The sequence below is a fragment of the Eleutherodactylus coqui genome, chromosome 4, assembly GCF_035609145.1.
Source record: "Eleutherodactylus coqui strain aEleCoq1 chromosome 4, aEleCoq1.hap1, whole genome shotgun sequence".
Lineage (NCBI taxonomy): Eukaryota > Metazoa > Chordata > Amphibia > Anura > Eleutherodactylidae > Eleutherodactylus > Eleutherodactylus coqui.
The window spans coordinates 105,701,124-105,762,071 of NC_089840.1; the positions used below are offsets into that span (position 1 = coordinate 105,701,124).

The 60,948-nt window shown below is 44.2% G+C and overlaps 1 long non-coding RNA gene across 1 annotated transcript; it reads left to right on the forward strand.

The window, feature by feature from the left end:
* Positions 1-32,346: 32,346 nt before the first annotated feature.
* On the forward strand, positions 32,347-41,339 carry LOC136624690 (uncharacterized). The gene is made up of 4 exons (XR_010792381.1): positions 32,347-32,391; positions 32,477-32,516; positions 33,954-34,120; positions 41,131-41,339. It is a non-coding gene; the product is annotated as an uncharacterized lncRNA (long non-coding RNA).
* Positions 41,340-60,948: the final 19,609 nt, after the last annotated feature.

A 60,948-nucleotide genomic window follows, 5' to 3' on the forward strand; every position in this document is an offset into this window, starting at 1 on the left:
ATTTGCACAGTGAACGAGGTTGATTTCCGCACATCTGCCACATAAAGCTGTACTGTTTTGCACACGCAGGGCCTGTTCATATGAGCCAGAAAGCTGCTGCACACTGATGAGGGCAAACACCTCAAAACAGCTGTGTGCGTATGGATTCTGGCTTGGCTTTCAATTCCCAGTCATTGTTACAAGGCTTGTATAAAGAGTCGAATGCTACCTTCCAATAGGTGGCGCTGCAGAGGTAATTGTTCCATTTCCCATTATTTGCAATTCTGCTACAGATTTTGTGCAGAAGTTTTCTGCATCATTTAGACAAGATTTTTTTTATATCTCATCCAGGGGCGTAGTTAAAGACTCCGGGTACAAAATTTAGGCTGGGGCCCCCTCACTGCTGACCCAGTCCCCTCCATGAAAGGGAGAACCAAGTGATGGGCAGCACATGAGAGTTTGCAGCATAGCAGTTGGAGGAGTTGAGTGATGAGCAGCGTGTAAGTGTGTGCTGTGTGTGAAACAGATGTTATTGTGTTCGGATGGACAGAGGGCGTGGGGGAGTCTCACAGTGATATGAGTAGATAGGGGGGCCTTTGCCCCCCCCCCCTTCCCCAGCTTAGGGGTCAGATCGCAATTGCGACCCCCTATTACAATGGTTCAGCTTAGGCCCATCCTGCATAATTACGAGCATGGTCTACCCCCAGAAAACACGTACACACATACATTATATATATCAGAGAGTGTATCTTAGGAAATAATATATAGGATTAGTGAATGATGGTAGTTGGCTCCCGTCTAATCACTGGAAAGGGCTTCTGTAAATTACAAGCTATAACCCTTTCACTGCTGGAATGGTGATATGTCCTCCTCACACTGCCTGGAATCAGTGAGGACAATTAGTTAGGAGTTTAAGACTTATTTGTCATAAACATTCCACTGAGCCCTGTAGCAGGTATAGCACATATAGCAGAGCTGTGAGAGGGCACATTACACACTGAGGGATTTCCGACAGATGACAACTCAGAGGCCTTTTGCAGTGACAGGAAGAAGGCAGCACGTTTTCTGTTATTTGTAAGTTCATGTGAGCCTTTCACAAAGGGAAGTGCAGTCTATAAAAAGTTTAGATGTCATTGCTTATTTAGTCACTCTAAGTTGCAAAAAAGTTTTTAAAAACCTGCAATACTTCTAGAGCAAAGCCCAGCAATGTTAGTGGTGAGAGGGCCCTTTGGCCCCCACTAGTTTATGGGCAATTGCAATCTCTGTGATCCCCATTTCTACACCACTGGGTTCAGCTTTCTTTGTTTGTCCAAGCCCTGAGGGTCACTTTAAAGAACTCATGGTCCGAATTTCCAGGCCTTGTCCTCTCTCTGTTGTAATACAAGGAGTTCCTGGGTCCTAGTGGGGAATACTTCATTAAAAAATGAGATTCCCAATGGTCACAGTTCCTCTTTAACTGAAAATGTAAATGTGGATAAAAGAAGAGGGAAGGTTGTATGCGGCTCATGAAGTCTGACCTGGCTAATCTAAGCTGTAAAAAGGTGTCTTGTAAATGATTTTTATCCCTCCTTGAAATTTGACTGAAATTCTTGTCCACGACATATTTACTAAAAACTTTGAATATGAAAACCATTCCTTATACATTATTAGGAATAGGAGAGTTGTCATATAATAAATGTCCAGATATGGACCGCTGCTCAATCCAGGATTGGTGATGGTTAAACTGAGGTGCAGAGTCTGAAGATGCCCAAACACATTAGACAAATGTTGACAACCTAATGTGTTTGGAGGGCATCCTGACCTTTCCCCAGCTACCAGCAAAAAATGGGGCAAGCTCTTCGGGTGTGCTCCAGGCTTCCACTCTCCCTCACCCCAGGTAGTCTATGCTAAGTCATATTAATGTTGCTTTGAGATAGAATGATGTGCAGAGCACCATGAAGACCTGTCTGTCATTAGGTGAATGCTATATATTCACTTACAATTAGAATGTCATAGTAAAAATATGTAATTAGAAAAGTAACCACTACCAATCACAGACCTTTATGGTTAAAGGGATTTTCTGAGAATTAAGCATTCAGATATCAAAGTATCAGATCAGTAGGGGTCTGACTCCTGGATACCCTGACGATCAGCAATTTGAAGAGAAACCTCTTCCTGGATTGAGCTGCAATAACAGGCACTGCCACTACAAAATGTACGGCACTGTGTCTGGTATGCAATACAGTGGTCACTGTGCTTGCTGCAGGGCTGTAAACTCTTCAAAAAGCTGATTTTGGTGGGGGTGCCAGAAGTTCACCCTCCACCAACCTGATATTGATGGCCTGTTCTAAGGATGGGTAATCAATATTTATAATAAATGACTACTTTACTAGAGACACCTGTTCATTTGTCTTATCAGATGAATCCCGATTTCTGTTACACCATCATGGTAGGGACAAAATTTGGTGCAAGCAGCAGGAATCAATGAAATCTTACTATAAACTGTTCAGAGCATGTCAATGTCTCTGTGGCAGCTGAGGCCTGACCTTTGTGGGGAAACAGCGGGGAATAAGATGGTTGTCAATGGTGGCTCTACCATCCCTCCCTGGAATATCACAACGCGGCCTGGCACCGCTGCGCACGGTGGTAAAAATAATAATGATGGTGAAGAAAGGTTGTAGGTTAAATGTTCACGTGACGCCAGTACCTTTTCTAGTGAAGCGTTCTGGTAGCGATAAAATGAAGAGTCCAAACCAGATTTGGGAAAGTAGATCAAAGGTACACAGTTTACTTCAAACTTGCAAGATTAACAACAGATTGCACTTTGCAGACTTTTCAAGTAGCATTCAGTTCAACAGTTTGCTGTGAGCAGGGAATACGGATACTTATTCGTTAGCTTTTCCTCTGTTCAGGAAGATGAGATCACCAGTCTAAGTTATCTGGTGGATTCTACCAGACACGTATTTGTGGAGGAATGGAGCTTATGCCGCATTTACTGTATCTCCTGATTACACAGGGCCAATTTACACTTACTGTTGAGAAGTGCCCTTTCTGAGTCCTGACTCCTCACTGTGACTTATTTCTGCAAATTCGTCCAACCCTGACCTCCGGTGGCTCCTTTGCTGCTGCAGCTCCCCACATTCCTTCCTCTGTCCTCTACCTCTAGCAACCAACTCCTGCTCCTGTCACTTTCCCACCCTCGCTCTCTGAATTCCGCCTCCACTCTGATCTCTTTTGTGGGCTTGACTCAACTCCTCCCACTCAACCAATCAGAGAATTTACTAGCAAGTAGCCAATCAGAAAAAAGCATTTGCTGGGCAGACTAGGCTTAGCCCGATATCAGGAGGATAACAGGGTCTTTCTCCTGTAGGATGCCTCCTATGTCTCCCTAGGAGCTCATAGCGAGATATCCAGGACCTAGTTCCAGTTTGACTATCCTGTAGGACCCTCCAGGTCCCTACATCTCCATCTAGTTTGTGGCAGCTACAAGAAATTATCCTGTTTGCATGGGCCACTGTTCTTGGAGAATAATTTAAATGCCTAGTGGAATCTGCTGCAGTTCTGAAGCTTAAAGAAGGTCCAACCAGCCACTAGATAAGTGTCTCTTTTGGATATTCAGTGTAAGAACCTAAAAATGTCTTTTAAGAAGGTCACAATGCAGATGCATTTTGCTGTCCTTGTTATGGCTTTAGTATCTCGAGCTCACAATGTTCAAATGAACCAAAAATGATTCTGCATACATGACCATAAGTAATATATGGTGATCTAAGTCTGGTTCTGTAGATCCACAGGAGGTCCAGTCATTGCAGGTTTAATATGGACACTAGAAGGAACATGTATTACAGACATCTGAAAGTGATGTACCGTATATACTCGAGTATAAGCTGACCCGAGTATAAGCCGAGTCAGTAAGTTTTACCACAAAAAACTGGTAAAACTTATTGACTCGAGTACTTGAGTATATACAGTATGTGTGTGAGTGTATGTGTGTATATATATATATATATATATATATATATATATATACACACACACAGACACTGTCTATACTGGAATATGGGGTATGACACATATACTCTCAAAATTATATACATATATATATATATATATATATATATATATATATATATATATATACACACATATACACACATATTATACATATACAGATACATACCATATACACACAGACTGTACATTGTAGTATACAGACATATATGCACACATACATAGTATACAGACATATATACAGCCATATACCCTTAATATGGACAGAATACATACAGCAGGATGAATCTTTCCTCCTTCGGGCGCAGTAGGAGCTTCGGGGCTGCAGAGACACTCATCATTATCTTCTCGGGCCTGGCAGACTGTGGAAGGAAAGGAGGACCGGCAGCAGCGCTAACCAGGGGATGCGGACTCCCAGCAGCAGAAGGAGAAGACCTCCCGCTACTCCGCGGCTGTGAGGCAGGAGAAGTGACATCACTGAATGGCTGTGATTGGTTTATCGAGCGCCGGCTGTGATTCGCTGGCGCTCGATCCAATCACAGTGCTGACGGCGGAGGAATTGAACGAACCAGGGAGATGACAGCGGGAAGAAGAATAAAGTAGCTTGCCGCACCGCTGGGTAGTGCATCGCGCCGGGGAGAGCGACGCCGGCTGAGAGGTTAGTATTGCGGTTTTTGGAGGTGTTTAAGCCGAGGGGGGCTTTTTCAGCACATTTTTTGTGCTGAAAAATTTGGCTTATACTCAAGTATATACGGTAAATCAAAAGAAGTCCAGCCAGGTACAGGAAGAACTGCAAGCAGGGGTGTAACTATATGGGGATGCAGAGGATGCGGTTGCACCCGGACCCAGGAGCCTTAGGGGGCTGATAAAGCCTCTACTCTCCATATAGGGAGCCCAGTACTATGAAGACAGCATTAGAGTTGGGGTCCCTGTTTCAGATTTTGCATCGTGGCCCAGGAGCTTCAAGTTACACCTCTGATTGGAAATGTAGGGTGAAACTATTCCTGCAGTTAGTTGTCAGACACAATGCTGCACAGTTGTGACACCACAATGTTTAGACCATTTTTCTTTACAAAACCGTTGAGGTAGCATGAAGACTGCGGGTGAAGAGCTTTTTTCAGATCCAGCCACAAATACTCAATTGGATTGAGTTCTGAACTCTGGCTTACCACCACATTAATATTTTGGTTTTAAGCCATTCCTGTGCAGCGCTTTATGTTTTGGGTTGTTGTCTGGCAATCTCCGCTCTAAGACATTTTACCCTTTGCCTTCACAAATGGCCCAGAGCCTACAGCAAAGACATATTTTGATAGTACCATGTTGATCATCAGCCACCATCAGTTGATTTACAATGGAGTTGATGGGAAGATTTATCAGAACTAGTGCAAAGAGATAGTAGTATAGTTCCAGATTTGTTGCGTTTTTCGAATACTGAAGGCCTTTGGAAAAAGAAAATCCTTAAAAGGGATTTTCCAGTTGTAAACTATTGATAGTCTATTCTCTGGACCCTCACCAATAAGCTGTTTTCTGGACAGGCGTGTTTGTACACTGAGCGGATTTCTACAGGAAGCAGACTGCTCTGTTCCTACTACAGTGGCCAGGCTTGGTATTGCAGGCATTGAAGTGAATGGGAACTTTGCCTGCAATACCAATCCTGGCCACTGCAGTGGATACAGGGCTATCAGCTTCCTGCATAAGTCAGCTTAGTACATGAGTGCACTGGCACAGAGAACAGCAGTCAGAGGGCAGATACCCACAGATCTACTATTGATGACCTATTCTGAGTATAGACCAGCAATAGTTTACAACTGGACAACCCGTTTAATCCACTTTCACTCTAGATTTTTATAAACCCCCAATGTGTTTAGGGTGGTACATGATTATTAGCTGATGACATACATAATACTTTTATGCGCAAATGTTTTGGCTTTCTCAAACCATAGAACTTTTCCACACTTGATTTTGAAATCTACTACTTTAGCAAACTATTGCCAAAGCGCCATATGTTATATTCAACAATGGTTTTACCACTCTCTGAAGTTGTGAACGGTGAAACACCCGGCCAACAGCTGTTGTACGCCGGCTCCCTCATGTCAGCCATAGAAGCTTGTCCCTCTTTCAGAGCCGTCCTAAAATTCTTGGTGGCCTAATGCCCTCCTTGCACGGTCACGGTCACAGCTTTTAAAGGCCGCCTGCTCGAGTCAGATTTACAGCTGTGCTTTATTCTTTCTCATTTGATACAGTCTCATCCTGAGGAAATGGCTATTTAAATGAGGTTGTCAGGCAATGTGCCCTTTCGAGGGCAGCCATGGGACAAAGAGGCATGACATGGTGACGGCACTGTCCTACATTTCTAATTGTCATGATAATCAGATCTTTTTCAAAAATATGTCTTGGTTTGTAACATATTTAGGCAACTCCTGAAATCAAATACTATTTAATTACAAATTAAGCCTTAATTACTCTATTGGTTACTTCTAATTTCTCAATAGTTGCTCCAAAATGACTATCTACTCCAAACTATGGAGTTTTTTGGTAAAAGGCTTGTCGAAAGAATGTGTCCCTATATAGAGCAGCATTGATTAGACTCAGTCGGAACACCCCCTATTGTCAAGGGGATCATTTATAGCCATACCCCTGACCGAAAGGGGTCATAAAAATAATTAACCATGCATAATAAACAAGGCGCAAGTTTTTTTGGGCGCAGTTAAGTTGAACAGCAACCTGAGTCTGTAGTTATAAATATGTCTAAAATATCATTATACCATAGAAACGTCTGAAAGAGATGAAAAATTGCTGAAAAGGTTTACATTGAACCATACTGAAAACCCCTATGTTCAATTGAGTGTTACTAGTGTTGAATCTTCCCTGGAGCGGTCAGCATGTCAAAATGGCTTCATGGGGAAAGCCACAACTTATCCAGAAAGTCATAAAGCATCCCCGCAGATTTTAGAAATCACTAGGGACCTCTTTACACTCAGCTAAAGTCGGTGCTCTAGACTCCACAGAAGTTAAAAATGGGATTCATTGGAGAGTAATAGAGATGAGTATTGCCTTTTGCGAGTACCTGCCCACTCATCTCAAAAGATTCGGGTGTCGGCGGGGGGAGGGGGAGAGCGGGGAGGGACAGGGAGGGGGATCTCTCCCCCCCCCCCCCCCGCTCCCCCCTGCTCACTCCCGCAACTCACCGCTCACACCCGCCGGCACCAGAATCTTTTGAGATGAGCGGGCAGGTACTCGCAAAAGGCAATACTCCCTCAAGTATTTGCCCTTAGCGAGTACGCTCGCTCATCTCTAGAGGGTAACAATCTACTGTTATCAAAGGGTCTGTTCAAACTTGGTAGATTTGTTGCAAAAAATCTTGTAGCAGGTGCACTAATTTTGGTAAGCCAAGGCAGCTTTCACATGGCCGTAGGCGGCTTTCCGTACACCCGCCGGCGCCGTAGAAACGCATGAATGGTTGTACAAATCTAACGTTTGTGCACCCATTCAGATGGCACGGGCCCCAGCGCATATACGCCAAGGACGCAATGCCATTGCCTTCCCTTCCCTCCCCCTCGTCGGCTCCTCTCTCCTTCCCTGCAGCTGTCTACAATGGGAGTAGGCGGGGCGGGGCGGAGCAAACAGCCGGAGGGGAGGAGAGAGGAGGAGAGAAGGAGTTTAGCAGTCAAGCTGCTAAGCTCCCTCCGACCTCTCTTCTCCGGCTGCTGTCATTGGCTCCCATAGGAACCCATGCAGCGGCCGACGTATTCCGGCTTGAAAGATAGTTCCAGGACTATCTTTTCAGCCTGGTGTGAAAGCGCTCTGCCCTATATTGGCCCAGCCGAGCACTTTTACACCGTGGGAATATGCCCATGTGATCTGATGCATTGGAATCCAATGCATCAGATGATAGCGTATATCAGTCAGCTGTTGAAACAGCGGCCGATATACGCTCGTGTGAAAGAGGCCTAAGGCGAATGCATGGCATTTTTATGTTAAAACCACCTCATATTTCTTCAAGGAAGAAGTGGAGGATCGTAGAGTTTGTCCCATTTTTTTCAATGAGAGACCTCGCATCGCGTGCATCTAGCACGTGGTGCAATGCTGCTGCCTACCCCATTGAAAACAATGGGCCTGCGAAGTGAGAGAATGCAAAAAGATAGAACACGCTGTGATTTGTTTCCCACATTGCATCGCGGTGCCATGCGGGAAAACATCGCTCATGTGTATGACCCCATTCAAAAGAATGCGGTTCATATTCGTGCAAGATTTCACAATCTCAATGCACAAATCTTGGGCGATTTTCACGGCCGCATGAAAGTGTCCTCATTCAGATGCATGGGAAAGTCAGACAAAGTTCTGCAACAAATCTGCTGCATGTGAATGCATGCTAAGGCCGGATTCACATGAGTGTTTGCGAGTGCATGAGCACAGTGCTATTGCAGATCGAACATTCTTTTTGGCAGAAGCAAAAAGTACAGTAAAATGCGCAGTGATTAGGACCCAGTGATTTCTATGGGTTCACAGAAGCGTATTTTGCACGTGCATTTTATTTGCGCAAAAAAACATGCAGCGTGCTCAATTTTCCTGCGCCTTCATACAGAGGACGAGCTCATGTTGAACTAATTACACTAATTGCCCATTTCAATGAATGGAGCAGAGTTGTGTAAAACATATTGCCGAAGTTTTCACATGATGAGTCTAATATTACAGTCACGTACTTTAAACAGTCACATTAAGGCCCTTTTCACACGACCGTATGCGTTTTTACGTTTGCCTGTACGTGCTGTAAAATCGCATGAATGAAGAATAGCTGCGATCAAGTCCCAATCTTAATTAGCGTATTTTCTGTGTTCACATGGGCGGCTGCTGCGTATTGGCAATAAAATATGCAGCAGTCTATGGGAGCGTCCTGCATATTTCGGCAAAAGATAGGGCAAGACCTATCATTTCAAGTGGCGTATAAAATCAACGACCGAAAGCAATCGTCGATGTGCTATTTTTCCCAGCGCGATTTCTGTACGTGCCCAGAAAACGCTCATCTGAATGAATGCATTGAAATTAGAGATGAGCGAGCGTACTCGGAAAAGCACTACTCGCTCGAGTAATTTGCTTTATCCGAGTATCGCTGTGCTCGTCCCTGAAGATTCGGGTGCCGGCACGGAGCGGGGAGCTGCAGGGGAGAGCGGGGAGGAACGGAGGGGAGATCTTTCTCTCCCTCTCATCCGGCCGCTCTCCCCTGCTCCCCGCTGCGACTCACCTGTCATCCGCAGCGGCACCCGAATCTTCAGGGACGAGCACAGCGATACTCGGATAAAGCAAATTACTCGAGCGAGTAGTGCTTTTCCCAGTACGCTCGCTCATCTCTAATTGAAATCCAATGCTTCAGATGGTCACGATTTTTGTACGTTAGCTGCCAATATACGGTCATGTAAATAAGGCCTAAGGCTTTCCCTGCAAGTGCGGTATGGATCTGAGAAAATCGGACCTCTGTTGCACTCTTCTAACCTGCGATTTTAATGCCTCTGATCCACATTAAAAAAGCGCAATTCACATAGTAGAACATGCATTTTTCAGTATGCGATGCAATTATTTTCAAGCGCCCATAGGAAATAATTCTTGCAGCCGAATTGCTCCAAAACAGGACATGCTGCTCAACGCAAGTCAAAAATCGCTCATGTAAAGTAAGCTGTTGCAGAGGATGGATTATTTCAATGCGCAATTTCTGTGCCTCTCACAAACACACAGAACTTGCCCGCTAATATCGCCTGTGTAACTACAACCTTATAAGAGGCTACTAAAGGGTTAAAGCCACCCAGCCAGAGGCTGCAGACAGGCGGCAGAGATTCCCACATATTGTGCCGCCTACCCAGCCAATTCAGTTGCTAAAGACCGAGGAGAGCGAGAGCTCCCAGCCAGGGTTAACCCTTCATTGCCACTTCTCGGGCTCCTGTGTAAAGCGTGCGTCTCATGACCGGCGCACCTTTAGCCTTCATCTTGAATTTGTCATTATAAGTCTGCTGGCAAGGAGACTGTCGCCTGTAGTGAGTGTATATGGCGGCACTTTGGCTCGATGTAGGTGACCCGGCAGGTGGAGGAAGCTTATCATTATCTGACAGATCAAAGAAGAAAAAAAGGGTTTTTATGGTAGCAATTTTGTCAGAAACAATAATGCGTAGGGGTGGCATCAGACGGGCGTATTTGCATGCTCAAAATTTGCGCGTGTAATACACAGAGGATAGAAATTATTGATTTCAATGGGTTTGCCTACATTTCCTTTCTTTTGTGTGCACATTTTGCACGCGCAAACCAACTCAGCATGCTCTACTTTTGTGCAACAGAGGTCCCTATAGAAGGGGTGCACAATTCTGCGAGAAAAACAAAACTTCTAGAACTCATTAGGGTAAATAGCCATTTAAACTTGGGTGTGTTTGTGTCCGGTCCGTTAAAAACCATGGCCTGCAAGCACAAAAGTACAGTAAAATAGGTGATACGCTCATTCATTCCCTGAGGTGCGCCCAAAAGTGCAGACGCCCGTGAGAAGTCGCCTAACACTGTTTCTAAGGCTTCTCTCGCACAAACGTCTGTAAAACACCGCATTTTTAAAACTGCACTTTACAGCATTTTCGAACGACATTTTCAGCACTATTTAACGCGCCCCATCATTACAACAGGTGATGAGGTACGTTAAAAAATCCCTAAAATGCACTAAACTAGAGCAGACAGCATTCAAAAATTGCGTATTATGCGAGGACTATTTGTAAGCATAATACACAGTACTATCTCCCATAGGCTCTCAATCGTGTCGCTCACAAGATGTGCGTAAAATGCGCACACGAGAAAAATTGTGGAATGCACAATCTTGGCACATATTACGAGCGTATACACTCCAAGATAGTGCATGGGGGATTGCCGACTTTACCTTTACGCATCCGATCCTGTGGAGGTCTAAATATTTTATTAAAGGAGATGTCTCGAGGAAGCAGTGAATTTTTTTTTTTGCCCAGTCCCCCTAATTAAGCATACATTACTAAGCCCCCCTGTAAATGACTTTTCTAGCTGGTTTGTACTTACCGTTCCAGCGTTTCAGCAACTTAAAATTTTCCCAAGATGGCCGCTGGCTCTTTTCCCTTCGCTTGCTGTAGCCCGACGTGCGCGCTCCCGAGACGCTACCAGCTGTGTCTCCCTGACAACCGGACGCCCCGCAGCCGCCGACCGGACCCCTGGAGTGAACACGGCCGACCAGTCACCCACCGCCAGGCAGCAGGTAACCGGCGCAGCCCCCCCCCCCCAGCACAGCGGCAGCCCCCCCCCCCCCCCGGCACAGCGACAGCCCCCCCCATCGCAGCGACAGCCCCCCCCGGCACAGCGACAGCCCCCCCCATCGCAGCGACAGCCCCCCCCCGGCACAGCGACAGCCCCCCCATCGCAGCGACAGCCCCCCCATCGCAGCGGCAGCCCTCCCATCGCAGCGGCAGCCCCCCCATCGCAGCGGCAGCCCCCCCGGCACAGCACAGCCCCCCCGGCACAGCGACAGCCCCCCCGGCCCATCACTTACCTGGGCGGCAGGACGGCGGGACAGCTGGGCGGCTTCTTGGGACAGCTGGGCGGCTCTGCACCTTCCTCTCACAGAGGATGGTACAGAATGGCCGCTCCAGCTCGCTCCCGAGCAGTGACAGCTCATCTGCGCATGCGCAGAAGAGCTGTAGCGGGGAGCACACTGAAGCGGCTCGTGCTGAAAGGAGAAGAACGGACTGCGCAAGCGCGTCTAAAAAAGCAAGCTGCCAGCGAATTTAGACGGAACCATGGAGACGAGGACGCTAGCAACGGAGCAGGTAAGTGGAATAACTTCTGTATGGCTCATATTTAATGCACGATGTATATTACAAAGTGCATTAATATGGCCATACAGAAGTGTATAGACCCACTTGATTTCGCGAGACAACCCCTTTAAGCTATTTAGCCATTAAATTAATTTTTTTTAAATACAAAACTTTTTATATTACACTTTTTTTTCTCTTGTAGAACTTTTTGATTTTCCACGCCACTGGGCACAGTTTAAAAAAAAACATCTATTTTGCAGTTTTCACTCTGACCACTAAGCCTAAGAATAGACTGACAGTTCCTGTACTGTAGAGATCACTTCTCAGCAGTCATCTCATGATTATCACAGGCAGAAATACAATCAAAGCTAGCACCAATACATAGATTACACAGAATTCACCACTGACAATAGGTGAGGTCACAGCTCACCTCCTCCACCTCCCTGCACAATAACATCTGCACACGTCACAGAGCACGTTTGTGAAACTCTCCTACATGTCTCCTACAAGTCATTGAACGTCTCCAGTCTACAGGTTCCTATAGTCCCTATGGTACTGTAGCACATATCTGTAAATGAAGCTGAGGCAAGATGGCCACCGCCATAATTCAAGCCTTTGTCAGCTGCGATGGAGGATGACTATTTCTCTCCGTCAAGAATAGGACAAGTCCTATCTTTTGATGGCATAACGCCGGCAGTTCCACAGTCCCTTATGGCAGCCGGCCGGTAAAGGGAGGGGGAGCGGCGAATACTAGCCGCGATGTGCTCGCAGTTACTATTCATTCACATGATTTAACACTCGGATAGCCGCGATGCTTTAGCGTGTGAAAGAGCTCTTAGCCTGCTTTCAGACAAGAGTATTTTAACTCTGTCCATGCTTTGCGGACCATATTATACAGCTAATGTAAATCTATGTTTCTATTTACCCGGCTGCATTTTTCACTTCCGTTTTTGAAAAACGCCCAACATGAGCTATTTTTTTCTGGTTTTGCCTCCATATTGTATTCTATTGGGCCAATACATATCAGTAGAAAATAAAAGCAATGACACTAAATCCAGAGGCAAATCCTGATACCTACTCTTTTATAACGTCATCTATAACACTTCCGTATTCCGGATCCGTCTTACGGACGTGTACAATACACCCTTAATATATATATATATATATGACAACGGCAGCTTTCCCCTATATCTCAGGCTCTTTATCCGTCGATGTGCTGATAATTTGCACACGTCTAGTAAATTACGCTCTTGCTGATAAGCCATAATGAAAAATATCAGCCCGCTCGCTAGAGGTATAACTAGTGATGCTGATTTGTAGTAATGACCGCGCGAAGGCTACGCCGTAAGTGCTTCGAAAGTGGCGGCTAAATATTCATTCCCAGTGAGAATTTTTTACGTTGCTAATTTAGCGGAGGGTTGACGATGCTTCGGCCTTCGCCGACTCGTTATTCACATGGGTGTAGGCCGAGCATTGTGCCCTTTTATCTACGTGTTTCGGTCACAGCCAGGCCCAAGCGCTCTTTCCTAGAGTAGGCTCCTCCCGACCGCACGAAGCGAGGCGCACAGCGGTCTGACCTCTAGGTCAGCGCCCAAGGGCTATGAGGGGGGAGCGCAGCCTGACAGACTCGGCAGGCAATCCTATTATGTCCGTGTTCACGCAGCTCCTCAGCCTGATCATCCGTCAGCACACTGATGGAAGGGGAGCACATGTGGCAGGCAGGGCTCAGCCTCTCAGGGAAGCAATCATTCAGCGCGGCTGCATGCTATAATAATGCTGAGTAGATGCCCTCCCGGAGTTTATGTATTTGGATAGGAGAACCCCCAGACTGGGCAGAATGCCTTCCTTCTCTTATCACAGATGAGCAAGCAGATCAGTGTGTAATCACAATATATACATTTCCACTCGCCTGTGGTTTTATTGAGAAAAAATACAATTTAATCATCCTGCTGCGTCTTTTAAATTGTGCCTTTGGGGAAGGAGGTGGAAGATGTTTAGAATTTTTTCCATCAAGGAGCTGCGCACCGCCGTTAACAACCAACTGCATTCGGCCTTTAAAATAAAAAAAAAAGCAAAATGGGCCGTTAATGAGAGGTCATTTGGACAGTCGCAACAATATTTTTGCATTCATCATGTGACGGCATTATGTGAAGTTTATTTATACGGAAGGAAGATGTTGGCGACTTTACTTACCGGAATCTGCAGTTGTTTAGAGATTACGGGTTTGTGACGGAAAATGCTCATATCGTAGCGAGGTAGCATCACGCAAAAGCACAAGCCTTGCGCTCGGAAAAAGTACAGCAAAATATGCAGATGAGTGCGTTAAAAAGTATTGTTCATTCCGCAAAACTCTTATGCTCATGCGCACATGAATATGCGTACGCTCATGTGAATCTGGCCTATGGGCGCCTACAGCGTAGGCGCAAAAACACTCACTTCTGCACAATGTATTCATGCAGTGGAGTTTTTTTGCACATGTGCATGTGCAAATACTGTGCACATTTGCGCAGGCATCGTTTGTTGACATAGGCGAGGAAATCACCCCAGACCCTAATTTAAATGACTATTAAGCCAAATTAGGCGTCTGTGTTCACAGGGATGCACAGAGTTTTGCACATACCCACAGGTACATTTGCGCACCCACAAAGACTCATATGGGAACCTTTGGTGCGTAAATGCTCATAAAAATAAAGCATGTCGCATTTTTTCGCACAAGCGTAAACACTGGTGTGAATAAGCCCTGAAAATGCTGATCATTGCTACATCTGTGGTAACCAGATGATCAGTCATGATCTACTTGAAATCTAACCATGTTCTGAGGCCTCTTTCCCATGGGCGACAGCGATCTCGCTGCTATGGACACGCGATTTTGTAGCATTCGTGAAGCTTTTTTTTTTTTAATGCAGCATTGCGTCGCTGCTATCCACGATTTTCTTGTGCGATTTTAAAACGAGAAAGTTAATAGGACTTTCTAATGTTTAAAGCGCACCGCATCGCAGGAAAATCACAAGTTTGTGCAATACGATAAACTAGAAGGCTCCATGGGCTACAAAACATTGCGTGCATATCACGAAACCCGCAAGGTTTTTGTCTTGCAATGTCGCAGGCTACAAGACATTACAAACACTAGGAAAGCATAGGCCTCATATACATGCGATTTGTCGCATTGTCGCAAGGCGAAAAAAACCTGCGATTTTGTCGCCCGTGTAAAAGGGGCCTAAAACTATCATTCACCATCTATTGTCCACACACTGCGGCCAATTTGTTGTGGCCAAGCCTCGCTGAAATTGACATTCAAAATTGCAGCATGTCAATTCTTTCCCCGTTTCAATGGCGGCCTCTCTACTCTCTATGGGGAGAGATGGATGCAGCGGAATGCAGGCAGCGAAGCTGCTACAAAATCCGCAGGTTTTGAACCTGCATTTCTCCTGCGGAAATCTCGCTGTGTTTCCATCCAAACATTCCGCGAGATTTCAGTCAAGTGTGAACAGAGGCTAAGGATGCAGGATTTCACACTCTTGAGGGAATTAAAGGGGTTGTCCCGCGCCGAAACGGGTTTTTTTTTTTTCAACCCCCCCCCCCCCCCGTTCGGCGCGAGACAACCCCGATGCATTGGTTAAAAAAGAACACCGGAGAGTGCTTACCTGAATCCCCGCGCTCCGGAGACTTCTTACTTACCTGCTGAAGATGGCCGCCGGGATCCTCTCCCTCGGTGGACCGCAGGGCTTCTGTGCGGTCCATTGCCGATTCCAGCCTCCTGATTGGCTGGAATCGGCACGTGATGGGGCGGAGCTACACGGAGCCCCATTGAGAAAAGAAGAAGACCCGGACTGCGCAAGCGCATCTAATTTGGCCATTAGACGCCGAAAATTAGACGGCCTCCATGGAAACGAGGACGCTAGCAACGGAGCAGGTAAGTGAAAAACTTCTTATAACTTCTGTATGGCTCATAATTAATGCACAATGTACATTACAAAGTGCATTAATATGGCCATACAGAAGTGTATGGACCCACTTGCTGCCGCGGGACAACCCCTTTAAGTTTTGAACCTATATTGAGGGCCAGGGGTGTAGCTAAAGGCTCATGGAATCAGGTGCGAAAGTTCAGCTTGCCACCCACCCTTCCTGACAACTTCCCTTCATGGCTGCCAATAGAACTCTGCAAAGAACTTTACACTGCAGCACTGGGTCCCATTAATGCTGCACTAGCAGCCAGGAATGATGCTAGCGGCATGTCTTAACCCACTTTTCCTCCCCCCAAAACTATATATACATACACACACAAGACAGATAAGATGGCTTTTATAACACTGTGGGTTCAGACACAGCAGCTCTGCTCTAGTATAGCTCTAAGTAAGGCAGTCACCATATAATAGTCAGGTACCAGTTCTACGCAGTGATAGTAATTACAGTGCAGTTACCTCCAGTCATCACAGATGATGTTTCCTCTGATTGGTGTCAGTAACTTTCTCTTCTTGTAAAAACGCTCATTCTCCGCATCTTGCTGCCACCCTGAGTGCCCCTCTCAGTGCCTTCCCATAGTAATAATGCTTGAATTTGTATCCCAAACTGTACTAGTGCCCCCTATTGTGCCCTGTGAAATAATAGTGCCTCAATACAGTAAGGATATATTCACATGTACCAGAAAATCACCACCAAAATCTGTGTCAATTTCTGTGCCAAAATCTGCTACATGAGCGTACCCTTATGTTTATCCTCTAGTACCCACCACAGGAACTAATTTCCCTCAAGGTCATAGTTTTCTTCTGTGTCCGCCCTCCTGCTGAGTGTGGACCAGCTTCTGCAACCCCCATGCTCAGCGTGGCCTCTCTTCTGTGCCCCCTCTCATGCTGATTACGGGGTCCCCCTTCTCTTTCTGGAATCACACAGACAGCATGAGTAATGCAACAACTGGTAATCCACATGCTGATTTTATTTATAAAAAACGTGCGTGGCCCCCGCACGGGAGATCCATGCGTCTTGCTGTCCATAGGGATGCATTAGCATCCGTAGGGTAGCTAAAAGCATGTGGATGGGATTTCCTCCCGACGCAGCATGCTCTATTTTCCTGCAGGTCTCCCGTACAGACGGCTCCCGCGGCTTCTATTGAAGCCAATGGAAGCAGTCAATACCCGCAGAACAGCCACAGCTGTTTTTGTGCTGTGCCGCGGATACGCGGGAGAGGAGATTTAAAATAAAAAAAGATATCACTGCGCATGCACTGGAAGCGTCGGCCGGCGCTCCAGGAAGCATCCGCCATGCTGAAGAAAGAAGATCCGGACGGTCTTAGGGGCCAAGTCAAAAAATGCTGGAAGACAAAGTTCTGCCTGAAGGACTTTTTTGCGTAGTAAAATGCCGGACAGCCAGGATTGGACATCATTAGAGTCAATAGGGTCCGTTTGGTGCCATTCAGTTCTGTCATAAGTCGGATCTGTTTGGCCAGAGAATTACCGTTTCCTGCTCCCAAATGGAGTAGGAGAATGGAATGACCGATCAAAGGTATGAACATAGTCTCAATGATACGAAAGCTTGTATTTGGCCATATAGGCCAAACTATCTGTAGGTATAACGCTGGGTTTATACGCTGAGTCTACTGATTAATTCCAACCACATCTAACAATAATCGCTGTGTGTAAATGGCTTAAAGACATCGCTTCCAATTTACAATAATTGCTGCCGTCGTAATTGATATCGATCTGGCCTGTAAAAACAATTGTGCCCAAGTAATCCGCATTGTGGCATGTGCTGTGTGTAAAAAGTCCTATTCAGTCGTCTATACCAGAATGACCGTCCTTGCAATTTCAGGGTTCACATCCCGTCTTAGTCACCCGTTAAATGTATTGGTTTTAATTCAAAAATTGGGAAGAAATACTGAAACTTATTGCTTCATGAACCCAAATGCTATAATTCATCAAACATGGTTCAACAATGCATACTTTTGACTACGTTTGACCTGCCTTACATTTTTTGGGGGAATAGAAAAATGTAGCATACCACACTTTTCTGTCCCATAGAAAAAGTACGTTCGAGGTATACGTTTTTATTTTACATTACAATCAATAAGAAATTAATGGAAACATAAGGCCGGGCTTACATCAGCATATCGCATAACATACGATCTGCAAGATATACGTGTGGGTCCAGCAGCCAGTACGTAATGATATTGGCTGCAGGCTGCCCATCGTCATGTACTATCTTGGCGGGCATGAGCGCGTAATACGTTCCAAAATAGAACATGCTGCAATTTTTCTTACGTGCGTAATATATGCAATACGTGTGAGTGGCAACTTGTCTGGCTATGCGATATTGGTACCTGTGTGTGTAATACGCAATTGACAAACGCTTGTGTGAGACAGTTATGAAGCTGTTGCTTTAGTATACATATAATGTATATGTTTTTTGTTCTCAAATACCTAAAAAAAGAGTCTATACAGTGAAAAAAGTATACTTTATTTAAAAATGGACACATATCTATCGAACATATGACTGTTTAATGTGTACATTAGGAAAACATACATATGGTTACAATGTTTATACATTTCTTTTTCATGTACGTACAATGTATACTCTAAGCATGCATTAAAAAAGTGATGTAGACAGACTCTTATACAGAAATCATTCACCATCTAGCAAGAAATTGTTGTATAAAATCACAATTTTTACAAGAAAGTCACATTAATTATAGGGTATATCTAATATTAGGGCTTATATACGGTATTAAAGGGTTTTTCTGGTCAGAAACTATTGATGACCTATCCTCTGGATAGATCAACAATAGAGATGAGCGAGCATACTCGTCCGAGCTTGATACTCGTTCGAGTATTAGGGTGTTCGAGATGCTCGTTACTCGAGACGAGTACCACGCGATGTTCGGGTTACTTTCATTTTCTTCCCTGAGAAATGTGCGCGCTTTTCTGGCCAATAGAAAGACAGGGAAGGCATTACAACTTCCCCCTGCAACGTTCAAGCCCTATACCACCCCCCTGCAGTGAGTGGCTGGGGAGATAAGGTGTCACCCGAGTATATAAATCTGCCCCTCCCGCGGCTCGCCACAGATGCATTCTGACATTAGTTCAGGGAAAGTGGTATCTTGGTGGAGCTGCTATAGGGAGAGTGTTAGGAGTATTTTAGGTTTCAAGAACCCCAACGGTCCTTCTTAAGGCCATAGAAATCGCAGATCGCACCTATGTGCGATCTGCGATTTCTGTTCTCTTCTCTATATGCGCTCAATGGGGCCGGCGCCAGCAGCGCTGACCCCATTGAGAACATATAGAAGACAAATCATTCTTCTCTGCCACAGCTGTAACAGCTGTGGCAGAGAAGAACGATGTTTGCCCATTGAATTCAATGGAGCCAGCAATACAGCAGGTTCCACTGAAAGCAATGGGCTGCCAGCGTGCGCGGGATGAATTGTCGGGAAGGGCTTAAATATATAAGCCCTTCCCTGCAATTCATCCAGAAATGTGTTACAATAAAAATATATACCGGCGTATAAGGCGACGGGGCGTATAAGACGACCCCCCAACTGTCACCTTATACGCCGGCAATACAGTGGAGCAAAGAATAAAAATCATTACTCACTTCTTCTGACGTTCTGCGCCGCTGCTGCAGGCTGTCGCTCCCTCCTGGTTCCCGGCAGAGCATTGCTTTCTCTACGAAGGGCTTTAAATCCCCGCCTCCAGAAACACACGTGCCTTCAGCCAATCACAGCCAATGACAATGATGTCATTGAATGGCTGTGATTGGCTGTGTTTCTGGAGGCGGGGATTTCAAGCCCTGCGTCCAGAAAGCAATGCTCTGCCGGGGACCAGAAGGGAGCGACAGCCTGCAGCAGCACCGCAGAACGTCAGAAGAAGTGAGTAATGATTTTTATTCTTTGCTCCACTGTATTGCCGGCGTATAAGGTGACAGTTGGGGGGTCGTCTTATACGCCCCGTCGCCTTATACGCCGGTATATATTTTTATTGTAACACATTTCTGGATGAATTGCAGGGAAGGGCTTATATATTTAAGCCCTTCCCGACAATTCATCCTGCGATCGCCGGCAGCCCATTGCTTTCAGTGGAACCTGCTGTATTGCTGGCTCCATTGAATTCAATGGGCAAACATCGTTCTTCTCTGCCACAGCTGTTACAGCTATGGAAGAGGAGAACGATCTTTACGCTTACAGTGCGGGGGGGGGGGGGGGCCCACTCTTGCCGCTATTGTGGCTTAATAGTGGGACCTGTGAACTTAAGATGCAGCCCAACATGTAGCCCCTCGCCTGCCCTATCCGTTGCTGTGTCGTTCCCATCACTTTCTTGAATTGCCCAGATTTTCACAAATGGAAACCTTAGCGAGCATCGGCGATATACAAAAATGCTTGGGTCGCCCATTGACTTCAATGGGGTTCGTTACTCGAAACGAACCCTCGAGCATTGCGAAAATTTCGTCCCGAGTAACGAGCACCCGAGCATTTTGGTGCTCGCTCATCTCTAGTCATCAATAGTTGATCATGAAGGACCCCGCCACAGAGGATCCGCGGTGATCACTTGCTCGCCTGACCCACTGTCACTGACAGCGAGCAAGTGGCCTAGCTGGCTTCACTCCCTCTGAAATCAATGGGAGCAGAAAAGGCTTTTACATTTACGCACCCGTCCCCGGTGTACGAGGTGGAAGTGCCGGAAGTGTATTAAATTAGATTGATTTACATGGGAGTGAAGTCAGCTAGATCACTTCTGTTCCCATCTCATATAATGCACGTCCAACCACTGCAATGGCAGTGGGCCAGGTGATCAAGTGATCACTGGGGATCCCGAGTGGTGAATCCCTGGTGATTAACTATTGATGGCCTATCCTGAGAATAGGTCATCAATAGCTTTTGCCTGGAAAATCCGTTTAAGGAATTGTATTAAAGGGAGTTGTACCACAATAGACTTTTATCTCTTAAGGCCCATTTACACAGAGAGATGATCACTCAAAAATCGTTCAAACGACATTTTGAGTGACAGTTTTGAGCAATCATCTTTGCATAACTCTAAGTCAGTGTTCCCCAACTCCAGTCCTCAGGGACCGCCAACAGATCACGTTTTCAGGATTTCCTCAGTGTTGCACAGGTGATGTGATTATTGTCGGTGTTCTTACCATAGGATATCCTGAAAATATGACCTGTTGGTGGTCCCTGAGGACTGGAGTTGGGGACCCCTGCTCTAAGGAGCTAATTAGCTAATAAAGAGTTAATGCAAGCGGCGCAGGATACCGCTGCGATATGCAAACAGCTGCATTGTTTTTGGGGCTTTCAGCTGGTATCCCGCTGAGAACTGCCAGCAGGATACCAGCTGAAAGAATGCTATCAGCATCGCCCACTAAGATATCAGCGGGCGGCGCTAATAATGCTCATCACTCATTTCTAGCTGGCTAGAAATGAGCGATTAACGAACAGTGCACAATGGCAGCGCCCTTTAGATGCAATGATTATCGCTCAAAAGGCGGCTTTTGAGCGATAATCGTTGTGTCTAAATGGACCTTTTTAATTAGGATAAGTGATAAAAGTCTGATCATTGGATGTCTTCTCACTGATAGCCCTGCCAATCCCGACGACGAGGGGTCCCATGTCCCCCTCCTTCCCACTCCTCCTCACTCCACCCCCTGCAGTGAGGAGATTGAATGGAAATATCCCTATTGAAATGAGTGCAGCAACACTGCACATGTGCAACCACTGCAGGTGGGTGCATCGAGCCCATAGTGATGAGAAGAGTGGGACACGCTTCCCCCCACTATTCTCATGATCAGCGGTGAGACCCCACAATCAGACTTTGTGATAAAAGTCTCACAACCCCTTTAAGTGCAGATTTCCAAAAAATAACTTTATCGGCTCGCAGCAGGCATGATAAGCTTGAAATGCAGCAATTCAAATCCCCCATGGCTATTCCTAAAGCCCCCCAGTAAAGTGTAGACCGCTGTTTAGTATGATGTATAGTTGGCTTATAAAATCCAGGGTGCAAAGCGCTGTTTTAAAGAAAGGCTGCAGGGAAACCATGAGAATTTGATTTCCCCACAGCTCCGTACTCTAATTGCAGATTGGTCCGATTCCCAGCCGGAGCTTCTCGGCTAATGAAATCATCTTGGAGGATTGGTGAAAAGGCAATTCCCTAATATTCAGTATTACCGCCGTACCTCCAACCCAGTATCACTGTAAATATCCAATTGTCACAATGAAGGGTTATGTTAGTCAAAGTTCAGGTTGCCGAGTTCGGTTTGGTTGGATCACATACTGTACATATTACTGGAGATGTGCGGGCATGCTGGCATTTACCTAATAAATTGCCGTATTGCTTTTCATTATCAAATAAAATTAAAAAATGCTCTGTGCAACCGGAGAAGCCTCGTAGCGCCTGTTGGCTCATTTATCTACGTCTGCCTGCCGAATCAGCATTTACGTTGGCTCGCTGCATTATCCTTTAACAAATCAGCATCACATTGGTCACATTCAGAAGGCGTGGGGTTTTTGTTAGTAAATTCAGTGCAAGGTTTTGCCCCATTCTTTGAACTTTTTGATAAATAACCTGAGTTCTTAGACCATGACAGACATTTTAAAAGACACAATGCCCGTGCAGCTGCTCGGAGGCCAAATCATTTGCATAGTCTGGTAATGCCCAAAACCACCTCTAATTTCCTGCACATTCACAGCTGAGTGTTATGGACTATAAAGAAACATTTTAGTGGCATAATTGTGACTTCAAAGTGGGAGCCTCTATTTAATGAGAAACCGGAGTGGAGATGTGAGCTGCATATGAAAGTGCCGAAAAAACACCTACCATGCACCCATCAGCGTTCTCACAGGCTCTGCTTTGGCCAAAGACTTTCTTTAAAATTAAGTGATCCTTCTCAAAGCCAAGGCACGCTATAAAACACTTCTAACAGGAACAGTTTGCAAACTGCTATAGCGATCAGAAATTCTGCTTTATAATATGCCAGAGTTGTTCCTATGATGTCATCAAAGTATGGGATGTTTATAACTGCGGTCCGCCTTTTATTACAACTAACAAGTTTTCCCAGACAGCTAGTACATTCATTTCTCAATAATTTGCTGTTGCTTATATAGCACCTAGTGCCAGTTTCCTAGGAAGCCAAGTAATTTATCACTATGTCTTTAGAATGTGTGAGGAAACATGTGAGGGGAAGGGGGGGATACAAACTCCATGTTGTTGCTGTCCTTGAATGTCCATGTATGCCATGCAAAGTTGTGACACCACCCTTATTTTCTTGGCTGTTTATAACATATGAATTCTGTGGCTTCACATCTACGGTGGAACCTCTCGCAGATCCGGCACAAAATACTGGCAGAAAAAGCAGTTTTCTCTTTCGGTAAAATGCCGTGCAACTGAGCAGAAACCTAATGGACTTCATAATAGTCAAAAGGGTCCGTTCATAAGACAGAGCCATTTGGCCAGGGGTTTGCCATTTTCTGTTCCCCCCTGAATGGAGCAGGAAACCGGAACCCCCGAGCGCAGATGGAAAAGCACCCATAAACCCATTGGAAAGTTTGTAAACTCTCACGGCACCTTACTCCTATTATGCCCTTATCAAGCTTTGAAGAGTTGAGAAGTAAATTTCACACTCCTAATGAGAATGCAATAATGAAGAATGAATTTAATGACACTCCTGTTATCACCTTCACTTTAGGCTTCATATGCACAGCACATTGTTAGTTACTCCACCATTATGGGGCTGCCAGAAAGCTAAGAAGGGCCTCTGTATGTCTCCAATTTCACATGTAGGCTTTGTGTTACATTCGTGTGGGCAACTAAGCACAGGGTTCACAGAAACATGACCCCCAAAACCGGAGTGGGGACCCAGAATAGGGAAACTGACCCTGTGCTTCAGGGAAGATAACTTGGCCCTACTTACAAGCAGAGTGATCGCCTCGATAAAGGCAGCCCACGATGGAACCTCGGCCCTGGCTCTCCCAGAATAGGTGGTACCCGGAACCAGGACAAGTACAGACAAGCCCAATGCACAAACTAGTAACGGACAGGTGATAAACACACTTAGCACTCAACCTTGAACACTAATGCAGATGGAATTCCTGTTATATAAATACAAGGAATTAGTTCATATATTGGCTAATGAACTTAAGCCGCAAGGCCGCGATCAAGGCTCTTCATGTCTTGCGGTCCCTACTCTAGCAAGACACAAAACAGGCAGCACAGGACACAAAACACCCAGAAAGCTGCAAGCTGACCAGACACTACACACACAGGAAGCTGCAAGCTGACATGATACAAACACAGGCAGATAAGACTAAGGAAATACAGCTTCCTCATGCAGTGGGGCTGGGGTATATATCTACCCCCAAACCCAGGGGATTCGCTGACTAGAACAACCACACCCAGCCAGCTCAATTAACCCCTACCTGTCTAGGTGTACTCCTGAAAGCCTGAAATACAACACAGAGTCCATCAGCACAACCTGACACTTTTCTTCTCTGATTCCATATCTGACAATAAAAAGTTGTGCCATGCTCCATCTTAACGAAGAAGTATTGCTTCAAAGCCCTGCTGATCCCTTAGAGTGGGTCTACTGGCCATAGTGTTGCAGCTCACGCCTTTTTTTAAAGTGGTTGTATCAGAATTAACTTTTATCACCCATCCATAGGATAGGTGGAGGTGAAAAAAGGCCTTTCGGTGGGAGTCTTCCCGTTGAGATTCCCACCAATCCTGAAACGGGGGTCCCATCTTCCAACTCTTCCTCACTGAGTGCATATTGCACCCCCAGCAGCGAGGAGGAGATTGAATGGAGCAATGGCTGCACAGGGTCTTTTTACTGAGATTAGCGCTGCGTTTAACGCTGCGGTATAATGCTCCCATTGTTCTTAATGGGAGCTGCTGAGACAGCCGCTTGATTTTCGAGCGGAGTCTGTTCTATTTTTCAGCGTTTAGCGCTCCTCATCAATGATGAGCAGAGCTAAAGGCCTCCTGCAGCCGAAAACTAGAGTAAAATGCGGCAAAGCGCTTACCGCAACGCATGTCTGAGAGAGGCCTTAGAATGCGACGATCCATATTGAATTGTTTTTCTTTACAAATGTGTTTGTACTGTGCAAAAGTAGTAAACCAAAATCACTATAAACTTGGTATCACAGTAATTGTGCTGATCCAGATAAGAAAAGGATCATGCTATTTTTAATGAATGGTGAACGCCGTGCAAACAAAACCCCAAAACAATGAAGGAATTTCTGGGGCGTTTTGCCATCTCCCCTGCAAAAAATGTAATAAAAGGGGCCAAACCCCTCCCCCTGCTGTGATTTAAAAGGTACAGATGTGTTTGATTTGCACAGCATTGTACAGCATATTTGCTCAACTGCCATAAATGTCTATGGGCCCTTGGCTATGCAAATACGCAGTAAAACAGAGCAGGTCCTATTGCGCTGCAAAAAATAAGAACGAACCTATCAATATCAATGAGATCTTTTCTATACGTATTGTGCACGCAATTTTATGCATGCGCAAAAACGTGCGCAAATACGTCCGTCTGAATCCGCCCTTATCCTATGTTCTATATTCCCTGCAAGCGTCTCATTTTTGCCTTTTACATCATATCCATATTAGCAGTGCTGAAGGTTATTTGGTCAGTGACAGACATTATATAGCTTAAGGCAGTTTATGTCCGGAGTCGTCGGGTATAAAAGCATAAGGTTTTTTGACTTGAGCTATCACGTATCTGGGTTTTCTTAACGACTATATTTGCAAGGAAGAGAATGTTGTTCTGTCTTCTACTTTGCCGCACGCTCTACTACACATGATCCACGGTATAAGAAGATACCTCTTGATTTAGGCAGCATAATAACTGCCAATAACAAAATCTGCTGAGCTTAGCGGAAAACTGCAGCACGGCAGTGTGAAGGGCAGACAAATGCCAAAAGACAATGCTATGACCCCCTCCTCATGACCCTGTGTAGAAGTAGTTACCGCCAGTAAGAAGGTAACAGAGTGCCGACAGCGAGCGTCTTTTAATTGTAATCTCAGAAATAAGCTGTCATGTAATATCATATAAGAATAATGATTTACCCGACCGTCTTAAAAGCGGTTTCTGGTTTAGAAAATCCATTTTCAAAATAATCTATTTGGAAATTCTGTATTAATGAAGAGGGAGTCCTTTATTCAGGGCATCTATGTATTAGCTGGAATGAAGTGCAGCTATAAAGTGCGCCAATCTCTGGGGTACCCGTGCACCGTATTACACAGACAGCCTAATAATTTCGGTGGGCACCGTGTAATGTTTGATTTCCTCTGTGTTTGCATTGCAGGAAATTGAACACGAAGGCCTTGGCGTAATTTCACCATGGCGAGATCCACATCATTGTAGCATTCTACTGAATCCGTGCTGTAGCTCATTCCACGTTGCAGGAAATAAAGAATTGACGTATCGGTTCTTGGCATGAAATGCTGCAAAATGCGTCATTCTGCCATAAGCGGATCTGCCTCATTGACGAGCTAAATCCATGTGCATATTGGCATCTGTGGCAGAACTCCGAGTTCTGTTGCGGATTAAATCAGATCCAAGTCCAACGTGGATCTGACAGGTGCAAAAGCCTTAGGTTATATAGTCACATGGGAGGGAAATATTGTGGATTTTCTGCAACAAAATTAGGGCTTCTTCACATGGGCGTGACTTCATCCCCTTACAAGGCTGTGATCATCATGGCCGCATACTGGGACAAAATGAAACCATTGATTTCAATAGTTTAATTTTCACTAGTGGTATTCTCGCCTGTTATTAGTACGTGCGAGAAAAGATAGGACTTGCCCTATGTGATTTGCACACTGCAGAGAAGATGCACATCATAAATTGACTTGAGTTACTTAATTTATGCAACAGACTTTCACAGCGGATTTTATTCCTTCAAGTGAAGTGCTGAAATCCGCCGCAAATTCACAGCAGGATCTGCTAGGTGTCCCAGTAGCATGAACCCCTTAGGCCAGTTTATTTTTAAAGGACCTTTAAACAAATAGGACAACCACTTTAAGTGTACATTCACATGTAGTAGAAAATCCCCACCAAAATTCGCAGCATGGATGGGAATTTGACACAGAGTTTGGTGTGAATCCACAGTAGACTTCATACCTTCTATTGAAAAGGTTAAATCAGCTACGGATCCGCATAGGGTTGCCACCTTTGTCACGAAAAAATACCGGCCATGGTAAAAAAAAATGGGCGTGTAAGGGGAGTGACTTGGGGGTGTGACTTATCACAGCATTTTTTCCTCCTTTATCTCCTGGATCCCATCTAGCGTTTGTACGCATGTGTGGGATCCAGGCCACCGTGTTCTCGCAAGTAGATGACGTTTAGTGTGATTCACACGTCATCTACTCACGAGTTCATACTGCAGATGCTCGCATCGCATGCAATCTACACATATATAATTATATACATGAGATACCCAGGTTACCTCAGCATGGTCCATATCACTATATACAGGAGATATACCTCCCCCTGTATATAGTGATGCTGATGTAAGGTAGATGTGTCCTGTATGTAATTATATGTACAGCTGGTATAACGTATACCACCTTAACATACAGGATTAGTGCAGTACATAATACATACCTCGTACCGCATGTACTACTCCTCCGCTCTCCTTCTCAGGTTCCGACACTGTCACTGTAGCGCCGGCTGGACATCCATCCTGATCCCCACACATCGCACACACACAACTCCACTACATCCATCCTGATCCCCACACATCACACACACAGCTGCTCCATCCATCCTGATCATCACACATCACACACACAGCTCCGCTACATCCATCCTAATCCTCACATATCACACACACAGCTCCGCTTCATCCATCCTGTTCCCCAGACATCACACACACAGCTCCACTACATCCATCCTGATCCCCAGACATCACACACACAACTCCACTACATCCATCTTGATCCCCAGACATCACGCACACAGCTCCGCTACATCCATCCCAATTCCCAGACATCACACACAGCTCTGCTACATCCACCCTGATCCCTAGACATCCCACACACAGCTCCGTTACATCCATCCTGATCCCCAGACATCACACACACAGCTCCACTACATCCATCCTGTTCCCCGGACATCACACACACAGCTCCACTACATCCATCCTGATCCCCAGACATCACACACACAGCTCCAATACATCTATTTTGACCCCCACACACATCACACACACACAGCTCTATCCTGACCCCACACACATCACACACACAGCTCCACTTGCATTTCTCCTTGTTAAATATCATGCTGTTAGGTGCTGCCCACTGTTCAAGCTTTCCAGATCTTTTTGAATCCTCTCTCTCTTATCCAGTGTTAGCTATCTCTCCTAGCTTTGTGCCCAGAACTGGACATAGTAGTCCAAATGAGGTTTGACCAAGGAAGAGTAGAGGGACATAATTACCTCACATTATCTATATACTTTCCTTTACCTAGCTTGAGCAGCATTTATTGTTTTTTTTCTCCATTCGCACCAAAAATTCTGCTTGCTTCTTCTCAGGCTCTGTATACAGTTTTCTGTACTCTGGATACATTCAGGTGATTTCAGGGTAATGTTCACATGATTGAAATCTATGTAGAAAAAAAAATCAGATGCAGATTACAATTAAAATCATGGCAGAATTCCACACGTTTAACGCAAATTTCTGCTGCAGATTTACATTTGTAGCAGCTGCAGATCTACACACGGATGTAACCCAATTTGATCGTACTCAAAGAGTGGTCATAAATGGCTGCACATCCAATTGGAAGAATGTGGCAAGTGGGGTACCACAAGGCTCTGTCCTAGGCCCAGTGTTGCTCAACATTTTTTTAAATGATCTAAAGGAGAGAAATGAGGAGAAACTGATCAAGTTTGCCAATGACACAAAGCTAGGAGGGATAGCTAACATTGGAAAAAAGGGAGAGAGGATTCAAAAAGATCTGGACAAACTTAAATAGTGGGCGGCAACTAACAAAATGGTATTTAACAAGAAGAAATGTAAAATCCTACATCTGGGCAAAATTAAAAAAATAAACACACATACAGAATGGGAGGAATTGGGCTAAGCAGCAGCACATGTGAAAAAGACTTGGGTTTACTAATAGATCACAGAATGAACATGAGTCAACAATGTGATGCAGCAGCAAAAAAAAGGCAAACACAATTCTGGGATGTATTAAGAGAAGCATAGAGTCTATATACAAAGACACTCAACGTTTTGAAAATACTCTTAGGACTAGTTTCACATTGACGATCGTGATTTTGCCGTGAGAAAAATCGCAGCAAACTTGCGCCTTTGTTCCCACGATTTTTGTGTGGCAGCTATTCTTTTTTATTAGAATAATCCTGCATAGCATCGCTGCCACCTGCAATAAAATCGCACTCTTTTTTATTGTGAAAGTCAATGGGACTTTCTAATGTTAAAATCGTATTGCATGTTTGTTGCGTTGCGATGCGATAAAAAGAAGCTTCCATAGGGAAACATGGAAGATAAAACAAAATCGCACATCGCAGAAAGATAGAGCATGCCACGATTTTTCGTTCTCTCAACATCATATCACTGAGAAGATCAGATGGGAAGGAGACCATTGTAAATCATTGGTTTCATATCCTGCTTTTTTACTGACTATTGCATCAGTCGAAAATTGAGCGATTTTCTCGCCCGTGTGAAACCACCCTAAGGGGAGCTTGAAATGTGCAAATAATGTCATATATTATTTCAAAAAGACAAGAGCTTTTTTACATAAGCAGAGTGTGATAAAATATGTTAAAAGCTGCGTGCTTGGATCACGTGTGCCCTGGAATCCCCAGCTTGTCACCATGTCACTTGTTTTTAGTCTGCACTGTCTTGGAAAGTAAAAGATCCCTCTGCATTTGGCTTGTGTTTGGGCCATAATACAAATAAACCCCTAGCAGTGCCTTCCACCAAAGGCAATCTTTTTGACTCCCAGCTGGGTGTGTTTTGTGTTTCTATCAGTGCATTTATTACTTGCACAAGGATAACTTGAAGCAAATTGCTATAAAGACATTCCAGGTGTGAGACCACCTATTGGGCAGGTTCTAGGGATTCATCATTGCTGGCCCTTATGGTAATTTTCAAAATGTGCAATCTTTCTTTTAGACGCGAGAGGCTGGCTTCACACGAGTGTATACACAATTGTCCGCATCTTAGCACAACATTTTTGTGCTATGAACGAGGCTTTTTTTGCGTGCGTAAAAGTACACCGATTGAAATAGCTAATTCGTCTAATGAGTTCCAGATGCGTTCCTTTTCTAGCTAAATTACACACTGTGACACGTGTCTCCTTGCATATTGCTCATGCATTTGCACATCCTCCATTGACTTCTATGAGGACTTTTGGTGCGCAAATATGCTGAAAAATAGAACAGGTAAAATTTTTTTTTACGTGGCTGAAATGCGAACAAAATACGTAAACGTGTACTAGCTTATTGAAATCAATGAGTTCTATTATGTGCATATTGCTGTTTAACATGCAGGGCAGCACGGGGTCCCGCGGTCGGCGCGCGTCGCTCCGGCGGCCTGGAGCTCTGTGTCGGGGCTCTCCCAGCGGCTTGGGGCGGCGGCGTGGGCGTGTCTGCCCATAGGGTGCCGCCCACACTCCTTCATCCTTCTTATACAGCAGTGGCAGGAGTTGCCTCCTCCCACTCTCCGCCCCTGGGCGGAGCCTTGCGGTTAAAAGACTGGCAGTGAATTGAGCTCACTGCCAGTTATTGGTTCTGCTTGCATCTAGTCAGTCTGTCTGCAGTTACCCTCAGCCAGTCCCTAGTTGCCTGTCAGCTCCTTCTAGTTACCTATTGCTCAGTCTTGTTCTTGTTGGTTCTGTTAGCCTCTAGTCAGGTCTGTCTGTCTGCTCTAGTTGCTAGTCAGTGTCCTTCCAGTTTGCTTGTGAGCTCCATCTCCAGCCTTGCTTTGACTTGTAAGTCCTGTTGGTCTGTTCCACCTGCCTCTTCTGTCGGCACTCTGTCCCCCGTTAGTTAAGTTCCATCTAGGTAGTCGCCAGGTCCTTAGCCAGAGCAGGGACCGCCGCCCAGTTGTCCGCCTGGGGTTAGCCAGGGCCGAGGCAAGTAGGCAGGGACAGTGGGGTGCGGGAAGTGCAGGGCACCCCACCTGGCGCTCGGGGGGCAGAGTGCCGTAACAATTGTGCATGCAGATTTGTGTAAAGCCAGCCTTACACTCATAAATTTAATAGAATTACTAAGTGTGTAGTGGCCCAGAGTTAACGAGGCCCCTCCATAATGTTAAGTGTTTGTATCGTGCCTTTTTATTGTCAGTGTCTTCTATGTTGTATGCATTTGATGTGTATTGCACCTCTGCAATGGGTTAACGTTTAGGTTATGTCTGGGAAATGTATCTTGTTGTATGTCACGTGACTGTTTCATATATGTGTGGGTGAAGATGCTAGAGAGGAGAGAGTGGACGCTTCAGTTTGGAGTCTTGCAAGAGTCTAGTAGAAGTCTGCAAGTTAGTTGGAGAAGACGGTCTTGAGGAGTAAAGCAACTTTTATTGAGTAGGAGAAAGTGTGCCTCGTCTAATGAGGATTCCCAAGATGGAGGAGGCTGAGCGGTGGCCTGAGGTCTACCCTGGGTCCAATTCACCCAGGTCACCACGGTGCTAGTATTGAGTAGTAAAAGAGAGAGAGTGAGGAGCCGCCATGCAACGCTGAGTGCAAATTCCAAAGATGAATGTGTACTGGTAGAGAATTAGAGAGAGAGTGAAGAGAGCTGCCGGGAATAGAACCCCACAGATAACTGGTACTGTGGTTTCTTCTGTCATCCTGTGAAGTCTCCCTGTCACACCACTATCCATTTAGTATCTGTGTTTGGCTGGCAGCTATAATGTTTAAGGACTGTTAACATATTATTCAAGTAAATGAGGTTTACCGACCATTCCCGGTTTTGCTCAGAAAGGTACCCCTGTGTATGTGGACTGTTTATTACAATTTTGGGATTCACCGCAGAGGACGGAACGGTGGCGTCACCCGTGACAACAAGAACTGTAAGGTAAATTGCGAATTGAGTTTTCCCTGTGAAACTCCCCCAGCAATCACTTGGTCGGCTCCCGAGCTACCCCCAGGGAAGGAGATGTGAGAGCCCGTGACAAGGCCTTATCTATCCCATTATCTCCTCGCCTGTGGGCCCACTCCTCGGATGCTGCAAATGATTATGTGACTCATACACTGAATGGACATTCAGACTGCAAAAACAGGTTTTGTCATCAGTGCTAGATTAACCAGGTTTCAAAAAGTGATAACTTTGTTGGGTTTCTCATGCAACAGTGTGGACAGTATACTAATAATGGCAAGAACAAGGAAAAGCATCCGGCAAAAGCGGATGTTATGAATGTAAACAACTTGTCTACCAAAGGGCTCAGAGAAGGAATTGTTCTGATGGTCTCCCCTCCGATGTCATGTTTACAGGCTGTCCCAGTCTGTTTACAGGATGTCACAGGCGTTGCAGCCAATAACAGAGCTCGGCACTCAATCCCTGAACTCTGTCATTGGCTGCATCAACTGTGGCTTCCCATAAATTGGGCGGGACTGTAGCCTGTAAACAAATACCGAAGGACTGAGTAGCACCGTGGGACACAACAAGAAGTGGGGAAAGGTAAGTATATGCCTGTTAGTTGTTTAACTGCATGGAGAATGGCCTTGTACAAAAAAAAAACAAAAAACTTTAACTCTTTTAACAGAATGCGCACCAAATGCAAATTACCTGTAAAGAGTTATGAGGTTAGTGCCGCTCGTGTGAAGGGTGCTGGCTGATCCCTAAACACACCTCTTCTTGCTTGATTGATATTCTGCAGTTCCGTATTATAAGTCAGCTTCGATGGTATCTGGCATACGTGCAGTATGTAGGTGAGGCAGACTCCAGAGCACCTTGTCACTGCGCTTGTGCTGGATTCTTTCTATACAATTAGAATGTTAGCCAAAATATGTCAATGAACATAAATATTTTCTTTAAAGGGGTTGTCTTGTGAAGACAGCCATTTTTCATATGCGCCCAGGACCAGGCAAACACTGAGGCCCACTGAGCCAGAGGGGCCTACTCCACTTAGTGACCAGAGATGGGTCATAGGGGGGGTCCGAGCTGCTGGATCAGGCACAGCAGTCAGGCCCCCTTGATTTTGATCTGAAACATATTAAAATAAAAAAAAGTAGTCCATACTCTCCTCCTGCATTGCTCCCCGGCAACTGTAATGGGCGTGCTGTCCTCTAATTTTCATATTGTGTGGTCATATGACAAACACATCATCATTGTATCCAGTTTTGGCTGGGGAATCTCATCAGCGATCATAACTGCACAACGCAGAAGTCAGCATGGAACAGCGTGCCCATAACAGCTGCCGGGTTGAGATACAGGAGGTGAGGATACACAGCTTTTAAAAATTACATACATGGGGACATTGGGGGGCAATATTTCTGAAAGGAGGCTTTAATATTAAAATGGGACATTATTGCTGAAAAGGGGGCATTATTACTGAAAAAGGCATTATTTCTGAAAGAAGGAAAAAGAGGGCATTATTACTGAAAAGGGGCCATTATTACTAAAAGGTGACATTACGGAAAAGGGGCCATTATTAATTATTATGGGGGGTTAAAGGGCATTACTTTTAAAAGGGAGCAAACAGTGACATTATTTTTTGAAAGCAGACAAATCAGGGGCATTATTTCTAAAAAGGGGCTATATTAGTAAAAGGGGGCATTATTACGGAAAAGGGGACATTATTAATTAGATGGGGTTAAAGGGGCATTACTTCTAAAAGGGGGCAAACAGTGACATTATTTTGACTCCCAGCTGTAAATGGGGGCATTATTTCTAAAAGGGGCCATTGTTAGTGAATGGGGACAAAATGGGCAGTATAACTGAGTGGAAGCAAAAGAAGGTATTATTCCTGAGTGGGGACATAAGGTATTATTACTAAGTGGGGGAGCTTATTATAAGTGAGAATAAACTATTAAATTGTTCATTCTATATTTTAGTCACAACCAGGTTGAGTTTGCCATCCCTACTGTAAAAGTGACAGCGCTTGATGCTACTGTCTATTAGAGAAAGCGGAAACAACGTAATCGCAATAGGAATACTCTTGTGTCTGAGGGTTACAACTCTAATTCAAATTCAATTGATGATGTATCTAGGGAAATGTCAGCTAATGGTTCTTTTTTTAGGTCTTACTCAAAAGATAGGTCCACAGAGACTAGAGAAACCCCTCAGGAGGAGAGGCGGAGTCAAACACAACAGGACCCGCAAGAGGGGGTATTAATATAAGAACAAGGTCAGCGAATCGACATCCACCCCTGAAGTTCAGGAAATAACAAGCAATGATGAACTGGTGGTAAATATATCGTTTAAAAATTGAACTGCTCTTGAAACCTTTGTTTTGGCTAAGGGTTTGTCCTAGGAACAATACCAATTGGTTCCAGCTGGACTTGAATCTAGAAAGATTCTTTAGACAGTTGTGGCTTAAGTCACATTTTGCGGGACAATCCTCTAGAGATGTTGCTGTTGCGCAGCCCAACCCCTGTGGGGATTTTTCCCTGGTTGGGGTTGGACTGCGCAACAAGAGTTACTTTGAACCACCAATTTTCCAATCATGCTATTGAGACCTTTGCCAAATTGGTTAAAGATTATGTTGATCAATTGAGACGTGAACGTTTTAGGAGTTCTGGTGGTAATAGATCAAATCTCTCTAAAGCAGAGATATTAGTATTAAACGAACTATCACAAAATGACAGTATAGTAATCAAACTGGCCGACAAAGGCAGTGCGGTTGTGGTACTAGACTCTGTTAAATATTTGGTTGAGGTCTCAAAACAGATTAATGACTGCAATGTATATGGATTGCTTCCTGATGATCCGACAACTAGATATCACACGGAATTGAGGGTCATGTTGAATTAGGCACATGTAGATGGCATTATTGATAATAGTTTGGTACAATATCTTGACATTGATTTTCCAAGGATACCAACGCTCTATGTGCTCCCAAAAATACATAAAGATTTTGTAAATCCACTCGGTAGACCGATTGTCTCCGGGTATGATTCCATCTTCTGTAGAGCATCATTTTTTTTTGGACAAGATATTATGGAAATTTGCAATTGGCTCGGCATCTTATATTAGGGACACTGGCCATTTTTTGACTAAACTCGCAGATCTTGAAATGACTGATTCTATGCTATTGGTGACATTTGACGTAGTGGCCTTGTATACTTACATTAGACACCAAGAAGGTCTTAAAGCAGTAAGCCACTACGTTGGTGCCTCTGATTGGTCCCATGGCGGCAAAACATTTGCCCTGTTGCTGCTGGGGTTCATACATGAAAAAAACAATTTTGTTTTTGATGGGTGTTACTTCAGGCAGCGACAGGGTACCGCCATGGGTTCAAATGTGGCGCCTACGTACGCTAACATTTTCATGAGGCATTTTGAGGAACAACATGTTCACAGCTCAGTTTTCTTTGGTAAGATCAAATGTTGGCTTCGCTTTATCGACAACATTTTTGTTGTGTGGGAGGGGTCTGACTCTGAGTTATCTACTTTTACAAATTGGCTTAACAGCATTGACCCAGGACTGCAGTTTACTATCACGGTTTCAGCTAACAGTATCCAATTTTTGGATCTGATGCTGTACAAGCAGGCTAACAGGTAATTACTGATCTATACACTAAGCCCACTGATAGGAAAAAAATCCTCAGATTTGATAGCTATCATCCACACAAAATGTTGGAATCATTACCATACAGTCAGATGCTGAGGGTAAAACGCAATACAGATGACACAAAGGTTAAGATGAGGCTTAGTGAAATGTGTTGCAAATTTGAAAATAGGGGCTACCCGGTGACCCTTACTACTACCCTGTTTCCCTGAAAATAAGACATACTCTGAAAATAAGACATAGCATGATTTTCCAGAATTTTTGAGGATGCAAAATGATTTTTTAGGCTTTTTGAGGATGCTTGAAATATAAGCCCTACTCCAAAATTAAGCCCTGCTAACAGTTAATTTAAAAAGTCAATTTAAATCATGTCCAGGCAGCTATACATGTGAAAAAGTTAAACCTTTTTGATCAAAAATTAATATAAAACACTGTCTTATTTTCGGGGAAACACGGTAAGATGAAGGAAAAAGCCATGTTGAAATCAAAGAATGAGCTGTTAATTCCTAAAAAGAAGATGCCCAATAACCAGAGAATCCCATTTGTCTCTACTTTTGGTGATGATAGTGGTCAGGTGACGAATATTCTGTATAAAAACTTGCCGATTTTGACTAAGACTTGTCAGAATATTCCAGAATTTTCTAAAGCACCAATACTGGCATACAGACGTGGATTTAATTTTTGAGATTGTTTGGTTAGCCCATTATTTAAATCAAAGACTAAGACCCCACAAAGAACACTTGCCCTGCTAAAACCAAACTTGCCTCAGTTTATTCACGAAACAAAACAGAAAACAGTCCAATTCAATCCAAAGTTGCACCACACAGGGTGCTCAGGCTCAGGCTGCAGGATGTTGCTATCTCCTTAGCTTATCAGGCACTGACCTCCTAGACCTGCAGCCTTTTATGCCCCAGCAACGGGGTCAGTGCCTACAGCTGAGTTGAGAGCCAGGGTGAAGCTGTGGACTGGATCTCCACCCTGTCCAGACTAAGAGCCTGGGAGGGAGATATATTCCATCCACAACTTCACCCTTTAACTGTCTACATATCCACCCCCTCTTCTCCAGGCCGGAGGGCTGGGCCGTTTTGGTGGCCAGACAATGCACCCTGGACAAGGCATCAGCATTACCTTGTGATTTGATTTGCCTGGCCTATATTCAAGGGTAAACTTGAAATTCTTAAGCGAAAGAAACCACCTCGTCACCCTCGCATTCTTTTCCTTATTTTGTTTCATCCAGGTCAAGGGGGCAAGGTCTGACACCAATTTGAACTCTCTCCCCAAGAGATAATACCTTAATGTTTCCAGTGCCCATTTTACTGCTAAACATTCGCATTCAACAATAGCATAATTCTTCTCTGCAGGGGATAGTTTCCGGTTAAATACAGTACTGGATGTTCTTCCCCATTTACGGACTGGGACAACACTGCACCCAACCCTACATTAGAAGCATCCGTCTGCACAATAAACTCTTTCGAAAAGTCGTCCGTTATCAACACCGGCTGTTGGCAAAGGGCCGACTTTAAATTTTGAAAGGCCTGCTCGGCCTTGGTTGTCCATGCCACCATTACCGACTTTCCCCCTTTTGTCAAGTCTGTAAGTGGTGCTGCCATGGAGGCAAAATTAGGCACGAACCTACGGTAGTACCCGGTCATTCCTAAAAAGGCTCTGACCTGTTTTTTTGTTAAAGGTCTAGGCCATGCCTGTATGGCCTCTACCTTGTTGACCTGCGGTTTAATGACGCCATGGACAATAACATAGCCAAGGTATGGCTTCCTCCAGGGCTAGTGCACATTTTCCAGGGTTTAAGGTTAAACCTGCCCCTTTTATGGCATCCATGACTGCCTGTACCTTCCTAAGGTGACTCTTCCAATCGGTACTATAGACTACGACATTGTCTACGTACACGGCAGAATAGTTACGGTGAGACCTCAAAATCCGATCGATTAACCTTTGGAAGGTAGCAGGCGCGCCATGTAAACCAAACGGCATGTCTTTGTACTGAAACAGGCCCTCTGGGGTTTAGAAGGCCGTTTTCTCTTTGGTCTTGTCAGTCAGAGGTATTTGCCAGTACCCTTTAGTAAGGTCAAGTGTGGTGATATATCTGGCATTACTCAGTCTCTCAATTAATTCATCAACCCTGGACATGGGATATGCATCAAATTTGGAGATTTCGTTTAACTTCCTGAAATCATTGCAGAACCTCCAAGTACCGTCTGGTTTGGGGACTAACACAATGGGGCTTGACCACTCGCTTTTTGATTCCTCCATCACTCCTAATTCCAACATGCGCTTATCCTCGGCATAAATTGCATCCCTACGTTCTTCTGGGATCCTATATGGTTTTAAGTTTACCTTCATCCCAGGTTCAGTTATGATATTATGTGTTATGACATGTGTATGACCGGGCCGGTCAGACAATTTGACTCGGTCTCTTTGTAGGAACTCTTTTGCCTCCTGCCGTTGGCACACCGAGAGGGCCTCACTTACACTAACATCAGGCAGGGAGGGCTGCGGCCCACCCCTTCTGATGCTTGAGGTAGCCAAAGCTTCTCTATCCTTCCAGGGTTTTATTAAATTAACATGGTACACCTGATACGGCTTCCTTTTCCCTGGCTGATGCACTCTATAGTTTGTCACCTACCTTCTCAACAATTTCGTAGGGACCCTGCCACCTAGCGAGGAATTTACTCTCTACAATAGGTACCAAGATAAGAACTCAGTCACCGGGTCTAAAAGTTCTCACCCTGGCAGAACGATTGTGCACTCTGCTTTGGGCCTCCTGTGCCCTCTGCAAGTGTTCCCTGACAATGAGCATTACAGTATTAATGCGATCCTGCATCTGAGCCAAGTACTCTATGATGCTCCTATAAGGAGTAGACTTGGCCTCCCAGGTTTCTCTGGCTATATCTAACAACCCTCTGGGGTGCCGACCGTATAGCAACTCAAATGGCAAGAAGCCTGTGGAAGCCTGTGGTACTTCCTTATGGAGAACATGAGATAAGGTAACAGACGGTCCTCCCAGTCCTGACCATCTTTCTCTACTACCCGCTTTAGCATTTGCTTCAGGGTCTTATTGAACCTCTCCACCAACCCGTCCGTCTCAGGGTGGTATACCGAGGTTCGTATGTGGTCAATTTTAAAGAGTTGGCATAATTCTTTCATTACTTTGGACATGAACGGGGTCCCTTGGTCTGTGAGGATTTCCTTGGGAAGACCTATTCTGGAGAACATAAAGGACAATTCTCGTGCAATGTTTTTGGCAGTAGGGCTTCTTTCAGGGATTGCCTCAGGGTATCGAGTGGCATAATCTAACACAACCAAAATGTATTTATGTCCTCTAGCCAACTTGACTATGGCACCCACACTAAATCCATTCCAATTCTTTCAAAGGGAACCTCTATAATCGGGACAGGCACTAAGGGACTGCGGAAGTGCGACACATGAGTGGTGATCTGACAGGTGGGGCACGACTCACAGTACTCCTTTACATCCTTGTATACCCCTGGCCAGAAAAACCTTTGAAGAATTCTATCCTGCATTTTATCAGTTCCTAAATGTCCTCCTAATACATGATTATGTGCTAAGTCTAGCACCTTGCGCCTGTACGGCTTCGGCACGACCAACTGTTCCACCACTTTCCCGCTTGTTTTTGTTACTCTATACAACAAGTTATTATTCATGGCAAAATGGCGGAACCGTTGGTCAGAACCCAGTTCCTGTAACACACCATTTATCACTACGACATTTTCTTTTGCATTGACAAGTGTGGGATCCCTTAACTGGGCTGTCCCAAAGTTCCCAGGCGTATCCTCCAGATTGGACACATCCTGAACCGAGGGGTAGACTTCCTCTTCAAAATCATCTCCAGCCAAGACCTGGAAAGGAAAAGTTACATCTTCTGATTCAACATCCACATTTACCCCGCTATCCTGCGGAGGTGTAAGTTCAGCTGGGTTTGCGTCAGTCTCTTTAGAAGGGGTTGTCATTTTCCCCCACAAGTCCCAGAATACAGGGAAATCACGTTCCAATATCACGCTGTGTATTAACCCTTTGACAACACCTACATTGTAGGTCACGGCTCCGACATGCGTTTCAAAGTTATATTGTGCCATAGGATACACCCTTGTATCACTGTGTATACATACCACACTCATGTGCTTACCAGGTATGAAGCCTTCTGCTATCAGGCTGGCATGCACTAAGGTGACCAGGCTACCCGAGTCCAGTAGAGCCTCCACAGAATGGTGGTTTACACTTATGCGACACAGTTGTGGCTCAGTCTCTAGTCTCTGTCAGGCATTGCAAATAGGCCTTGCGAACAAGGACTGGTGCCAAGCACCGTCACACTCCATAGGCTCATTGGTCACAGGGCACTGGGCCAACACATGCCTGAGCTCCCGACATCTCCAGCACCTCAAAGGCCCTGGCCTCTTTGGCTCAGGGAACTGGCTGGGCCTATCAGGGTCTTTTAACTCCAATGGTGCCCTTTCTGGTGGCCTCACCTCCTTCCCGCCATGCCACAGCTTTCCTCTGGCATCTGGTGGTCTTTTACCCCGTGCATGTCTGGAACTTGTAGCGGGGGTCTGGACGGAATGGATGGCCCGGAGGTAGTTCTCTGTCGCAGTGTAGCGGTCGATCAGGTCTACCAGCTGGTTAGCGTCCTTGGGTCCTCCATGGCCGACCCAGCGTTGCAGATCTGCTGACAGGGAATGGGTATAAGGATACACCACAACCTTATCGACCATCTGGGCGGGTGCGCAAACGTCCAGTTCCAGCCATTTTTTTTACCAGATGGTATAGGTCAAACATTTGCAACCTGGCTGATTGTTCAGACCTGTAGCTCCAATTATGTACTCTCAGAGCCCGGACCACAGCCGTAACACCTAGACGGGCCAGGATCTCTGCTTTTAGCCTGGCGTAGTCAGTTACCTTGTGAGCGCTGAGGTCGTGGTACGCCTTCTGTGGCTCCGCTGTGAGGAACGGTGCTAGAACCCTGGACCCACTCAGCCTTGGGGAATTTCTCTCGTTCGGCAGTTCTCTCAAACACTGTCAAATAGGCCTCAACGTCGTCATCAGGCATCATCTTTTGTAGAAACTTTTTTCACGGTCTCTCTGGGCCTAGCTGTGGTCGGAGCTCCTTCCTTCCTCAAGGCGGGATGTTTGAGGAGGACATCCGTCAGCCGGTCCATCCAATCCAACAGCTCCTCCATGGCTGGGGTTGGTGCCTGCATTGCCACTGCAGGACATCCGCCAGGTGTCGTGGCATTGCCCTTAGCGGTCAGGATTGTTGCCCGCATCCAAACACCAACTGTAGAAAGTCCTCCAGGGGGTGGGGCGGCACAGACACTCTGGACTCAATGGGGATAAACTTGCCTCAGTTTATTCAGGAAACAAAACAGGAAACAGTCCAATTCAATGCAAAGGTGCACCACGCAGGGTGCTCGGGCTCGGGCTGCAGGATGTTGCTCTCTCCTCAGCTTGTCAGGCACTGACCTCATGGACCTGCAGCTTTTTATGCCCCAGTAATGGGGTCAGTGCTTACAGCTGAGTCGAGAGCCAGGGTTAAGCTGTGGACTGGATCTCTGCCCTGTCCAAACTAAGAGCCTGGGAGGGAGATATACTCCATCCACAACTTCACCCTTTAACTGTCTAATATTTAATTGTTGACTTGTTTGTTTGTTTTGTAGGTGTTCTGTTGCTGCGGTCCCTCAGGTGCTGTCTCCTGGTCTATCTTCTACTGGATTGAATATATGGGGATTCTGCTATATGGATCTGATTGAATTGATGTTATAGGATTAGGGGAATATAGACATAGGTCCTTTTGATAGTTTTTTGATTGTCTCTTCTATTAATGTATTGATGGAGTTGTCCACTATGATCATGTGATAATAAATGTAGTTTTGCAAGAGAATTGGTCTTTTTTATAAAAATGGTATTATGTCACTCTTACGCTTAATTGTTGATAAATGGGAAATGTGAGAATTTAGGAAAAGATGTAATTATGTCCCATTATGTGGACATGATCAGCCAAGATGTGATTTGTGCGGCTTGGTGATCCCCATCTAAATTGGGCTGCAATACTCATATCAATAAAAGAGGGATGGCTATTATAGCACTATAAAAAGTTGTATCCTTTTAAGTATATTGGATTATACATATGTGTAAAGTATATTAATTATGGTTTCCGTAGCGCTATGTTATGACCGCAATGCATGCGTAGATATACAACATGGCCGTGATACATATTTGCAGGGAACACTTCCTGATTGGCACACTCGTGATTTTGGTTATTCCCGTGCTTCCGCAAGAAGAGACTATGTCGTAAAAATGCATGTGATTTCCCCCTATGCATGTTATTGTATGATCGCTAGATGTCCACGCATGCGCACTTAAAAGATATCTGGTAACCGGTGTTATCGCGGCAGGACATTGGTCGTGCACATGCGTGAAAAAGGATTATGACGTAACCGGACATGTGACCGATTTTAGTATGGGGTATCGCAAAATTTTTTAAAGTTCGCGCACGCGCATTTGATATAGCGCGACTAGTATGTGCTCCTATTTGGTATGTGAATAATACTGGTGGATAATGGGTTGATCGGTTTAACCCTTTCTGGTTGCTAATGAGAATCCAATTGAGACAGACACTTTTTATAACACAAGTATATCATTCAGCAGTGAGCTGGTTAACCCTATGTATGGACATGGAAGCACCTGTGGTGACTGATAGCAACACACCTCTTAAAACTTTGATTGGTTTGTAATTGTGTGCTTTTTGCATTTATACGTGTGTTATACTTGTGTGTTATGACTGAGCTTGACAAAGCCCTCAGCTTGTAGGTCAAAAAGTTGCCGGTCATTTTTTAACATGTAGGAATAAATTTTGGACTTTTAAAATATTGAAAGCTGCTGGGTCTTCCTATTATATTAGAGAACCCCTGACCATGTGCCAAGAAACCTCAGGATTCCAGGGAACTCTGCATGGGAATCACCAATCTGAGGTGTCATTAGCAGCCTGACAAAATGTCTCAGATGTTTGATAATTATAGAGCCACCACATTCATTGCCTATGAATAAAGCTAGGGCTCCATGCCAACCTGGAGTCACACATAATTCCCAGTTAACTCCTTAATGACGCAGCCCCTTTTGTTTTTGATCTTCGTTTTTTCCTCCCCCCTTTAAAAAAAAACTCCTCTTTCTCCATAGACATCGCTGTATGAGGGCTTGTTTGTTGCGGGATGAGTTGTATTTTTCAATGGTGCTATTTATTGTACCATATAATGTGCTAAAAGACTTTTTAAAAAATTCTAATTGGAGTAAAATGAAAAAAAAACCCCGGCATTCTGTCATCTTTCAGTGCGTCTTGTTTCTACGGCGCATAAACTGCAACAAAAATTACATGATACCTTTATTCTGTGGGTCAGTATTGCTACGATACAAAACTTGTGTAGTTTTTTTTATTACTGTACCACTCTTTTTTTTTTTTTTCAAAGACAGTTTTTTAAAATTATTTTCTGCCGCCATCTTCTGCGCGCAATAACTTTTTTATTTTTCTGTTCACGTAGTTGAGTAAGGGCTTATTTTTTGCGGGATGTCCTGTAGTTTACGCTAGTACCAATTCAGAATTCATACAACTTTTTGATTGCTTTTTATTGCATTTTTTCTAGGAGACAGGGTGACTGAAAGTGCATTTCTGGCGTTATTTTTTTTTCGGACAACGTTCACCGTGCGGGGTAAATAATGCACTACTTTGATAGATCGGACTTTTACAGATGCAGCGATACCAAGTATGTATTTTTCTTTTAGGATTTAGATTTTTTTTATTATAGATATGGCAAAAGGGGGATGATTTAAACTTATTACCTTTTTTCCTTTACAATTAATAAAACTTTATTGCTCTTTTTTTCACTTTTTTTAAAGCCCCCCTGGGGGACTACAAGATGCGATGCTATGATCGCTATAGCATTACGTCATACTGCGATTTCACAGGCAGCGGGGCGTGGGGCGGCTTGATAGGCAGTCTCCTAAGGCAGCCCTGGGACCTTTCAGGGGGCCCCCGGCTGCCATGATGCCTGCACGTCTCCCTGCGATCTCACGCGGGGGAGTTGTGGGTGGCGTACGTAACCCCCGAACATCGTTTGGGGGATTTAAAGCGTTATTAGCCGCGATCGGCTGCGCGGTCGATTGCAGTTATTGCCCGCAGGGCAACCTCTTTTCATACATACCCCGAAACTCCAGAACGTAAGTGTGTGTCCTTGAGCGGGAAGGGGTTAAAGAACCTACTGTTTAAGGTTGCATTCACACATTGCTGAGGATTTTGTCATGGATTTTGGTGCCGATCTGTAGCAGATTCCCCCCCCCCCCCCCCTTCAATTTGAATTAAATTGAAAAGGTGAAATCTGCTGCTGATCTGCACCAAAATCTACAACAAAATCCATAATAAGATAGTGACGTTTAAATGGTCCCTAAATCACTTTTTTATTTTTATGGTAAACCTTTCTTTTAGGCTACCTACACATCGGCAAGCTCGATATCGAGCTGAGAAATTCCACCCGATATCACCGTCGCCAAAGTGTGTTTTTATGGCCTCCCATCACTTCAGTAAAGTAGCGATCTTCTGTCACGGCTTTCAGCTGCGTCGGAATTTCGGCAAGCGTTTCCCATAGTTTTCAATGGGGAACCTCGAATTGCATGTGGTGCAATGTGTTTTATTGTCCTGTTGAAAACAATAGGTGATCCCTTTCGAAGAAAGTGAAAAGATGGGACATGGAGTGATCTTATCCCGCGATAAAACATCGCTCATGTATATGACTCCATTCAAAAGAATGGGGTTCATATTGGTGCGAGATTTGTGAGTCTCACAACACACAAATCTCACGCAAGTTTCTCAGCTATGTGAATATGGACTAATAACCCATTTAGATACGACGATTATCGCTCAAAAGATGTCTTTTGAGCGACTTTTGAGCAATAATCGTTGTGTCATTTACATCGCAAGATGATCGTTCAAACATTGAGCGATCACCTTGTGCTCCAGAGGATGCAAAGAACAAGCGGGGGACCGCTTGTTCTCTGCATCCAGCTGTTGCCTGCTGGGAGCGCCCGGCATCCAGCTTTTCCCCCCTGGGAGGACCCGGCTGTCATACAGCCGAGCGCTCCCAGCGGAGGATGCAGAGGACAAGCAGGGGGCTGCTTGTTCTCTGCATCCAGCTGTTCCCCACTGGGAAAGCTTGGCTGTCATGCAGCCGCGTGCTCCCAGCGGAGGATGCAGAGCACAAGTGGGAGGCGCTTGTTCTCTGCATCCAGCTAGTCCCTGCTGGGAGTGCCCGGCTGTCATACATTTGAGTGCTCCCAGCAGAGGATGTAGAAGACAAGCAGGGTTTCCCCGCTTGCCTTCTGCATCCAGTTTTTCCCCATTCCGAGCGCCCAGCTGTTATACAGCCGAGTGCTCCGTGCTGGGCATAGAGAACAGACCTGGACTGCTCTGTTCTTCATACCCAGTCTGTGATCAGGGAGCGGAATACAGCTGAAACAATAGTATCAGCTGTATCCCGCTGTAAATCCCTAATAAGGCTCCTTGTCGTTGAGCGACGGCATAACGAAAACTGCACGATGTAAGTGCAGTTACACACAACGATTATCGCTCAAAAGATGGCTTTTGAGCGAATTTTGAGCAACAATCATTGTGCTTAAATGGGCCTTAAGAATCTGGTTTTAATTAGTAAAAACATATAGGCAATGAATTCCGTTTCAAGGTTCCCTTACATGGTATGATTGTCAAGACACATAAGCGCCTGACAGCCATACCGGCGGCTATTGCTACGGTGTTTTACACAAGAGCGATAGTTGTTCAAGTAAATGGAGGCCTGCAATCAGTGTAAACAGGCCGTCATTCATATACTGAGTGCTTCCTGTTTACACTGAGCGAGAAGCCACACAGCAGTCATTCCACTCCAGTGAGCCGAAATGGAACAACTAGCAATAACTGAGAGACCTCTTGCTCCATGCCCTGTTGCTGGCCACATGTACACGGGCCAACAGTCACATGAAATGGCTCATTTTGGCGACTATCAGCCAGTGAAAAGTTCATATCTCTCCATGTGTCTCAACTGTAACACTAATCTAAAGTCAACGCTGGGTATATACTATAGATCCCATTATACAAAAGGTATTATGCCACCATTTTAGCTGTACTGTATTGTAACTGCGTAACAGGCAGAGGAAAGGTGTTACATTAAGGGTTCATGTACATTTTATGGGCTCGTAATGTACTTGACTTCAATTTTACATGGAGACACTAAGAAAAATAATGAAGGCACCATAGGGTAACCAAAATTTCTACATTGTCGGAATAGTCTGCAATGAACTTTTTGCGTGAGCAACACTTTTCAGATTGTGACCATGATTTTCATATGATTGCTACAGCATCACTTTGTGGTTCTTTACGCTTTTTGGAATTATATTCACATATAGAAGTCAAGGTGTGGTTGAAAACTATATCTGAAAAACTGCTACACATTTTTTTTAGCAGATGAAATGTGTAAATTAATGTGTTTCTGCACAGCCAATTACCGCACAACCCGCGGCACAACAGTATGTGGTTTTTCAGATGTGGTTTTAATGGGGTTTTAAACCACTACATGTGAATATGTTCCTACTGCGTTCATCTGCTGTATGTTAACGTCACCTAATGCAAACATCTAATTAGCCAATCGTATGGCAGCAACTCAATACATAAAAGCATGCACACATGGACAAGACGTCCGGTTTTTGCAAAGTACAAACATAACTACTGATCTGAGTGACTTTGACCTTGGATTGTTGGTGCAAGTTGGGTATTTTGAGCACCTCCGAGTCTGATCATCTCCTGGGATTGTCATGTACAATAGTCTGGAGTTTAGAACATGGTGTACAAAATAGAACACATCCAGTGAGGCAAAAATACCTTGTTATTGAAAGAACTAAACAAAATATTATCTACACTGGTTAAACCTAAGAAAAAGCAACATTAAGTCATATAACTGGTTTGCAGAAGAGCAGCTCAGAATTCAAAGCATGTTGAATCTTGTTTTGAGTGAACTATAGCCAATAGCAGAAGACAATAGCGGGTTCTACCCCGGTGTTTTCCACTAACCAAACCTGGATGCCTGCAAAAATGTTGCCAGGGCACATTTCAATATCTAATGCACCATGACAACACTAGGGTCAGAATTTCGTGCAAACTACACAAACCCTTAGGTTCAGGTTGGCATTTCATATTTCATTTTTTGCTTACGTTTAACCCTTAGCAATCCAATTTTGGATTCAGGGTTTCCTAGGGTTTTTTTCTCTTTCTGCCATTATACAATGGCGCCATCTGCTGGCTAGAGCCAGTACTGTGGTATTGGACATGCTGGAGAGGCCGCCAACAACAGAGCGGCCAGTAATATACAGTAAGACTACCCTGCCGGATGTCTTCCGACATCAGAGCTGTACAGCCTTCAATGAGAATGTCTTCAGACGTCAGACAGTGGATTGAAAAGGGTTAATGTGTATGGCAAGAATGCTCCCAACGTGCATGCTAAATGTGTCTGTAAGACTCCATTAGTCAGATGAAGGCCAAAAGAATTTCCTTTTTTGGCTCAGCCTTGCCATTATACGTCAGCATACTGAAAAAAGAAATATAGAATAGGTATGTAGACTTTGCTATTTCATCCCGTGGAGTCCTATAAAACAGCATATCCACAGAACAGATACTATATTCTCCTATGGGTGATGGATGCCACTGTACCAGATCCGTCACAGACTTCCATGTCATTCGCTTTTCATGATGGATTTGTTAAATGGGTACCATTATAGTTTACAGGTGACAAATCTGTCATCCCCAGGCTTAAATGGTATCCGTGTAATGGATCCATCAAGAAAAAGCTCACAAGGTAGTCATTCAAAGATCCTGTATTAATTTATGAGAGACAAAGGTAAGTAGTATATTTGTCAGGTATACACTTTCCCAGCACGTGACGTTTGCACGTCTGCAAGGAGTTAATCTATTTCCCTTCACTTAATTTTGTACTCACCTTCCACTCAGGTTGCATGTGGAGCATAAATACAATACATAAGAGTCTACATGCCCCAGATACACACCACTATGACACTTTAAAACAGGCAGTGTCCCAACATACACACACTGCTCTCCAGCAGTCAAATGGTAAAAAACACTATATGAAAGACTATGGACTCTTTAGAGCATACAAGGACCAAACTTATTAAAGTTTTAAGCTTTGATACAAACAGTGCAGTGCATACAGCAGTGAAAAAGACAAAATACAATGAAATACAAGAAAAACAGTTATAAAATAAAAGTAAAAAAGCACTTAACTTTTACAGTCCATAGAGCATTTTCTGCTTCCTTGAGGGCAAGAGAAACAAGGGAGCACACTCAGACTTGGCTGACCCCACAATGTGCACTTAAAGACCTTTGATACCTGTAAATACACAGCTAGTGACCGGTTCATGCAGCTTTATGCATACTGTCCTATTTAGAATAAGATGACTGGACCATTGTACAGAACAAGCTCTTTAGGACTGCTTTCACATTTGTGGAGGGGGGTCTGTTTTCCTGCTCCGTTTGGGAAGCAGGAAAGGGGAATCCCCTGTCCAATCAGATTCATCTTATGAACTGCTCCAAACGGACCCCATTAACTTTAATCGGGTCTGTTTGGTTTCTGTTCAGCTGACCAGCATTTTACCAGAAGAAAAAGTGCTGCTCCGAACTGAGATTGCAGTGTAGATGTAAACCTAGCCTTGACTGCTGTGTCACCCCTATTTCCTAATAAGCCGTTAAGCTCTTGTGAGCAGGGCCCTCACTCCTATTCAAACCAGTTTATTGGTTTTATATGGTATGTAATATCTGTTTTTTGTCTGTTCATGTACCTTGATTTGTGAAGTGCAGCATCGTTCCCGCTGTATGAAGATTATTATTATATGGGGTATGTGATACGAGTATGCTGGCATATTGTAAAGACTCATTCATGTTACATTAGGCATGCTACAAATGTTATTGTAGGGATTATATCTGGAACAAGTAGGTCAGTAATGCTCAAGATTTCCCCTATATTTAAACGATGCATACTTGTTTTCTACATTCTGGAGATGTTTGCAGAGTTCTCTGAGGGTATTACATGGATAGTGCACATAATGGATCATCTAGTATTTTATGATTAGTGGTCCTTCAAAATGTGCACTCCAGAAGTATTGCCATATGGTTTATCTACTAATAAAATAATGAATCATGTTAAATTGCCTTTTAAATATGTATAGCAGTTTATTTAATAGAATAAGGGCAGATTAGTGGCTTCAAAGAGACAGCAAAGTTAGCGAAAGGGATTCTGTCCTCAAACAATACCTTTAGTGGTAAATCTATATGATGTCCAGAGTACAGTAATGCCATACAGTAAATGATCATCTCTGGACCAACAAGATTTTGGACTCGGACTTTACTTTGGACTGTTGTATCTTTATTTAGCTATCAAACACTTTGTAGGATTGAGATTTATTTCTGGTTGTGACCGGCAAGCATGTATGTCATAGAGTCCTCAATAAGATTTTAAAAGCCGTTTGTGATGCTCTCAGACTTTCAGTTCCGTGTTTGGGTTGGCTGAGTTCTGGCCCATCTATGTAAGGGTGTGAAGTTTATTGATATTTATTGAAGTTTTAAGTTATTTTATTTGATACTGTGTCCTTAAGAGGAGGCAGGAATGTAGGAGTTAGTTGAAACAGGAAAAGAGAAGGAAGTAAGAGCGAGTGAGAGGAATTCTGAGAAGGAGACAGGTTGTACAATAGGAGTATCTCCTATAAGAAATAGTAGTGGTCCTTGTCGCCTCCGAGCAGCATGTTTAAGAGCTGCAATCGTCCAAACGATTATCTTTTTTCAGATGGTATTGGACTGTGAAGGAGTTAGTGCGGCCATCTGGACTGGTTCTTCTCTTTCCCTCCTCTATCAGGTTATCCCTTATTAATGGGCAAAGAAACCATTCTACTGCAATGACTATGCCTCCAGGTTTTAGTTATCCCTGAACCCTCCTGTGCTCACCTGGAAACCCGGCCTTCCATGGAACCAGTTTGGCCAGAGCTTAGTCAAGAGTCACTGATGTCCCTCTTTCCAGTGAAGGAGGGCAAAGTGTCCATGACCTGTCCCTCAGAATTCAACCCTACAACCTCCAACTACCCTGGCCTGTTACACTTACAATGAATGGCCTTCAGAGTAATTTTTGTGCATGACAGATAAGCAATATTTCAAAACGAACAGATGCTAGACTAAAAGAGATCATGCATATGGTTGTATTATAGCTTTGTTTTGTACCTCCCATACACCTTTGACTTTTACCGTTACCGTTGTTTACTGTTGTACTCCATATAAATTGACAGAAAATCCATATAAATTGACAATGAAAATTGTGTTTTGCTCCACTGGACTCTATGGAAGGAGGTATTCTCTCCTAGAAGCAATGGTTCCAGAGAAGAATATCTCCTTACATATGTGGTTCTCAGAAAACTGCACCCCAGGGTTGCTAGAAATGTTTTTACATCAATAGAATATCACTGTTAAATGTGGTTTGAAAACTATTTTATTTCCATGTTTAAAGGAATTTTAAACATGTCCCAGGGTAGGGAATAGCATAAGAAAATAAAATAGGCATTACTCACCCTTCCGTTGGTTCTCCATTCCAGAGACATTGACCAGGTCCTCTCCAGTGAAACAGGAAGCGATAACATGGTGTTCATTGCTCACATAACCACTGCCACCAATTGCTGGCCTCAATGGTCATGTGCTGTTTATGCACATATAAGCAAGCAGTTGGCGGCAGCAGCCAGATGAGTGATGAACATTAGATCATCACTTTCCGTTTCAGCAGGGCCAGAAAATAGTTGATTGAGTCGGCGGTGCTGGACCTGAGGCACAATAGAAGGGATTTTTGGGTTTTTCACCTCCACCTTTCAAAAGCAATAACTTTTTTATTTTTCTGTGAACATAGCTATAAAAGGGCTAGCTTTTTGTGGGACATGTATTTTTAATTAGATAATTTTGGGGTACATGTAAAGTATTGTATAACTTATTATTTTCTTGGAGAACATGGTAAAAAACACAGCAATTCCACCACTATTTTTAGGGCTTTGTTTTTATGATGTTTAGTGACATAATACTTTTTTTTGCATGTTGTTACGATTACAAACATACCCAATTTATGTACCTGACGAAGGATCACTTACTGATCCAAAACACGTTGTCCAGTCATCTTCTGTCATAGCAATGATTGTAAATAAATAATCCTTTCTGCACCCTCGAATCTAGATTTGATGGGTAGCACCACTTGCAAGGATGCTTTTCAGCAGCTGGCTATTATGAGAAGTTTGTCTACCATGAAAATCTGTTGCCCTTACCTCTCACGATGACATCACAGAGGGTTATAGAAAGGGCTCCTCCCTCTGTTAACTACTTACCGTATTTTTCACCCTATAAAATGCATTTTTCCCCCTCCAAAGCGGGGGGAAAAAGTCACTGCATTTTATAGAGCAAATGTGCAAATTTGTTGCGATCATCATTTTTTCGCACGATCGCAAGTTTAATGCGCGACTGCAACTTAGTTCACGCGATCGCGTGTTAAACTCGTGATCTCACAAACAAATGTGCCAACAGTTAGCAGTTTTATCTCCTCCCCACTGCTGCCTGTACGTACCGCTGATTGGTGGTGGCGGGTAGCAGCAGCAGTTCCCGCCGCCGCTCACCACCAAACAGCTTCTTCCCTTCCTCCTGCTGCACACAAGCACTGCTGTGACACAGAGCTCCGGTGTTTCAGACCTCTGCTGCTCCTTCGCCCGGCACTATCTCCTGCGTTGTCCCTAGGTGAGTTCAAAATAGTTTTTTTTTTTATTTTCCAGCTCTAAAACAAGGGTGCGTCTTATTGTCCGGTGTGTCTTATAAAGTGAAAAATATGATATTTAATATTGACCACAGCATCTAAGATGTTAAATGGCTGGTGCCATCAATTTCTTCTCACTTTCCCCTTCTGATATGTGTTCTATTGTGAATAAAATATGGTTAGATGAGATTTCCAAATCATTGTGTTCTTTTTTTTTTTTTCCATTTTACACAGTGTTCCAACTTTTTTGGAATTGGGGTTGTAATAATTGTACTGTAACCATAACAAGCTGAGTATTTCTGTGATACCCACCAGAACCAGACAGATTTTTATCCTCGGAAAGTAAACTATGAAGGCTCCTATTCCCTGACCACAAGAAGGCATCTTGAAATCTACAACAAACTGAGTCTATGCTCACAAATCTATCCAAAAATCCTGGATGTAATAGCGCAGCATGCTACAATATCTGTTCCAGGGACATGCCAAATGGCAGGATGAAAGTCAATGGGGTCTGTGATGGCACCATTTTGTGCTATCATGGGATGGATCCAGCTTTCCATTTTTGTGTGCCTATGATGGAACTGAAGAACAGAAACGATAGGGCAGATGTGAACATAGACTACAAAAAATGTATTTGAAGATTGTGTAACTTAAACACAGAAAGTTTGCTTTATTAGATCAAACTGGGTTGAAACAACTCCTTGAAGTGTTCTACTATATGAGGTTGGTTACTGTGTTTACATCATTAGTTTCCAACAATCTCCATGGAAATTTATAAAATTGGTGGAACTGAATAAGCTGAATTTGGGACGAGTGACTCACCATGTCACTAGGTCAAACTTAGAATTTCTGGCGTAGGTCTTTTCAGACCGTCAGAATCAGAGCATACATTCTTTCCAAAATAAGCCATTTTATCCACTGCACAAAGCCCGGCTGCATTTTCCTCCTTCACGTCAGCTCATTATTAACCACACACACAACAGGCATTTATTTTTAGTATGGTGACCAACACAAAGGCATTTTTGTTAGTCAAATTAAATCAAATCGAAGACATTTTTCAATAGTACCTGCATTTATGTTGAAAGAAACAATGACAAGAAAGCATAGATTTGCATACAAAATATCCTCTGTGTGTTAAAGGGGTTGTCTCAGATATTGAAACATTTTTGTAAGTGCAGGAAATGTTATAGGTTCAATCCTCTGCCACAGTGGCACTGTTGCTCTGGTCCGGGCTTTGCTTACAAGACTGCAGTGTAGGGACACATCCATATACCCATGTAACCACTGTAGTCAATCAATGGCCTCAATTGTTTTGTGCCTTTAGTGATTGGCCGCAACAGTCACGTGATTATATGGGTACATCCAGTTGACAGACCAGAGCAGCAGTGCTGAAGTGACAGGGGATCGAACTGGTGGGTATACATTATTTTCATATTTTACCACATTTCCCGCTCCTGCAAAATGTTTTCAGATTACTCCTTTTAGAGCCTTAGGAAACAAAAACCCTATTTGTAAATGGAGCTTCAAGATCCATATGGAATAAAAAAAATGGGGGAGAAGCCAAGGGTGCTGATCTGAGCATAGTACATTACGTTAATAAAAAATGCTAAGGAGATGATATGTAGTTCTCGCCTGGTTCATTGGTACATTGATGGGCACAACTCCCAATGATACACCTGTAATATCAATGGTGTCCAGAGTAAACCCATGCTGTCCATAATGAGATAAACTTCAATCCACTTGCATAATGGAAATTCAAATTCCAAAACACATCACTCTAAGGTGCTGCTTGTTTACCTTCTACGAGACAGCAATAGAACTGACAGATGGCACTACTATGATACAAACTAATTTTATTGTACCATAAAAAAAACAAAATACAGTACAACACGTTTCTACCCACTGGGGGTCTTCATCAAGTACCTTCAAGTATATTCTGTTTTTTTATGGCAAAATGAAATTAGTTTGATACAGTTTGTTGTATCATGGTAGTGCCATCTGTCAGTTCTATTGCTGTCTCATAGAAGGTAAACAAGCAGAGCCTTAGAGTGATATTTTTTTGGAACTTGAATCTACCCTAATTGTAAATGGAAATGCTCCAAGTCACTGGCACATTGGAGGTGATTTATTGACTACCCAGGGTGTCTTTAGTGCCACAGGGGATGTTATTCTGCGATCCAACCCTTTATAGAAAATGTACATGCTCACTTTTAATTGCATTATATCTTTTCTTGTTATTACATAAACAGGATATATTATCAATAATATCTTAATTTATGAACCAGTCCTTAAAGGGATTCTATCTCCAGGTTTCATGGAGTTTGACTTAGAGCTGAGCTCCGAGCCATGGAGGTGGGCCATGCTGGCTTCTCCCCACCTGCATCATGAAACCTGACAGCTTTCTCCCCTTTTTATGTATAAGGAAAAAGTTGTCACTCTGCATGCGGTGGGCTGGAATGGCCCGCCTCCGTAACTCAGACCTCAGCTCTACGTCAAACTTCATGAACCTGGTGACAGGATCCTTTTAAGAAATAGCCCTGGTAACAAGTGATTGACTCCAAAGTCATCTTCAAAGCAGACTTGTATTCTGTTGGATTGGGACCCATTTTTGTGTTGGACTCCGAATCCACTGGAGAATACTTTGGTGAGCAAAACTGGCTCGGAGAGGATTTTTATAATACAATTAAACCTCTTTCTTTATGTTTGTTCTAAAAACCAAGAATAAATGAGCAATACATAAATTATGTTTCTGTTGACAATAGAGGGTGTCTAGATACCCCAACTGTGACCGATTTACATTTTTTTCATAAAAAACTATTCAGCCAAGTTGCAGAATTGGGAAAAATGATGCAATCAACTTTTAAAACACCGACAGGGATACCTGAAAGCAGGTGCACCAGTCTTCAAAAGCTGCCCAATTAACTTTGGAAATGGAAAGCGCGTTATAGTATTTAGTAACTGTCCAAATTTTTTTTTTTTTAACATAAGGCAATTCTAACCATAAGCATAGCTAAAATTCAAGGGGCCCAATAGTGGCAGCTATTATGCCTTTGATTCCAACATTCAATTGCGCTAATCTTTTCTATGGTTAGAACATCACTTTATGAATGTTCTGATTGGGGCTTTGTGTCCATAACCAGCTTAACATTAACATAAACTGTGGGAATTGGGGTATTTTCTTTAGATGTGATCGTATACATGAAATGTAGCTTTTCTCTAAAATGCCTACAGTTAACAGGAAAGCACCAGTTTCTCCCCATCCTGCAGGTACATATGTAGTTGCGTTTATCTCATTTCTAGCTATTGTCTTAAGATCTAATTGATCTCCTTTGAAGTTAGCACAGTTGCCTTTTAGCAGCTCCCACGCAAGGAAAATTAACCTCATCAGCCGAGCTTTTCTTGGTCTCGAGTTTCAAGTTTCAAATTGTACACACGTTTCACTTCTGCTTTGAAAGAGTAGACGTTTGGGGGAAACACACCAAAATCTAGAACACTGAATAAGATCAGAATCTTTAGCCCTGGATTCCTATTTGCATTTAAAACACATCCGGTGGATAGATCTGCTTGCTTCTATCTCTCACCGTGAGCACCGATAGCTATACTGTAACGGCAGGACTTATCAAATAAACACTGTTTTTCTGAGCAGATATTCCCGCTGTACATCAAACGTGTTTTCCATTTTTCTAGTTTATCACAGCTGAAAGCATTTAGGTGAGGAAGGATGAAATTAGAGACCCGAGTCCAGGAACTGCAGCATTGTAATGCACACCATGCTGTGGTGTGGGCTACTCCATGAAGCATAGTATCTTGCGGTTAACACTTGCTAGGCCTGTCACTAAATCTTTCACTTGCAGTGGGTGAGCGATCTTCCTGGCTCAACACTATGGTGGGTCACTGCTAGGCAGAACAGGTTTCCTTAGAGCGTTTCATCACTTCAAAGTGGGGCATGACTCTATTAAAAACTGCTGGGCATGGCAAGCAGTAGTTTTACTTGAATGTTTTCATCTTCAATTTTTTAAAATTTTCTCTAGCCACCTATAGGCTTCCTTACTTTAACCTTTGAAGACCGGCCTATTTTGTAGCTTAAGGACCAAGCGATTTTCATTGTTATATTGCAAGATCCATAACGCGTTGACATGGATGTATGAGGACTTTTTGGGGGGGACGGGTTGTATGGTAGCTCCGCCCCATCTCACCCCCTCTCATTGCAAATGGTGCCGAGGGGCAGAGAGGGGGCGGGAGCTTAGTGCACTGCTCCTGGCTCTTCCAGCCTCCTCCCCCTGCAGAGAGGGACGATCGTCTGAATAAGCTCTTAAACTGTTTTTGGGGGGAAAAATGCAATTTTTTTAAACTGGATTTTTCTTTGACTTTATTAAACTTTTTTTGTACACTACTTTTTAGTCCACAAAGGGAACTTCAAGGTGTGATTGTTCCATCACTAGAATAGTACACTGCATTACTTATGTAGTGCATTCTATCTCTGGCAGTAGCCTCTTAAACTCTGCAGGAGATGGGGCCTAATAGGCTGAGTTACATGACAGGTATGGAGACCTTTGTCAGGCTTCTGGCTGCCATGGGAACCCATTGGTACCTTGCAATCACACTGCGGGGTGCTGATGGGTGACATAGACCCCTTCCCCTGTATTCTATTTATATGCTGCAGTTGCTATTGATTGTGGTATGTAAGGGGTTAAACTGCCAGGGTTTGAGTTTTTTCGGCTACTGGCTGTTAGAGCATGAGCTTGGCTGTCAATAGTCACCCAAGCCACCGCCTTAAAAAGATGTATGTGCAGGTTTAAAGCCCATTATTAAGGCCAGTAAAAAGCGTATTGCAGACTCCAATGGGCTAAAGCAATTGAAGTGTTGTCACAGCAGTCGTGAAAACAATTATTCTATAACTGTATGGTTGTAACACCTATGACCAAAGAACAATTGCATCCTTGCAGTGGAGAACATACTGGCTGCCCAATAACAAGTACTATTATGTAGGTCTTAGTGAATGTTCACACTATCACATCCTTGGATCCAGAGACAAGGACAGTCCAACCATGTGGGCTTCTTTATGCCAGCATTGTGGGGCTTACGAAGAGAGGGGAGTCCAAAGGTAGTCTATACTACCCTCTGTGGTAAAGGGATATGGGTGGCCTTAGCCTGGTCCCTGCCCCACTTTCATTGGACTCTCAAATATCTACTGGGGATGCCGCTATGGCTTTGATTCTATTGCACCTTCTTTTGGGGTGGGGTGGGGTGGAAGTAGAGAAAATCATTATGTGTCTGACATTCACAGTTTCTAAACTGAAATCCCAGGGTGCATATTCATGTAGTGTCCTTCCATCGGATCGAGCAGCCTGATCTTCACAAATTCTACTTTCGGAATTTGGCGAATGACGTGTTCCTATTCTTTTCACTGCTTGTTCACTTGAGCAGCATTGTCTTCCTATCCTTATACAATGTTTGCTATGTTAGCATAGAATTAATGTAGTCCCCAATCTTAGCTATTTTTTTCAACACTGATCACAAATGTAAAAAGCAGAGAATATCTGGCGACTCTAACCGTAAGTATAGGGTAACTGTAATGCTGCTTTCACATCTGCGGCGGGGGTGCCATTATACTACAGGTAAGCGGAATCCCCTGGCCATACATGTCTGTTTTATGAACAGCGCAGAACGGACCCCATTGACTATAATGGGATTCATTCGGTTTTTGCTCAACTTCCCGACATAAAGCTGCATGCATCGCTCTTTTTTCCGGTATTTTGTGCCGGATCTGTGACAGAAGCTCCGAACAAAGGCTCCAGTGCAGATGTGAACCCGGCTCTGTATTATCAGTTTTGGTCTATTCAACATTATCTGTCATGTTCTATAACACGGTGATTGTTGTTCTCTCTCTAATGTGCTCTTGCATAAAACAAGGGATAAAACAGCGGGAACGGGAGCTAAGGGATACTTTTTAGAAAGGGTGACTGTAGCATCTGTGACCTGTACTTCCCGGTAGTGTATTGCGCTCGCAGAATGGATGCAGAAGTAATTAACACCACTCAGTATTGGCTGCTATCATAGACACAGATAGAACATAATGGAATACCTGGTATTATATACCCCCACCCTTGCAGGAAGCTGTGAACCACTTTGATGTTTAACCCTGCTTTGATTTATCAAGGATAGCAGAGTGACGAGTCTCGGCGTTGAGAAGTACAATGTGTGTGTGCGCGTTTATAGCATCAGATGATTGATCATAGCCGTAATTGCTGCATGTAAATGGACAAAATGATGGCGCTTATTAGGGGAGAAGCCATCCAACCCGTTTACAAATGTTTCTCTAGCTCGGACTATACTTCTCATCTACACTTATTTGTAGACTGTAGATTTAGCTATGTAACAATGATTTGGTTACTATATCTATGTATAGACACTACTTTAAGGGCTTATTCACACGGGCAGGAATCTGGCGCGAATTTTGCTTGTTGAGAAATGCACAAAACTCGCACAAATATATGAATGGAACTAGGCTAACTTCATACGGGTGAGTGAGATATATCAAAACCACCTGACATCACTTCAGGGAAGTAGTGATCCTCCGCCGCGGCTCCATTGCATCACACCATGTGCACTGAGCACGTGGCACAATGCTGCCGCCGGCCCTATTGAAAACAATGGGCAAGGGAACACCCAAAGATAGGATGTTTCCCCCATAACCCCATTCAAAAGAATAGAGTTCATATTTGTGCGATGCAATGCACAAACCTCACACGATTTTCTCGGCCATCTGAAAACAGCTTATAATAGGACATGCCGCATTTTGTTTCCCACGGTGCAATGTGATGCGGGGAAAAAAAAAACGCCCATTTGTATCACCTTATTTAAAAGAATGGGGTTCATATTCGTGTGAGATTTGTGTGTCTCAGAATGCACAAATGTTGCGCGATTTTCTTGCCCGTGTGAGAATGGCCTAAGTGGGACATACCGCATTTTGTTTCCCGCGGTGCAATGTGATATGGGAAAAAAATTGCATATGTGCATGACCCAATTCAAATGAATAGGGTTCTTGTTCATGCGAGATCTGTGCGTCTCGCAGCGCAAAAATCTAGTGAGATTTTCTCGGCCGTGTGAAAATGGCCTTATTCACATGAGCATTTTTTTTCCCCTCACAGCGATGCTGGGAGGATAAAAATCGCAGCATGTTCTATCTTTTAGCGTTCCCTCGGAACGCCTCGCCCATTGTTTTCAATGGGACTTTAAAAGACATCACATGGCACTCTCATTCGATGTGATAGCTCCCATTGGAATCAATGGGAAACACTTGTGATACTCTGAAGAATGTGCAACACACACTTCAGAGAAGCGATGCGAGGCGTTTTTGAAGGAAAAACGCCTCCCAACGGCAGAAAAACACATGTTGGCAAGCGCGATATTGGGACGAGTTTCTCACTCACCCATGTGAATTTAGCCTGATTGTAGTTGGTGGGTTCAGTTTCTATAGAAAAGCATTAGCGTAAGCACACGTTATTTTACAGAGCTTGGAGGCGGCAGGAGTTCTCGTAAAATGATGCCACCTTTTCTACATGAAGCTTTTAGATTTTCACTGTGCCGGAGTTTGGTGGAACATGGAATCTACTAAGTGGCAGACCACACAAGTTTACCGGACGGGACCGCAGTGCGGAAGTGTGCAGCACATAAGAAATATCTGTTCTTGGTATCAACACTCTCGAGTGAATCCCAAACTGCCCATATATCAATTCTGGTCTATTATACTTACGACCATGGATAATATGTATTAGGCTATGTTCACATCTGTGTTAGGACCCTCCGCTCGTAGGTTCCATCGTAGATCTCGTATGAAATGCCAGAGGAAAAAGTTCTGCACAAAGGACTTTCTCAACCATAAAATGTGGGTTAGCTGAACAGAGATCCAACGGTCACCATTATAGTTAATAGGGTCTATTCGGTTTAGTCCATAAAGGAGCAGAAAAAAGTAACGACCGAAAGAAGGAGTGAACATAGCTAATAAGGCCTCATGACCACGGTTGGGTCGGATTCCACCTGCGAAATCTTGCAGCGGAAGCAGACCTGGCACCCCCTATACTCGACCCTGATCAGACCTGACCCCATACTCACCTGTTCGGATCTGCCGTGAGAGCGTCTGCTGGCACGCATGTGCAGTGCAGCACATGACGCACTGCCGTTGGGGTATGACCCGGATTCCCGCGATACTTCTGGGGATCAGGGTGAAAATTAGTTTAAGCGTAAAATAGATTTTTATTTGTAATTGCATGATTTAAGTGTCGGAAGAGCGAATAGTTTAAATCAACAAGTTGGTGACGCGTCCTCCTGCTGCTGCCATGAGAAGCTGGGCGAGGAGGATGTATTGGCGCTCAGCAGCTATTAATTCGTCCAGCGTCAATTGTCCAACTGTGCCCACTAGTGTTTGACGCAGTATGCTGCCGTTCACAGGAGTAGCATACATTATCTCCTTGAGCTTCCCCAAGTCCTGAATGGGTATGCTGGGGCACCATTGCTGAAAGTATGTCCTACAAACCGGTAATTAGTAAATTAAGGCATTCATGTGTCGCTGAAGGAGCATCATCCAGCAGAGAAAAGAGTGCTTTAAATTATTTGAATTTGATAGCTCAATGGCATCGGCACAACATTACTGGGACACCCTGTATATTATGTTGTCTTGGACACATGTATTCACATGGCTCCAATTTACATTAAAGTGACCCTCCGGTCCTGTTAAAACAAGGATGGCCGAACTGCTTCTCTAAGGTGACCAGATTTTCCCAGGGTCGAAGAGGGACAAAGGGGTGTGGTCAGGGGTGGGGCTTATCACAACGTATGATTTGACCACTGTCGCTATTAAAAGGACAGGGCCGGTTCAAAAACCGACAGGGAGCAAATTCTGCAGCATTTCTGCATCCAAAAGACAGTCAAAATATGTATCATTGCTGCAAATTTTGACTGGAAATCAGCCATGTATCTGCAGCTGATTTCATACTATGCGGCGCCCCCTTCACCTCCTCCATAGGACTCCCGCTGTCATAACTTCCCGGCTTCCGGTACCTAGCGGCCTGTAGTGGCCTCACCTGACCAGCATCACCTGACCAGGCTGCAGGAAATGGGAAGTTGGGGAGCACTGACAGCAGGGAGCCTCCGGAGATGGTGAGGGAGGGGGGGAGGGCGTCAGATAGTATGTAATCAGCTGTGGATATCTGTACCAATTGTACTCGTTTCAACAGTTTTTTAAGATGTGGAATTTGCTGTGGACATTCCGCAGCATTTCCGCCACGTGTAAACATACCGTAATTCAGCTTGATTTATGCTGCCACGTGCAGAGTGGCCTTAGTAATAATAGTGTCCCCCACAGCGGCCTCACTAGTAATAGTGTCCCCTATACCAGCCCCAGCAATAATAGGAACCCCCACAGTAGCCCCAAATAGCATTATCGCTCCCATATACCAGCCCCAGCAATAATAGTAGCCTCCACAGTAGCCCCAGCAATAATAGTGACCCCCACCGTAGCTCCAGTAGTAAATGTGACCCGCCACAGTAGTGGCAGCAATAATAGTGACCCCCACAGTAGTTCAAGCAATAATAGTGACCCCCAGC